The sequence below is a fragment of the Sciurus carolinensis genome, chromosome 6, assembly GCF_902686445.1.
Source record: "Sciurus carolinensis chromosome 6, mSciCar1.2, whole genome shotgun sequence".
Lineage (NCBI taxonomy): Eukaryota > Metazoa > Chordata > Mammalia > Rodentia > Sciuridae > Sciurus > Sciurus carolinensis.
In genome coordinates, this window is record NC_062218.1 from 57,658,046 (window position 1) to 57,729,946 (window position 71,901).

At 41.4% G+C, this 71,901-nt stretch overlaps 2 protein-coding genes and 1 non-coding gene across 5 annotated transcripts; all 3 read right to left on the reverse strand.

Annotated features, from left to right (window-relative positions):
* Positions 1-4,198: 4,198 nt before the first annotated feature.
* Trnaa-ggc (transfer RNA alanine (anticodon GGC)) lies at positions 4,199-4,273 on the reverse strand. Its single transcript has one exon. It is a non-coding gene; the product is annotated as a tRNA-Ala (tRNA).
* Positions 4,274-15,609: 11,336 nt separating this feature from the next.
* S100z (S100 calcium binding protein Z) lies at positions 15,610-37,620 on the reverse strand. The gene is made up of 3 exons (XM_047554666.1): positions 37,489-37,620; positions 17,801-17,997; positions 15,610-15,796 (listed from the first exon to the last, which is right to left on the reverse strand). The coding sequence occupies exons 1-3, from the start codon at positions 37,499-37,501 to the stop codon at positions 15,638-15,640; spliced, it is 369 nt and encodes a 122-aa protein (XP_047410622.1). The 5' UTR covers positions 37,502-37,620; the 3' UTR covers positions 15,610-15,637.
* A 9,069-nt stretch (positions 37,621-46,689) lies between these two features.
* On the reverse strand, positions 46,690-58,653 carry F2rl1 (F2R like trypsin receptor 1). Of its 3 annotated transcripts, none has more exons than XM_047555947.1 (3): positions 58,395-58,653; positions 52,572-52,607; positions 46,690-49,197 (listed from the first exon to the last, which is right to left on the reverse strand). In XM_047555947.1, the coding sequence occupies exons 1-3, from the start codon at positions 58,474-58,476 to the stop codon at positions 48,086-48,088; spliced, it is 1,230 nt and encodes a 409-aa protein (XP_047411903.1). In that variant the 5' UTR covers positions 58,477-58,653; the 3' UTR covers positions 46,690-48,085. The 3 variants fall into 3 exon arrangements, with proteins under 3 accessions (XP_047411903.1, XP_047411902.1, XP_047411904.1); XM_047555946.1 differs by having other exon boundaries at positions 52,572-52,610; positions 58,395-58,652; XM_047555948.1 differs by lacking the exon at positions 52,572-52,607.
* Positions 58,654-71,901: the final 13,248 nt, after the last annotated feature.

Below are 71,901 nucleotides of genomic sequence, written 5' to 3' on the forward strand. Positions count from 1 at the left end.
AAGATTTTCGACATAAATTACATATATAAATAATGAACAATTCGTTTTAGGAAAAAAACAAGCACAACACATGAATAAAAAGATAAAAAATAACTCATCATTTCACCACTCAGAGTTAACTGCCATTATGTACTCAAATTATATTTTATCTTTTTATCTTTTCACATACATGTATATGGACATGTATGTCAGAATTCTGGTGTCAGATTTTATATACTACGACTTAATATGTGCAAGAAAAAAAAACCCAGAAAAACAAAAAAGTTTTCCTAATAAAAGAAACTTATTTTCTTCTTCTTCTTCTTTTGTGTTGTTGTTTGTTTGTTTTTGTTTCAGGGCTGGGGATTGAACTCAGAGACTCACTCTTGCTAAGCATGAAGCCAACCACTGAGCTATAGCACTGGCTGCTCATCTTGTTTTTAAGACTGTGTCTTGCCTCTGGGTATTTGGTTCCCATATCAGTGGTTTCCTAAAGCAACCCTGATATTCTTACCACCTGGTTCTTTCTATAGCACTTTATCCCTGCCAAGTTTCAAGACAGGCTGGAAGTGAGGACATCTTCTGTTATGGGCTGAATATTTGTACCCCCAAGATTCACATGTTGAAGCCCTAACCCTCAGTACGATGGTATTAGAAAGTTCCCACCTTTGAAAGGTAATTACATTTAAATGAAGTCACAAAGGTGGGGCCCTTGTAATGAGATTAGTGTCCTTACAATAAGAGGAAGAGAGACCAGAATGTATTCTCTCTCTCTCTGTCTCTCTCTCTGTCTCTCTCTCTCTCTCTCTCTCTCTCTCTCTCACACACACACACACACACACACACACACACACGACACAGAGGAGAGCCCTTACCGAGATTAGGAGGACACCTTGATCTGGGACTTACCAGACTCAGAACTGTGAGAAACAAGCATCTAGCCTAGGGTTTTTTGTTATAACTGCTCAAACTAAGATACTTCCATTTTCTAGTTGTGCAATTTAGAACAGTTTATTCACCTCTCTGTGTTTGAGGATAATCTGTGAAGTAAGGAAAATCTCACCTACTTTTCTGAGTTGTTGAGAGGATGAACTGAGATAATGTGCCAGAAGCATTGTCTCTACTTGGTAGAAAATAGGGTTCAACAAATGCTACTTCCTGCCCCTCTCTGTCTCTGCCCAGAGAAACAGGCTCTGTGTAAACCAGGTAAAGCCTGGATAGTTTCTCTCTCTCTCTCTCTTTCTCTCTCTCTCTCTCTGATTGCCAAGAAAGAATTCATAGTGCTTAATCACAGAAAGAATGAAGAAGCATTTTTTCTGAGTTTAAGGTTCCAGCGTGGTTTGGAGGCTTTGCAGACCCCTTCAAATCACTCCTTGTGAAATGTCATCGTCCCTGCAATAAGCATGGATACTCTGTAAACTGGAAGTTTATTGTCTCTGCTGTTTTAAGTCTTTGCTTGGTACTAGTCGGTCTACAAATTTCAAATCTAAATTATTTAAAAGAAGCTTTGGGGCTGGAGTAGGGAGTTGAGTACACCACGGTAGAGTGCTTTCCTAGCAAGTTCAAGGCCCTGGGTTTGATCCCCAGAACTGAAAAAAATAAAAACTTTAACTTCAGAACAGCCTATTGACCTACCCCCCCAACCCAAAACCACAAATGGCACGTAAATGCAAAAATACAGTCTTATACCATATAATGACCTTTTAGATGATGAGAGACTCTATACATACTGTATATATATGGTGGTGGTCCTATAAGATTATATTGCCCAGTGATGCCGCATCCATTTTAGTTTGTGTAGATTGTGATCTGGACATAAAGTAGCCCCAGGTGACCAGCGAATCAGGACTTCAGAGCTGGGTAGTGGTGCCTTTGGTAGGATGATGAAAACTGCCTTATGACATGTTTCTCAGAACATGTCCTATTGTTAGGTGATACATGGCTATAGGAGCACAGATACAAGTCACTGTGTCAAAAAGTATAAGTCAACACCAATAAAATGTGGGAACTCTGATGGTCTTTCTTAGGATAAATGCAAAAACCATAGCTCACTCCCCTCCAAAATGCAATGAATGTCTCTACCATAAATTAACATCTTAGGCAGAAATTCCATTAATAAGACTGAATCAATTTCTGTTTTTCCCATGAAATTATGATTCAGGAGAACCAAAGGGTCCTTTTAAGTCTACAACAGACTTTGCTTCTGTAAGTATGCAGCCCTCCTCTGAACCCCACTGCCTTCAGCCCTTGAAGCAAGGAAGTTCTTCACCTTGCGGACCCTATTCTAACTCTTCTGGGCAACTCCCCAGTTGACTCAGGTGTCAATTTCTACAAAAAGTCTGTGGGCTGTACTTTAAAAATATCTCCTCCAGTGGATTTCTAAACCATATCCTAGGTGGGTAATAATATGCCAAAAATCAGGACCACAAATACCCGTCTCCCTGGATCCTCCCTTTACATTTCAGACATAACAGTCAACTGCTCCAAAATATCAGTGGTGAGTCAGAACCAGCAATCAATAGAATAGAGCTCAGGGTATTAAATAGATTGTGATCTGGACATAAAGTAGCCCCAGGTGACCAGCGAATCAGGACTTCAGAGCTGGGTAGTGGTGTCTTTGGTAGGGCATCAAGCTCAGAAAGAACTTCCTGCTACAGACTGAATAGAAGGGGTTGGTCCTGTCTCCTCCCACCCTTGCATCATAAGATTTGTGCCTCCTTAAATGGAAATTAAGTCAGATTGGGTTGTAATGTGCTTTAGACACATTAAAGAAAAAAAATCACTCATGTCACTTGTTAAAATAGTGGGAAATGCCAGGCGTGGTGAGGCCTGCCTATTATTCCAGCAACTCAGGAGGTTGAGGCGAAGGGATGACAAGTTTGAGACTATTTAGTGAGATCCTTGTTCAAAATTTAAAAATTTTTAAAAAGCGACTGGGGATGTAGCTCAGTGGTAACCCAGTAAAACATACACATATGTACACACACACACACACACACACACACACACACACACTCCTACTACTATAATGGGGTTTTGTAAGAGGGCAGAGAAATCCAGTTCGACTCTGAATACAAGGGAAAAAGTGGGAATTCTATGTCAAGGAGCAAAGGGGGGTGTTGGTGGATGGAAAATTACTAGGAGGATAGGGGAATTCTTGCTGAAGGCAGGTCAGGGTGATCAGATGTTACCTGGGGGAGTGACAGAGAATGAGGAAGGTAATCAGATATACGGGATGGGGATTTAGGTTTGTTTGTTTTTTTGTGGGTGGTCTTTGTGTGTGTGTGTCTTTTCTTTTTTTGGAACTGGGGATCAAACCCAGGGTTTCGTGAATGTGAGGCTAAGGCTTTGCTGAGCTACATCCCAGCCCAGGATGGGGATTTGTGCTGAACTGACTTAGCTAGATTCTTGCTGAAACTGGCTATTGAGGCTGAGGCCCAATAGGGCCAAGTGGCAAAAAGTAATAAAATAACAACAACAATAATGTTAATAAAGACAACTCAGGGCCTGACTAGGGTTTCCTCACGGAGAGAATCTGTGTCCTAGCTCAGTTCTGCCTGGTTCTGCTGTGTCCTGAGGGACCTTAGGTGTGTCCCTCTGTTCCCCTCAGTTTCCTCTCTGATCAAATTGAGACTTGTAGTAATCCTAGTACCAACCCGGCAGAAGCCTGAGAATAAGCAAGGAGCTTGTTCAGTAGTGAGATCCCACCTAATGCTCTGGAGGTGCAGGAAAAGGGTGGAGTCTGGGCATCAGTAATTAACAAGAATCACAGATGATCCTGCCATGTGCGGGAGGACTTACCGATCTTTGCTAGGTCTCCAATTCCTTTGTTTTAAAAATGGAAAACTAAGTGCAAATAAAAGACATATTTTTACCGTTAAATACTTCCCATGTTATAGGAAAAGCAAACAAGTAGCTAATACCCACATATTAAGGATACTAATGCACAAGATGTTTTTATCAACATTGCTTCTTCACAGAATGGCCAACACCTATGATATGCAGGCATAACTCCTTTCTTTGTACCTATTCTCACTAGTAATTGAGCCTCACTAGTAATTTCTCACTAGTAATTGAGCCTCCATCTCTTAGTGGAAGGCATTAATTTTCTTAATTAGTAATGGGTTATTCCAGATGAAGTGAACACACACACACAACCTGTCAAAGGTCACATGTATGAAATTTTTTTTTTTTTTTTTTTGGTGTGTGTGCGTGTGTGCGTGTGATGCTGGGAATTGAACCCAGGGCCTTCTGCATGCCAGGCAAGCGCTCTTACCAACTGAGCTATATCCCCAGCCCAGCTTTTTTATGGGGGGTGGGGAGTACAATATGTATCTATTTTCAACCTTCTCCTTGCCGTATAAAAATCTAGGATAATTACATTTCTAAGCCTAATTATAAAACTGAACTTTCCCACATGTTTTCTCATACATTGGACCCATTATCTAGCAGCTTTCTTTCCACATTTGAGCCCCTGTAGCTTTCTCACTGATACATTCACCAATTATTGATTAAGTTCCTCCTGCAGTGGCTCAGACTTCAATAGTGCAGGTAACATGGAGCCAGCCAAATAAACTTTAACCCAGGAAGTGCACTGGGAATTTGTAAAGGATCACAGCCCAAAATGGCTATTGAAAAAGCTGCTGTTTTTAGTGAGTCTGAGTTGCTTCTACCTTCAATGAATTCTGTATCATTTGAAAGAGGAGGTAGAAGCTGTGTGTGACTTTGACAATTTGCTTCTTTCTGTAGCATGATGGGAAAAGAAAGCAGCCACTGTAAGTAGCTGCCCCTGAGTTCACCCTTTTGCCATGAAGAGACTCTTTATTATTATGTAAAAACTGTCAGGAAGGACAAAAATCTCTCTCTCTCACTCTGAGGATGCACTATCTCACTTTCACAGTGAACTCTGAAGTCATAAGCACACCCCTACCTACATTCATTTCTGCCAAGGAAAAGATTACTCATGAAGAAAATTCTAAAATTCCAGGCATTTTTTGATAGCCTTCTGTTCACCTTCTCTCCACCAGGGAGATTATTGATAGCCTTGTTTCCTTTGCAATTGGAGGACCAAAAAGCTATAATTCATAGAGATCCCTAGTGCATAAAAATGACAGTGAACTTGACTCTGTTTCAAAACAGAGGAAGCATTTCTGACTCAGACACTTGAAATCAAGATGAATGGTGAGGGCATGAGAGGTAAGCTTGCTCCAATTCCTGAGGGTCTTTTAACACCTGGGAAAGGCCAGCATGTCCCTCACCCTACCTCATGTCCTCTTTCCCTCTCTTCCAGCCTTTCCTCTCTCCTCTTTTTCTCTTTTCACTACTCATTTTTTAGGACCCCTGGATTGCAAACAGCCCTAAGGAGAGGTTTTTGTGGCAAGGGACTAAAGTATTCTGCCAGCAACCATGTGAGAGGATCACCTAGGCCCTGCCATGCCTTTAGAGACTGAGCTCTGCTGACAGCTCGACAGCAGCCTGGAAAGGAACTACCCAGCTAAGTCACTCCTGATTTCTGATTCTCAGAAAATACAGGCGATCGTAAATGTTTATTTTTTAAGCTCAGTTTTGGGATGATTTCTTACACAGCAGCAAGGAACTAATACAACTGCCCTCCTCCCTCTAATCCAGACCTAACTTCTCTGGGCGCTACAGACGAGTGCTTTTCAAACTTTAAAGGGCATACTAATCATGGGGAGAATCTTATTAAATGAAAGTCTGACTGGGTATGGTGGTCCCAGCAGCTCCAGAGGCTGAGGCAGGAGGATCTCGAGTTCAAAGCCAGACTAGCAAAAGCAAGACACTAACCAACTCAGTGAGACCCTGTGTCTAAATAAAATACAAAATAGGGCTGGGGATGTGGCTCAGTGGTCGAGTGCCCCTGAGTTTTTAATCCTCGGGAACTCACCAGCTCCCCTCAAAAAATTGAAAGTGTACAAGTTCTGTTTCAATTAAAATACAAGTTCAGATTCAGTAATTCAGTTTCTGCATTTCCAACAAGAAGAAAACAACCTGATTGAAAATTGAGCAAAAAGAATTGGACTAGAAATTTTGAAACTGCTAGAAGAAAACAGGGTCAAAACTCCAACATGTAGGCACAGGCAACCACTTCAAAAAGACTCCTAAAGCTCAGGAAATAAAACCAAGAATTAATAAATGAGATTGCATCAAATTAAAAAGCTTCTGCACAGTGAGGGAAACAAGAGTGTGAAAGAGATCCTACAGAATGGGAGAAAATCTTTGCTAACCATTCTACTGACATAGGATTAATATCCAGATTATAAAAAGAATTCAAAAAATTTAACACCAGTCAGGCGTGGTGGCCCACACCTGTAATCCCAGTGGCTCAGGAGGCTGAAGCAGGAGGATCACGAGTTCAAAGTCAGCCTCAGAAATTTAGCGAGGCTCTAGTAACTCAGTGAAACCCTGTCTCTAAATAAAATACAAAAAAGGACTCGGGATGTGGCTCAGGGGTTCAGTGTCCCTGGATTCACTCCCCAGTACCAAAACAACCAAAACCAAATAACCCAACTACTAAGCAAATGAATTAAACAAATATATTTCTCAAATATTTCAAAAGAAGAAATACAAATGGCGAGTGAATATGTGAAAAAAATATTCAACATCTTTAGCAATCAGGGATATGCAAAGTAAAACTACAGTGAGATTTCATCTCATTCCAGTTAGAATGGCAATTATGAGGGTTGGGGAGATAGCTCAGTTGGTAAAGTGCTTGCCTTGCAAGCACAGGGCCCTGGGTTCAATTCCCCAGCAATCATGAAGAACACAAATAATAAGAAATGCTGGTGAGAGCCGGTGCGGTGGCTGTAATTGCACGCGACAGCTCAGGAGTCTGAGGCAGGAGAATCATGAATTCAAAACCAGCCCCAGCAAAAGCAAGGCACTAAGCAACTCAGTGAGACCCTGTCTCTAAATAAAATACAAGAGTGTTGGGGATGTGGCTCAGTGGTTGAGTGCCCCTGAGTTCAATCCCCTGTATCCAAAAATACAATTTTAAAAATAAACAAATAAATGCTGGCGAGGATGTGGGGGAAAAGGAACACTTAAATACCTTTGATAGGTTTGTAATTAGTACAACCACTATAGAAATCAGTAGGGAGACAGAGACCACAGGCTGGCTCCAGCAAAGAAAAGGGGAGAGGTTTTCCGCCCAAGGCAAAAGAGGAACAGTACACGGGACAGAAATTCCAGGCTAACTATAACCAGGAACAAAGGGCAACAGCTTATGGTATCTCTGCATCACATGAAGAGGTGGGATTTTAGTGGCACCCGAGTTCTTCTTCATCAAACTTCCTCATGTGTCACATGAGGGGTCTCCACCGAGGGGTGTGCATTTTACTATACTCATGAGGTCAAGGTAACTGTGGGTTACTTTAGTGACTGTTCTACGTAGGCATCTGTCCCTTACCACCTGGGGTTGCCCTTATCGTATGGGGAAGTGTCTACTCTTAACAGTTTGAGAGCTGCATTTCTGCTGACCACATAATCTCAGAAAGCCAAACGACTTTCCCTGTGTCCCCTCTCTGGCGTGTTATCTCATTCCCATAGACTTGAAGAGTAGTTCACCTTTTAACAACACCTAATAGGACTGAGAACTACCTCACCTATATTATTTTCCCTGAGAGGTTTTATTCCTTTGTCCGAAAAGGGTCATTTTTCATGGGGTCCTTGACTGTGTCAGTGTTATGAAGAAATTAAGTTAATGACAATTCAGAGAGGAAGTGGCAAAGTGTGGCAGAGGAAGTGATGTCAGAGTAAAGGACTTTTTAGTTTGTTAAAGAAGGGTAAGGTTAAAAGAGAAGCATCTAAAGTGAGAGTGGGGGGAACTCTCTAATAAATATAAACAATATAACACTTGTCCTGATTATTGTTCATTATGGAAGTATTAAAGTCTAAAGAAAAATTAACGTTCTCTATAATGTCACCATTCATGGTAAACACCTGATTGGGTCCTTCTGGTCTATTTTCTAGGCATATATGACCAGATATTAAGATTTTGGCTGAGGCCTCAAGACAATAGATGCTGCATTCCAAAGGAAAATTGAACACAGTGCAAGACTTGCAAAAGGAGGGGTTAGAACCCCAGGTATACCCTAAGCAGATCATACAACTCCAGTGTGTGATATATAGGAAATGAGGAGGCTGAGGAAAAGTTAGATATTTAAAGAAGATTCTCCAGAGAGCTTATGTGTCTGCCCTCTTCTGGGGAACCACACACTTCTCTCTTTCCTCCAGGGCTCAGGAAATCTCTTTAGTCTTACAGGAAATCCTTCCCTCAGGGCATTTCTCTTTCTCTAGATATTTTCTTTGGAGGCATCTAACAATTTCCTCAAGGGCCCAGACTCTTGAGAACAGGAGCTAGAAAGGGAAGTGGTTCATAGGCAACTGTTGCTTTCCTCTCTATGGTGAACCTTCCCTTGGCAAGGAAGCCTGTTCTCTTCTCTTTTTTTAATTTATTTTTATTGTAAACAAATTGGGTACAACTTGTTTCTCTGTTCATGAAGTAGAGGCATACCATTTGTGTAATCATACATTTACATAGGGTAATGGTGTTTGATTCATTCTGTTATTTTTTCTCCCCCCCCCCTTCTTGACTGACATAAAGAGAATGAAAAATTGAAAGTAGAAGCAAAGCAATACTTTAAAAACTCATACTGCAGTAGTTTTTTTTTTTTTTTTTCTTTTTGGTACCAGGGTTTGAGCCCAGAGGTGCTTAGCCACTGAGCCATATCCTCATCCCTGTTTTGTATTTTGAGGCAGGGTCTTGCTAAATTGCTTAGTTCCTCACTAAATTGCTTAGACTAGTTTTGAATTTGCCATGCTTCTACCTCAGTTTCCCAAATCGCTGGGATTACAGGCGTTCACTGTCCTGCCCAGCTTGCAGGTTTTTTGTTTGTTTGTTTGTTTGTTTGTTTAAATTGGGACTATTACAGTTTAGATACAAGGTGTCCCCCAAAAGCTCTTTGTGAGACCATGCAAGAAAGTTTAGAAATGAAATGATTGGGTTATGAGACCTTAACCTAATCTGTGTGTTAATCCATTTGAATGGATTATCCAGGTGGTAACTGTAGGTAGGTAGGATGTGGCTAGAGGAGGTAGATCACTGGGGGTGTGCGTTTGGGAGTATATTTTGTCCCTGGTGAGCACAGCCATCTCTCTGCTTGGTGGTTGCCATGTCCTGATTGGCTTTCCTCTGCCACACCCTTTCACCATGATGTTCGGCCTCACCTCTGGCTCAGAGCAATGGAGTTGGCCATCCATGGACTGAGACCTCTGAAACCATGAGCCCCAAATAAACTTTTCTTCCTATAAAATTGTTCTTGACAGGTTTTTTGATCACGGCAGTAAAAAAGCTAACTAAAATGGGGACTATATCAAATGTCCTGTTGCTCAATGTTGATATTATATAGTAGATAATTTACAAAATAGTAAATAACCTTTGAAATCATGTTGTTTTAGTGGTTGTGTTACAGAGTGCATGAGAATTACAAAACACCATGCACATTAGGCCAAATTTAAAGGGAAAAAATGTCCCTTCATGAGTATGCCATGCAAGCAGTGGCTGGGAGCTGGCTAACACCTCAAAGAACTCCCAGAACCTGTATTTTGGAAGTATAGAGTTTATAAAGGCAAAACCTCACAAAAGTCACAAGAACAATTGAGGCCAATGTAGGTCAGAAAGACCCTGTTGAGACAGATATTTTGATTGCATGAGAGAATTGTTTTGATTATACATTTCAGAGTCCTTTTGTTATACATCAGGGCCACAGTCAGGAACGTGGAAAGGTCCTACCATACTGGCCACATAGATACAGCTGTCAGGAGGCTGAAAAGAAAACATTTAAAGCAAGCATAAAATGGGGTCAGGTCAGAACAAAATGGTGTTACTTTGGTTCTTTTCCATTTCAACTGCACAGTGTTTCAATTTCTTGGAAAAGAATCCTTGGAGAAAGCTAGAGAAATCAAGGGAAATGGAGTCATTTGGGAGTGCCCAATTTTCCTATGGCAGGTAACTGGTGGACATCTCTGACTGAGACTAACTTGAGACAGTAGGATCAATAAAACCCATGTGATGTGGAATCTAGACTGGACCATTACCACCACCATCTTCATTACTTTGGTTACAACTTAATGAGTCACTTGTTATCTTACATTAACCATCAGAGTTCTAGTTCTCCCACGTAGGGTGCATAGTAATCACCGAAAGTGCTTGCTGTCTCTCAGATTCTTGTCCTTCCTCTTCCTCCATTCTGGTTCACTTGGAATGAGGTGAGCACTGGGGGTTTCAGTATTCAATAAGTACCCCTAATTGGTTCTGATGCAGGTGAGTCACTATAGTTGCAATGTGCCAGGAAAATGAGGCTTAAGGAAGATAAAATAACTTGCCCAAGATCTTTCACCTGAAGCAGTTCTGTGGCATTCATTCACTCCTTCTCCCTCTTTCTCAAGACCTTAGGGAAGGTTCTCCCTGGTTTCTCCCATCTCTTTCCCTTCTTATTGGTTATTTCTGTCCCTAATGTCCTTGTGTTGTCTTATTGTTTTCCAAAGGGAATATGACCCAGCAAGAACTATCCTACCGGTGCCTGTATTCCCAAACTCCTCCTCCTCCATATTGCCATTCAAACCCTTTCCCTTCATCCAAGGGTCTAGACCATTTCTATTAGCGCCATTCACATCAGCTGGGAGTTTGCTGGAAACGCAGAATATCAGGTCCCACCCAGACCTTGCAAAGCAGAATCAGATCTCCAGGTGATTCATATGCACATTATAGTCGGAGCACCTGCTGTCCTAGATAGTTCTCAGCCAGATGTTGATCTCATTATTTGATCGAAGTAATTCACCGGAAGAGAAGTGATTTTCAACCCTGGCTACATTTAGAATCATTTGATGCTCTTTAAAAATGCTGATGCCTGGGCCCCATCCCCAGTCTAATTAAATCAGAACCTTTGTGAGGTTGGGCTTATTCATCTGTATTTTTAAAAAATACCATGAGTGAGCGTAATGTGAAATAAAGGTTCAAAGCTGTTGCTTTAAAGATTTAAACATTTTAGGAGGACGTGTAGAAACATAAACATAAAACTGCTTCAAGTACAAAAAACGAATTGTGCAAAATCCTACAGTGGTTTTCCATGATATTTAGAATAAGTTTCGAATTTCTCATCTTTGGCACCCATGGTCTTTTCTGATTCTGAGTCCTATTTACCTCTCCAGCCCTATCTCCTGCCCTCCCACACCCCACACCCTAGGGTACTGCAAACCAGAACTTGCATTCTGCCAAACAGATCCTGCTATTCCATACCTGTGCAACTTTGCCCATGTTCTCTCTTTCTCTAATAACCTCTCCCCATTTCTTTGCCTTATCAAATAATTCATTCAATGTTCTGCTTCTGAGAAGTCTTCCTTGCCCACTCATCCTGAATAAAAAGAAAAATGTCTATTTCAAAATTAAATTTTGGGGGGCTGGTGTTGTAACTCAGTGGCGGAGCACTTGTGAAGCACTCGGTTCGATCCTCGGCACCACAAAATAAATGTATAAATAAATAAAATAAAGGTACTGTGTCTATCTACAACTTAAAATATTCTTTAAAAAATTAAATTTTAAGGTGTGGTTTTATTTTAGCATTCTATGTATAGGTGTTGTCTCAAACTGAACCCCTGGCAGATTTAAATTATTGCCCCCTATAAACTGCTCTATCTGAAACCACAGCCAGAAAATGATAAACCTAGTCATTTGCAGTAGTACATGCCTGTAATACCAGCTACTTTGGAAGCTGAGGCAGGAGGATCCCAGGTTCGGGTTATCTGGGGCAATGTAGTGAGAATCTGTCGCAAAATAAAATTAAAAAGGGATTGGGGATAAATTCAGGGCTAGATTGCTCACAAAAGTCCCTGAGTTCAACTCCCTAGTAAACACACACACACACATATTAAAATTGTTCATTCAGTCATAGCCCTTGAATGCTGTTTAAACTTCAAGTTTATTTAAACTCCAGTAAATGCAAAGACCAGTTCTCCAAGACATAAAAAATAATAAGTTTTGCCTCCTACAAAATTATTATGTGTATCTAATAAAACGAGAAATGCTTTTCTTTACTAGAGAAGCAATTTTGGTCCATCATATAATTCTCACTCATTTGAAATCTAATTTGAGACACAGACTGTTTTTTCCCACTTTTGATCAATTTTTAGGAACACCATGAAATAAGCATTGTTTTTCCCATTTATTTCTCTCTATTGAGAATGTCATTCCTAGAAACATGAGCAAAATTATAGATTTACTCTTCATGTTTTGGAGATCAATTCCAGGATATGTAAACCTTGGGCTGAAGTAAAATAAAAAGTTTAGAAGCCCCTGATTAACATTCAGACCCTTGCTGGGCATGGTGTCACACAACTGTAATTCCCATGACCCAGAGGCTGAGGCAGGAGGATCACAAGTTCAAAGCCAGTCTCAGCAACTTAGTGAGGCCCTAAGCAACTTGGTGAGAACCTGTCTCAAAATAAAAAATAAGGATGTGAGGGCGATCTGGCTGTGACATCTGTCACCCCATTGATGGCCAGCGTTGATTCAGCTGATCTGACTGGTTAGGCAGTGTCCTCTTCTTCCCTCACAGCTCAATGTGTGTCCCTCCCCAAGTTGTGCAGTTGGTAGAAGAGGATGACCTTCCCCGATAGAGGACTGTTCTTCTGTCAAGGGTATACGAGGAGCTGCGCTCTCCTGCTAGAACCTCCAAACAAGCTCTCAAAATAAAAAGTAAAAAGACCAGGAATGTGACTCTGTGGTTAAGTACCCCTGGGTTCAATCTCTGGAGCCAAAAGAAAAAAGAAAAAAAAATTAAGACCCTCTCTGGCATGATTTATGCATCAACTTGTAAGAAAAGTCTAAACACATTCAAAATGCATATTTGATTTTTTTCTTCCATCCCTTCAAGACACAGAGGTAGTAATAGTAAGGGTATACATTCTCTTGCATGATCTTCTTCTAACTTCTCCCTGAACTATCTGCTCAGAACTTGTTGAGGCAAAAAAAATATTGTTCTAGTTAAGGGAAAAATTGACGGGTCTTAGCCCTAGAAAGTCATCAATTTACAAGTTCCTTCTTTTGTTCATTACATAAATAGTATTAAGCACCTAGTACCTACCAGGAAGGCAGATAGGCCTTTTTGTAAACAGAATCAGTCTCCCCCCATCATCACGGATGTCATGATGATCTATTCCTTGTCAGATCTAGTGGTCAATCCTTCCTTCTCATCTTACTTCTCCTCTCAGTGGACTTCACCCTCTTTCCTTTTCCAAATACTTTCTCTTCTCCAGCCTTCTGATGTACATTTACATGCCTTTGCTGGATTGTTTGCTGGCTCTTCCTTTCCCTGAGAGCTGTTGGACCTGTCTTCTATGTTCATCTAAAGTGATCTCTGTCGGGGTTTCTGAGACCCCCAGCCTTAGGTATGGTCAAGATGGCGCCTGACGCTGAGCCAAAAGCGGCCAGCTATACAGTAAACAACCAGCGAATTCCAATGATTGGCTAGTTAACGATGTGACTAGAGCATGCCCCCCTCGTGTACCCATCCTATGCTTGCAGCTGTCCGCGTTTATCTCATGTACTCTCCCCTGATTGGTTGAAGTGTATATAAGCCTGGTGGGTGGGAGAGTAGGGAGGAGAAGCTGAAGAAGCGGCAGAAGCGGCGGGGGCTGAAGAAGAGGGAGAAGCGGAAGAAGCGGCGAAGGCGGAGGCTGAAGCCAAGCTGGAAGCTGGGAGTACGCGGGAGCGGGAAGAAGCTGGGAGAAGGGAAGCTGGGAGTGCGCAGAAGCTAGGAGTAAGAGAAGCGTAGGAGAGGGACTGTGCACAATAAACTTCCAAAGCTTCAGACATTTGTCGTGTCTCTCTCTGCGGCCAGAGGGGATGCGATAGATCTCCTCTAATCCTGGAGCTTAAGACCACGCAGATGCTAATAACTACCAACTCTGTATCTCCAAGTCCCTATTTACCCTGTGCTCTAGAGTATATTGCATATGCAACTTCTTGTTTGATATCTCCACTTGGATATCCAATAGTATCTCAAATAGAGCTATTGACCTCCCCCCCCACACACCCCATGCCCTCACAGCAAAGCTGTTCCTCCCTACTTCCCACCGAGTGATTTGCATTATTTGCTTGACCCCAAATGTAATCGTTAGAAATTGTGTTTGACTGCATGCAACAGAACCCAGAGGGCCGTCATGTTTTAACGTGAAATGAAATCAGAGGCAGGCAACCAGGGCTGTATGGTGCCTCCTCAATGACAATAATGTCCCAGACTTCTGCCTTTCTTCTCCACTTTTCTCATGGTTACAAGGTAGCAACCCCACTTCCAGTCTTACATCAATATTCCAGTGGAAAAGAAAGGAAGATATTAATAAGGTGGAAGGAATAGAGCCTATAATGGAAATAACAAAACATTACCAGAAAGTTCTAGCAGACTTCTGTCTATCTTTCATTGTCCAGAAATGTATTACAAGCCCTACCCCAACTTTACAAGAGATTGGAAAATAAACACTTTTAGTTGGACCCATGCCACCCTGCACAAATGGAGGTTCTGATGTGTGGAAGAAAGATAGAACAGATATCAGGCAAATAGGGGCAGCTCTGTCATCCTGCACTACAAATCCATTAACAAGTCCTGTCAAGCCCCCCTCTAAAACACTTAAATTCAACTGCTTCTGTTCACTTCCATTGCTGAAGTTCTTGCTAGAGATACCATCATCTTCTCCAGTTACAGCAACAGTCTCCTCAAAGGTCTCGTCCTCTTCAACTGCCCTCTCTACAGTCTTCGCCCCGTACCTAGAAGTATAAGTGTAATCGCACAACTCTCTTTCTTAAAATTGTCCAAACGATCTGTCATAGTTTGAGTTCCCCAGAAGCAGACTCTTAGGTGAAGATTTTTATGCAAACATTTATTTGAGATGCAAGAAACATGGGTTGGAAAGTGTAATGAAACAAGGACGGAAGGTGCCTCCTTGGGCCTACTGAAGCTTAACCCCAGGGGGAAGCACTGGGAAATGCTATAAAACACTTATCTTGGAATTAGCCAGCCCAAGGGGCAAGATAAAGTATTTATACACCAACCCCCAAGAGTTGCAGGCTCCAGTTCTCTTGACCTGAGCACCCAGCCCTGTAGTCTATTCATTCCCTGACCTAACTCATGGAAAGGCCAGCACTTCTGTTTACCAACCTTTCTGCTCATAGACCCTCACAGCTTCTTACATTTGACACAGAGTCACAAAAGTGTGGGAGAACTAGTTGATTACTTTAATAGAAGGAAGTTCCAAATACAATTCAAAGACGAGAATATCTTAGAAATTTGCCAGGTTCCAGTCCCATTGAAAGTAGTTGAAATTTTTTTGATGTTCTCTTCTTGACAGACAAATAAATGCATATAACATCTTCAATAATATTGGAAAATTTCAAGTAGGAAATATAAGATTTGGAATGTCTATGTAAAGTCAATATATTAAGGTACACATTTAATAATGCTAGCAATTTTATATGTATATTATATCAATCAATGACATCACCATGTCTATAGATCTGAAGGGTACAGATAAACAATAAGTAAATAACTTTGGGTGTACTTCTGCCTTTAGGTTGGCCTATTAATCTTTATTTTCCTTTCTTCTTCAATTGTTCTACAAAGTAATCATTACAGGCAACTGTCAGAGCTGCCACCATGACCACAAATTCATTAAAATCCACTTCATTGTCCTTATTGGCGTCCAGGTCCTGCATTATCTTATCAACCAACTGGGGATCCTTTTGGCACTAAAAAGAAAAAAGAAAAATTTCTAACTCCCAGGCTTTGAGGTTTGTGATGACAATTGAAATTGCATCTTCATTTTATTTACATTAAAGTTTTAATTTCCATTTTTAACAGCTAAAGACAAATCCCAAGAACTTATTTGCAAGAAAATTTGAGCCAGGCACAAATTCTAAATGAGTGCAGTTTTTATCTCAGATCTATTTAATGCAGACTCAGACCTGATGAGCAAAAAGAGCAAACTGACTGATCAAAGGGAGATATTGATGTTTCAAATACATTTACAGGAGGACATCCATAAGTCTGGACACGGAAAGAGAAACTTTAAGTCAAAAGGGACATTTACCAACAATAGAATTTTGAGTAATCATTTAACATTTTAATATTTCCTTATTTATAAAATGGGGAGAATATCTACCTGTGTTTTGGGGACACTTTAACACACTTTTGAAAGTACTTAGCACCAGGATTGCTAGATTTACCCAACAAAATTTTAGGACACCCAATTAAATTTGAATTTCAGATAAACAACAGGTAAGTATTTAGTGTAAATATGCTCCCACTATTTCATGGGACATAGAATATTCTGTTTGAGAGTCTTAGTAAGCACAATGTTTAACACATGAAGAAGAGACACCCATAAAAGGTGCCTGCATTTTAAAAGAATGACTGCATTTTATGGGTGGAAGGAAAAGCAGGGAACCCACAAAGAAAATCAAGATCATGAGGGGTGAGAATGGAAAACATCTACCTCTCCTATGATTAGTGGGTGATGAGAAATATTTCTTTTTTTAAAATTTTATTTTTACGGATTGCATTTTGATTCATTGTATACAAATGGGGTACAACTTTTCATTTCTCTGGTCGTACATGATGTAGATTCATACCATTCATGTGATCATACATATGCATAGGGTAATGACGTCTGTCTCATTCCACTATCTTTCCTTCTCCCGGCCCCTCTCCCCCTCAGAAATATTTCTAAAAGCAGTTAATTTCCTCCAAGAATTTCTCATTGCCCTCATTAGCTGATAACCATTAAATGATTGGAGACTTGAGTGTAATTGATCAAAATCAACTCAATCAAAACAATTAAAAATTTCACTTGAATAGAGCAATGTGCCACCAATGTGACTGACTGAATTTTTTATTCCAAACAATATAGTAGCCAATATGAAATTGAAAGAAAAAAAAAAGACAGTTCCCATAGACTCCTAAAATCACTAAAAAGATATTTTGGAGGATTACTATAAGATTTACTTTAAGCTTTTACCACAGAGGATGGGGAGAAAAAAAGCGTTATAATTACAATCTGTGATCTTAATACAGGGTTGGGACAAAATAATATCATGCAACAGGAGTACACTGTGTTGAAAATCAATTCAAGACAATTTCATAAACATCAGAACAAAGTGTTTTCCTCAGAGGGAGCCCAAGCATCCTGCTCTACAGTGTAATGTTTAGATGATTGGGCTCCTGGTTATTTTGAGATGTGAATCTGTTTGCTACCCATTTGCTCGCTGGCCAGACACATCCTTTTCATCAGTCCTAATCAGCTTGTGCTGGGCTGGCAAAGCTCTGTTAAGTATTTATCATTCACTTAGAAAGTTTACCACCACCTCATAAAGTTCCCCACACTTTATCTCAGGTCCAAGACAATGTTAATTTATAAACAGTTGGACAAAACTCCTGTATAACTAGCTATAACTAATTATAATTATCACTCTTGACATAACTAGCTATGTAATTTATTGCTGCACCAGAATGTTGAGTAATTGAAGAGAATCTCAATATAATTGTCAACATTGAAAGCCTCACTACGGGCAGTATGGGAAAAGGTACACACCAGGATACACAAGTGTCTCATGTTTGCTTCCCCGACAACTTAAATCTCAAAACAAATTACAACTTCTGAGTCAGAATCATAGGACAGTATATATCTAGAGGCTGTCCCTGAAGCCATACCTCATCCGCCCTCAGCAGAATTTGCCAGAAAAACTATGACTCACCGAGAGGAATTCTGTGAGCTCTCGCTGCAGGAGTAACTTCAGTTCCCCCTTGTTGAGCTTGAATCTGTCCCCTTCCTTGCAGGAGTACCGGTGGAAGATTCTTATCATGGTGTCCATGGCCATCTCCAGCTGGGTGGGCATGTCAGCAGAATAACTGACCACTCCAGAGGCAGACCACCAAACCCAGGGAGGAGGCGCTTGTTCAAAAGAAGAGGACGGGAAGCATCAATGCTTTCATGAAAACAATAACACCACCCCTGAGTCACCCCACCACACAAGTGATGGTCGCTAAACCATAATAATTTTTCCACTAAAGACAGTGTCTGCTCATTCTAGAAAAAGCTGCAAATGAGAGCTTTGCAGGTGACATTTTTCTTCTTCTAATACCCACTCCCCCACCATGCAGCAACTTCAGCACGTTCGTCAGTTAGCAAGCAGAAAACAAGCATAGTCCTGGAAAACAGAATTAAAAATAAATACAAATACCTAACTGTACCTGTTCAGCCAGTACACAGCTCTGTCAACAGGTGCCTACAATTAACCTATGAGCATTTATACCTGGGCTTCCACCCCACACACCTGTTCCCAACAAATGCAAATTGCCAGTGAGGAGATTCAACTGGAGGTGCCTGTTTTTAATCAGCAGGATGAACAGGTGTGAACTGCTGCCCCAAGGGCCTTCCAGAAAGGCTGGCACCCATTGTGTGCAGTAAAGGAGGAGGGGAGAGGGAGAGAGGTTTCCTCCTTCCCTCTCATAGGGGAGTATGGATAGCATTGCTGTTAGTTGCTAAGAAGTAGATGACTAGAAAGAATCCTAAAAATAGAGGAGCAAAGAGAAAACACTTATTCAAGTCAGGAGACTCCTTAGCAAAGCCAATGGCAAGGTCAAGGAAATAAACTCAGAGCAGATTAAACTGACCCTTTGAACAGTTATGGTGCTATTGAGAGAGAGAGAAGAAGAGAGAGAAGTTCTGCATGTGCTGATGAAGAAAGGTTTTAAAGATTGATCCTGTGTAAAAAAATTAGTTATAATATATGTATGGGGCTGGGGCTGGGGATCAGTGGTAGAGCACTTGCCTAGCATGTTTGAGGCACTGGGTTCCATCCTCAGCACCACATAAAAACATAAATAAACCATATAAAGTTATTGTGTCCATCCACACCTTAAAATATTTTTAAAGTATGTCTGTACATGCTTATATGTGCCTAGAGAATCACTGAAGTAACTGATAGTTACAAGGCATAATTGGTAAAACAGGTTGGTTGCTTTCTAGCGCTCGCTCTTTCTCTCTCTCTTTCTCTCTCTCTCTCTCCCTCTCTCTCCCTATCCCTCTGCTTCCCACCTGCCATGGAGTGAGCAGCTTTCCTCTGCCAGAACTTCTGCCATGATGTTCTTCCTCAACTTGGGTCCAGAGCAATGGAGCCTGCAGACCATGGACTGAACTTCTAAAAACAAAAAGTGCTATATTCTGTAATGCCACTTTATGAAAAATGGTTTGACAATGGAGTCCTCTCTTTCCTTAGCCCTTTCCAACCTTCCAAACAGAATCCAGCCTTGCCCCCAAAGAATATAGGCAAAGAAGATGTATTCACAAAATTTATTGCAAATCACCACCACCAAAAAAAGAACAGAGTTACTGGGCATAAAACTTCTCACTTTACACCTTTTCATTGATTTTAACTTTTTCAGTTATAATCAAAACCAAAAACAAACACAAAACAAAAGAAAAAACAGAGGGAAAAAACTGCAACAGTGTCTGTTTGAATCTATAATGAGAGATTTCCAAATGAGAAAAAAATAAAGAAAAAAACCCCTGAAAAAACCAAAACCAGAAACTGGTCACTGTGCTATTAAATGCAGCCTGTTTCTCTTTCAGGACTGAGGTTTAATTATGTGTAAAATGAGTCAGCATCTCCTTTCGATTTCCTTTGAACAAGCCAGTTCAGATGAATCTTCAACCAGCTGGTTCACTTCCCATATTTTTCTTAAATTTTTTTCACAATACCTTTATTTTATTTATTTATATGTGGTTCCGAGGATGGAACCCAGTGGCTCCCACATGTTAGGCAAGCACTTTGCCACTGAGCCACAAACCCAGCCCCTCACTTCCCATCTTAGAAATGCCTGGGCACTCCACTGAAACTACCTTGCGAGGTCCCTGGGGATGCCTCAAGTTCAAGTCTCAAAAATACCTTTAATATATTATTAAGGTAATAATGCATGTGGTAAAATACTCATATTTTGAATACACAAAAGTATGAAAAAAAAGTAAAATTCTCTCTCCACCGTTCCCTGCCCTAGAGCCTCTCAGTTAACATTTTCCTGTGTGAGAGACAGTATTGTGGAGTTAAAAGGTGGATTGCCTGGCTTTAATTTTCACCTCTGTCTCTAACTAGTTATGTGATTCTTGCCACTCTGTGCCTCATTTTCCCAAGAGGGATAAGGGGACATAACTGTAATTTGTGCCCAATTGGAAGGATTAAATGAGCTATATTCCTTAAGTATAATAAGTGATATGCTTGCTCTGTCATCATTATTACCCTTACAGAAAAAAATTATATTTATATTACTCATATAACTATATAAAATATTTACATGTATATCCTTAAATGTGCAATATGCAAACAACATTAAAATATATACCCCCTTTTTTTCACTTAATGTATCTAAGAAATCTTTATTGGCACATTTAGATCTACTCTATTCTTCATTAAATTTGCATGTTATTCTATGTGAGAGGAAGTACCTACATATTGTCAAGAAACATTCAGACTTATGTCACACCAGGACCTATGTAAACATGACAGAAGAATGTTGTCCTTGGAGCAAACCCTATTGCTATTTTTATTGGAGTGTGTTAAATACAAAGAAGGCAGGAAGCTGGGCACAGTGGCTCATACCTGTAATCCCAGCAGCTGGGGAGGCTGAGGCAGGAGGATCAAGAGTTCAAAGTCAGCCTCAGCAAAAGTGAGGCACTAAGCACTTCAGTGAGACCCTGTCTCTAAATAAAATACAAAATAGAACTGGGGATGTGGCTCAGTGGTTAAGTGCCTGAGTTCAATTCCCAGGACCCCCTCCAAAAAAAAAAAAAAAAAAAAAAAAAAAAAAAAAAAGAATACAGGGAATACAGATACCTTTTTTATGTTGAATTTTCCGATCCAAGAATGCCCCTAGAGCTTTGTGGCCACACTTTTCTGGGTTTCCTCCTCATTTTTTAAAGCATTTATACTCTCTGTCTCTTTCGTGTTGTTCCCCCATAGTCTCAGCTGCTTCCATTATTTCAATCACTCCCCAGATCATATTTTTCGCCCAGGTCTCTGTTAAGCTCCAGAATGATCTGTCCAATTGCTGGTTGGACCCCATTCTTATTTCAATGTCCCATAAGCTCTCCAAACTGAGGAGGATCAAAGTAAAACTCCTCCCCCCTCTTCTCACCTAAACCTGCTGCTCCTCCTGTACGGACCATCTCAGTCATCCATTTCTACAGGTCGCCCTGGCTTCTTTCACCTCTTAATAATATTAGTTGAGGTTGTTAACTCCTCTCCAATCTTCACCATCTTCAGCAACTTGTAGCATTTTTAAAAAATCTCTATCACTGTAACAATTCCTTTGTGCTCTCTCTACAGTCTGTCTGCCCCTCCAATCTACTGTCAGAGTAGTTGATCTAAAACACAAATCTGGGCTGGGGGAGTAGCTCAGAGGTAGAGTGCTTGCCCAGCATGCCCCAGACCCTGGGTTGAATCCCCAGTACCACACAAGTAAAAAGCACTTAAAATACAAATCAACATCCACACTCCGGGGCATTCAGAGATCTGGCACCACCTGTAAACTGACCACAAGTGTCGTCTCATTCTTCTGTGCCTTTGCATGTTCTGGGTCTCCTGCCTGCAATGCTGATCCTCTATGTCATGAAGACTCTGGTCAAATATCACCTCCTCTTGCATGTTTTTCTGCACTCTTCCTTTCTCCCTTCCTCTGATAGGTGTCCACCTTGTCCTCCCTTAGATCCTGCTGTATCACTTTCTTTCTTTGTCTTTTTTTTTTTTTTTTTTTTATAGTTTGGAGATTGAACCAGGGGTGCTCTGCAATTGAGCTTCATCCCCAGATATTTGTATGTATACATATGTAGTTAGATCAAATGTGTATATACACACACACACACATTTTTAATAGGGTCTCACTGAATCGCCCAGGCTGACCTTGAACTTATGATCCTCCTGCCTCAGCCACCTTAGTCACTGGGATTACAGGTATGCACCACCATGCCCTGACTCTTTGTCTTTTTTTTTTTTAATCATTGCATTTATCACATATTCCTATAATCACTTTTTAGAATCTGCTATACATTCCCCACTCTCTAAATATTAAATGAGTTCCTTGCTGTCAGGGTGGATGTCTGGCCCATCTTTGCATTCCACAGCACTTAGCACAGGATCAGGCATAGAAATGTGCTCTGAAATCCTTCCTGATGGATGAATTAATGAGCAAAAGAATGAAAGACGAAAACTGTAAAGTCTCCCAAGAGCTGAACTTTTGTCGCTGCCCGCGGCAACAATTGCGCAGGTATTTATCGGAGGGGCCTGGAAATAAACTATTTTTCCTATATTCACTAATTTATAGAGGAAGAGAGACTTTGAGAGAAAGATAGACTTTGCTTAGAGGAAGAGAAACTTTGCTTAGAGGAAGAGAATTGCTTAGAGGAAGAGAAACTTTGCTTAGAGAGAAAGTTTTAGAGAAAGAGAGGCTTCTACGCTTATCAGAGATCTATTTCTTCTTAAAGTTCTGCTGCTTCTTCTTAAAGGTGCGTCCTGCATCCTGTGAACTAAGGGTGCATCTATCTGAGGTGCTTCTTTTTAGAGGTGCTTTCTATCTGCTTGCCGCTTCTTCTTCTTCCTTTCTGCTAATGGCTTCTACTCCGCTTCTTTCTGCTTGCGCCTGCTCTTACTCTAGCGTCCCGGCCCACTGCCTGCTTATATTCCCTCCAGGAGGCGGAGGGCGGGGCCACACCAGTTGTGATCAGGCAAGGAGCCAGCTGCCCTTCACGGCAAGGGTTAAAATGAGCAGGCCCAAGCAGGCATGCTGGGGAACACCTGTGCACGCCTTGTGCGCGTGGACTTAACTGAATACGGCCAGTGATAAATCACCTGAGTGCGCTTATGTTAATTAACCTCCTCACTGCCGATGTGATCAGGCGCAGCCGTTCTGGCTGGCACAGCCCCCAACAAACCTTGTCTAGCTTAACTGTCCATATAATCACTTGATTCCTTTATTCCATATTGTAAAAAATTGCTTTATCAAAGGCAGAGAGACAAAGAGTATTCATTTAAACGAACATAATTTGAATTTGAAATTAAATATTATCAGGTTTAGTTGCTGAAATTACAGATTCATTAAAATCAGTAAACCATACAGTCTATGCAGGTCTCAATAGTAATATGTTTAAATCACATTCAACCACGGAGTGATTCCCTTGGAGAATTCAATTGGCAGGTAAAACTCTTAATAGAAAATATACTGAAGATTGTAATGCTCTGATTTTATTTTAGAGATGGAAATTTGGCTTCCACATCCCAGGTGCTCCTATAGAGTTTAAAAACAAGGTACTTTCCTCATTTCTGCGTGGCTGTGGCAGAGCTGAATGTTAACTTTGGTACATGCTGCCCCTTAATGTTAGGTTCCAGAACTGCATCTGGAGCCCTCTAATTTCCAGAAAGCACTTGAAATTGTATGGTGTTTTGTTTTTGTTTTTGGGGTACTGAGGATTGGACCCAGGGGTGCTTTGCCAATGAGCTACATCCTCAGTTCTTTTTAAAAATATTTTATTAGTTGTTGATGAACCTTTAACTTATTTATTTGTATGTGGTGCTGAGAATCAAACCCAGTGCCTCACACATGCTAGCCAAGCTAAGCCACACTCCCAACCACCCCCTGCCTTTTTTTTTTTTTTTTTTTTTGTACCAGGGATTAAATCCAGAGGCGCTTAACCACTGAACCACATCTCCAGTCCTTTTTTATTTTTTATGTTGAGACAGGGTCTCACCAAGTTGCTTATGGCCTCACTGAGTTGCTGAGGCTGGCTTTGAACTTAGGATCCTCCTGCCTCAGCCTCTTAGGCCACTAGGATTAGAGTCATGAGACACCGTGCTGGGCTCAGTCTTCTTTATTTTTTATTCTGAGGCAGGGTCTTGGTAAATTCTTGAGAGCCTTGCTAAGTTGCTGAGGCCGCCCTGGACTTTGGGATTTTCCTGTCTCAGTCTCCCAAATCGCTGGAATTAACAGGCATATGCCCCTGGGCCAGGCTTGAAATTGTGTTTATAAAGCACATAGCTCTTCTTCATGGGTTAGCTTTAATATAAGCCAGTCCCAGCCTGTGCCCTTCAGAAGACTTCCAAAAACAAAAGTAATGTCCAAAGGCTCTGTCAACTAGGGGCACAAATTTACAGGTGAAATGAAATCTCAAGGAAGGGAGATAGGCCTGTTTCTAGCACAGAAGGGCTATCCTGTGCACTTTGCTTGCTCTATAAATTATTGCTGTTTTATGTTTCAATTTTTGGCAATTACATTTCAATTTTATCCATAGGGATAAAAGGTCCAGCTTCACATCCAAGTTATGCAAAGAATGAGGAAATGGGAATAGAAGATTTGAAAGAGTTTAAAGGAAGAACTACTCGGGGAATAACTAGGACTAGTAATTCATGAAGATGGGATCAAGAGTAAAGATGTTTGAAAATGAAGCTTTGGCTAAGTTGTCTGAAAGAAAGGAAATACATGAAGATGAGCCATTATCTTAACTGGGACGTGACCTTACCCCTCAGGCTGAGGCTCCTGGCTGCCTGAGGGTGCTATAGTTCCCAGGAGGTCTGCCTGCCCCTAAGAGCTGTTCTAGGGTCCAGACAAGAGTCACACCAGAGGTCAAGTTGATTCCTTCCAAAAGTTACCAGTTTTTGTCTTTATGCAACTTAATTATAATGTTCTATCATTTTCACAGCGATGGTGTGGATGAATCTCGAACACTTACAACAGGTGGGAAGGAAGGATCACAAGGGTTTGAAGAAAGTCTGGGGGGGGTGAAAGATGTATTTATAATCTGGATCGTAGTGATGGTTTCACAGTGTATGACAAACATATCACAGTGCCCAAGTTAAATATGTGAAGTTTACTGTATGTCACTTATAACTGAAAGCTATTCAAAAAAAGAAACTCCCAAATCTCATAACTAGATAGCAGCAAACGTAAGTAAGGATCAAACACATTTGTTTGACAAATGTAAATCATGCAGCCATTTAAAATTAGAATGATAAAGACTATAGAAACATACAAAAATCCTTTCAGTAAAACAGTGAGTGAATAGCAACATAAAAAGTCTACATATACTAAAATGGATAAATTTTGTATAGTAGTAGAAGAGAAGGGAAATAAAAATAGACTTAATGGTTGTTTAATAGAATTATGGATTATTCAGAAATTATATAACACTGCTTATAAGTTTCATTTTCAACTAAAACATTAATTGTAATAACAGCATTTAAAATTGTAAATATCTCCACATTAGACAGTTTCTTTTAAAACATAATATTTTAAAACTTATCTTAAAATTTCTAAATTCTAAATTTCTAGTTTATAAAGTCCCTTTCATACACACTGTTAAGCAGTAACTCCTTTTCCAGTGCTGGATAGTCTGTGAGATAAAATTCAAGACAAATGCTCAAAATATACTGAAAAACACAGTACAGATTATTATTAAATGCTGAACAAACCACAAGTTAAGTGATATAACTGAGCCTCCTTTTTCATGAGTGTAAAATGGTAACCTTGAGGGCTGGGGAGATAGCTCAGCTGGTAGAGTGCTTGCCTCGCAAGTACTAAGGCCCTGAATTCAATCCCCAGTACCGCAAAAAAAAAAAAAAAAAAAAAGGCAACCTTGAGCTAAATGACTTTCAAATTCTCTCTCTTTTTTTCCCCTGGTACCGGGAATTGAAACCAGGAGTGCTTAACCACTAAGCTACAGCCCAGTCCTTTTTATATTTTTATATTTTATTTTATTTTAGGCTCACTGAGTTGCTTAGGGTCTTGCTTAGTTGCTGAGGCTGACTTTGAACTTGCAGTCCTCTAGCCTCAGCCTCCCAAATCTCTGGGATTATAGGCATGTGCATCTGCAACTGGCTAAGTTCTCTTTCTTTAAAAAAATTATTTTTTGATTCTAAAAATTATGTAAGGATCAGTGCTTTCATGTATGCACTGGTATTTTTCTTTCAGAAAAAAATTTGGGCAAGAAAGTGAAGGTCAAAGCCCCTGAAGAAACTTTAAGGAGAACCCTGACTGTAGGCTTTTCCTCCTACCCACATAGCCCAGAAAAACAGGTTTAGAGCCTTTGCCACACATTTCTGCCAGACAAGACAGACAGCTCTGCTTCAGGAACTACAGAAAGTATTTTCTCATCTTTAAATGATGTCTCCCATGCCTGAGTTCTCTGCTGAATTGCAGGTGGTTTATCTTGCCTTTTATCCGTGGTCTGAAGCTGAGAGTCAAAGAGAAAAGGAATTTTAAAGGAAAGAGTTTGGAGGTTAATTTTCCTTTTATAAGTTCAACACCCTTTTCCCTGGATGAAGTAAGACAATTTCGGCAACTTGCTTCAAAATAACCCATTGGGTGGGAGGAAGATGGTACACAGGAAAGGGAGAAGACATTCAATCAGGTTGGTCAGAAGTCATTTAATTGTTAATTATGGGTGCTAGTACATGGGAGTTCATTAGACTATCCTACTTTTTAATTTTCTTTGTATTTGAAATTTTTCTTAATAAAAATGTTTACACATACACACATTGTGTTAGATTTCTGTGACTGTAACAGATAACTGAGATAAATAAACTTAAAAAGAAGAAAAGTTTATTTTGGATTACAGTTTTGGAGGTTTCAGTCCATGACCAATTAGCCCCATTGCTTTGGGTCTATATCAAGACAGCACATCATAGCAGGAAAACACATCAGAGGAGGCTGTTCACTTCGTGTTGGAGAAATGAAAGAACAAGAGATCCAAGTCCCCTTCAAAGGTACACTCCCAAAGACCTCAAGACCGCTCACTAGACTCCACCTTTTAAAGGCCCCTGCACCTCCCATTACCGCCAAGCTGGGGACCAAGCCATTAGTATATGGACCTTTGGAAGACATTTAAGATCCAAACTATCACACACACACACACACACACACACACACACACACACACACTCATACATACCCCTATCCTTCCCAGCATAAGGAAAAAAGTTAACTGAAGGAAACTATTTTGCTGGAGGAAGTAATTTAAGAACATTGAATATGTGGAAGATTATTAATAAGAGAGGAGAAACTGACCACTTGCTTTTTGTCACTGCTAAGGTCAGATGAAGGCTTGAACAATATTAAAGGAATAAAAAGTTCCCTAATCATGAAGGTTAATAAACATTGTAACAATTAATAGAAAAAGATAGCTAAGGAAATTCTTTTTCTGAAAACAGAAACAGTTTTTATACTGATTGCTAGGAAGCAAAACACAACTGCTCATTAATTGTTCAAATTTATTCTTGGGTCAAAGAAAGTAGACAAATTTTGATTTGAACCTTAGCTAGTCAGATTGGCTAGATGGAAAATAAGCATGTAAAATGGGTTTGGGCAAATGGCATACAACTATGCCAGAGGTCTGAACCTCAGCTCATATTTTTATCAAGACTAGCTATTAGGAAGTCCAACAATCACACTTCCATTGCCAACTGAAAACAACACCCCTTCTCAGCAAGGATGCCTAAACAAGGTTCCAGTGGTGACCAGCCTCCACAATGGACCCAGGTGACCCTTGTCTTCAGGTATTCTCAACTAGGTAATCCCTTCCTCAAAAAATAGAGTCAATCTTCCCTCCTAATAAGATACTTGACTCTAAGCCTAAAGCATAAAAAACATCCTGGCTCCTTACTTTTCTTCCTTTTGGATCCCTTGTCCTGGAGAGAATCAACTACCACTTTGTAAGGACAGCCAAGAAGCCCCAGGGAGAGATCCCTGTGGTGAAGAACTGGGGTCTCCTACCCACGGCCAGCACCAACTTGAAAGGCATGTGATGAGCCACTTTAGAAGTAGATTCCCCCAACCATGGTCAGGCCTTCAGATGGCCACAGCACAAACTTCTGAGAAACTGAAAGCCAGAACCATAACTAAACATTTCCCAAATTCTTGTGCCACTGAAGTTGTAAGAGATAATACATGTTTGGAGGTAAAGGCTTCTGCAACAATAGGAACTAGTATACTTTGTTAAAAGTTTAGAATCCTTTTTACCCAACCCTTCACAAACTGGTGCAATGTATATAGTTATGTTTCTTTTTTCTTTTAAATATTTTTTGTTGTAGATGGTCCTTTATTTTTATTTATTCATTCATTTATTTTTATGTGGTGCTGAGGATCTAACCCAGTGTCTCACACATGCTAGGCAAGCGCTCTACCACTGAGCTACAGTCCCAGCCCTAGTTATGTTTCTTTTATTAGAGTTTTTCAGAATGAAAATATGAGTGATGACATTCTCATGTGGCCTCAGAAGAGACATGCCAAGCTCTTACAGGAAAAAGTGCTGTTTCCCATTTTCTATAGCACCTTTCATGGCAATGCAAAAAATAAAAATGTAAGGGAAATGACTGAGTTTTCTGCAGGTGACCTTGAATATCATAATATATTGGGCTTTTAACAAATCATTTTTTCTGATTTTGAAAGCCTCACCTTATATTGCAAAGTCCTGCTTCGTCACACCTCGGTGTCAGCTGAGCAATGCCAGCTTAATTAGAAAGCTTCTGATTATTTCCAAAGATCACTGAAAGTCATCAGGACTTATTTGTCAGGAGCTTGCTTTCACCATATGCAATCCAGAATCCCTATAGCCTCCCATAATCCACTTCCCAGCTTCCCACAGTGATCAACTGAGAGGGCAGCGCCACCTCAGAGTCTCCAGGAGACAACAACCTCAAAGTGTTCTGCCTCTGAAATTTGTAGGGTAGACCCATCCCACAGCCACCCAGTTTCCTACCACAAATGACAGTAGAGTTTCTGGTGTATAACATACACTTGTTAGTGGCAATGGCCGCAAAGTCTAGTGGTGCAAAATGAGGCCTGCAGACCTTGGTGGCCATGCTAGAAGAGGTTTTCATCCAGCCAATTCTGCATTGTGGTTTTGGATATTTTTCGTGGAAGATTTGCCTCAAAGCCTTATTTTTTCATAGTTCTCACAAGAACTTTTCTGCGTCAGCAGCTAAGTTATCTCCCAAGACTTGCAAATAAGAACTCTGACTGATAACGCCCCGAAGTTGAATCTCTAGGAAGCCCAACCCTCAGTCCAGAACATCGGCTTCTCTTTCTACTGGAAGAACTGGCTTTGAAAGACTGGATTTGCCAGTTTCAGGTTAGGTCACAAACTAAACTCGCCTAAGTCACAGAGGCTAATTATGACTACCTTTTTTTAGAGAAACAGATTCTCTGGAGTTTGGAGTTTGTCTCCATGTGATGAAGCTTCCTTTCTTTTAAGCAAAGCTGGTTGTGGGTCTGGGTGTGGAGATTCTGCTTTACTTGGTCTTTTTTTTTTTTTTTTTTTTGTGGGATGTGGGGTGGGAACACTGTTTTTAAAAGACCTGGATTCCAGAAAAGGCATTCTCTCCTTTTCAGTGTTCAACCTCCTTTCCCTAACAGTTCTTACAGATGGGTGGTGGTAAAAGTGGCTCAAAAACCCTAATCCTAGTGGGATGCGGTGACACACGCCTGTAATGCCAGTGAAACCAGAGTTCTGAGATGAGACTAAATTCCCCACTGCTTCACCAATTTCCTCTGGGTTCTTGTCTCACAAATTTTGAAGAATAAAAGCCACAGATAGTCACAGAAGGGAAGAGTACACGGAGCAGGATTTATTTAAGCGAGAAGAGAGAGAAGAGGGGGCCTGATAGCGGACCAACCCATTTTGGCTTGCTAGTTTAGGAGTTTACATATAGTTCTGGACAGAGCATGGAGCAAAATCTATGTAAAGTAAGTATTGAAAAAGGCATCCTGGCTACTCCTGGTTCACTTTCATCCTTCTTTCTGTAACTTCCAACTAAGTTCACTCCCACCTTAAGTTTTCCCTCTCCGGAACAAAGGAGTTGGCTGGAGGTGTTCCCACAGGTGAGTCTCAAGGTTCTTTACATTTGAAATAGGCCTTGAGAGTGCTCGTTATGTCTGTGATTAGCCTCCAGGTGTGGTTGAACTCGACCCATTATCCTGACTGCCAAGTCATTTCATTGTCTATTCTATTTTATCCTCATTCACTAGTGGCTGGGGAGGCTGAGGCAGGACAATCACCAAGTTCAAAGCCAGCCTCAGCCACTTAGTGAGACCCTGTCTCTAAATAAAATATTTTTAAAAGGGCTGGGGATGTGGCTCAGTGGTTAAGCGCCCCTGGACTCAATTCCCAGTACCCCACCCCTCAAAATAGAAAAGAAAAATCCTAATCTTAGTCAACACTGAGTTCTAAAGTTCGCATAGTAAAAATATAGTCTTCTTCATTTCATACCTAATTAATGAATGTCATGTGCTTTAACCTTGATGTTTCTCTAGCAATGCAAACTAGCTGGTTATAATTTAATAATATTTTTATACTCTGTGTATTCACCAAACTTCGACTTTTCTCTTTGGAGGCTGCAGCATGACCATAAGGATTGTTTCTTATGTAGCATCCCTCTAAGGAGATGTAAATTGAAAAACTCCCCTCCTTACTTACTTACAAACAGAATTTATAATTGTGAAATAAAAGTCCATAGGCTAATTCTGAAGACTTTCTAGGCTTTGTCATAATTAGTCCCCACTCATTATCCTTGGGCGATGGGCACGCTGGACCTCAACTGGATCAGCCATTCCCATCACTTTACTCTTTACCTAATGCTCCATGTACCACTCTGTGCCAGGACTGGACCAGAAAGAGTAAGAGCAAAAGACTGAGAAAGAATGAAGGACTGTCTGTGTATTAAGAATTCCCTGAGTTCTCACACACAATTAGAACTGGGCACTTAGCAAGACTCTATTTCAAATAAAGTTAAAAGGGCTGGAGATGTAGCTCAGTGGTAGAAGAGCATTTCTTAGCATGCAAGAAGCCCCGGGTTCAATCCCCAGTATAAAAAAAGAAAGAAAATGGGTAGATCTGAGACCATTATTACCTCTAGGATGACATCTCAGAGGGAGTACACACCTGTGGAAGCACAGATATCATTTGATGTGTGCAAGACTTTAATATTATTGAGTTGTATTTGACACTGTTTTCCATTCCTGCCTTCTCAGAAGCCTCAGTTCTCTTGATTTCTATGACTTTTTGCTCTCTTGGTTTTCCTCTAACTTTTCTAACTTTTCTAACTTTTCTTCCATCAAGTTCTTTCTTAAGCAGGATCCTTGTCTTCTAACAACTGCCCTTTTTTTTTTTTTTTTTTTTTTTTTTTTTTTTGCGGTGCTGGGGATTGAACCCAGGGCCTTATGCTTGCAAGGCAAGCACTCTACCCACTGTGCTATGTCCCCAGCCCCTACAACTGCCCTTTAAATGTGGGCATTCTCTACGGTTCTATGTGGTTACCCTGGCAATTTCATCCTCTTGATAGTTATCTACAAACTATATGATGCCAATTCCTACCTCTCTTTCCCCAGCCCTGACATAAGAACCCTGAGAGAGCTACCAAAACTGTTTCAACTCAACTGAAATGCACTCAGAACTTGTAACATGTGAGGCTGGGGATATAGTTCAGTTGGTAGAGTGCCTGCCTCAGATGCACAAGGCACTGGGTTCAACCCCCAACACCACAAAAGAAAAGAAAAGAAAAGAAAAAACTTGTAACATATGAATGCTTTTCACAGCCTCGGTCTTTGCCTATCTTACTTTTATGTATTCCCAGGAGAAGAAACAAGCGTATGGCTTTTATTGTTCTTTCTTTACTTGAAGCATTTATGGCTGCATTAATTATAATGCTTTTGTCATCAGGTAATAGGATAGCTAAAAAAAAAGTAGTTTAAACTTAATAAGGACATTTGCATCTCACAGAATAAAGATTGGTTGTTTCAGTATTTCAACAATGTTATCAAGGACACAAAATATTTTTTGCATAATACAATTTTTTAATGCAAGTATGATTTTAATGTCATTAAGCAACCCCAAACATAATTTTCTATCATAAATAGTACAACAAAGTCTTTTTAAATAAAATATGCCCATCCGCTCCCGGCTTCCTGGTGACCTGGTAGCATTGTTCTGCAGACCTGGATTTCAATCCTGTTCTCATTCTCTCTCTGTCTGGGGTTTCAGTAAATAAAATAAGAAATAAAATCACCGTTCTACTTCCTTATTACCATAGGCTGTAGCCTTGTCAGATTTCATAAGCTAAACTAGATGGTCCTGGTTGGTATTAGGGTGGAAGAGCTCAAAGAAAACAAAGTGTGGACCACGACATCTTCCACGAAACCTTGCCTTGCAGCTATTGTTGCACTTTCCTCTTTACTATTTGGTTTATTTGCTTGCTCTAGGGGAAAAACTGAAAAGTCTTTAAAAGTAAATGCACTTCTGGTCATTTAAATTAATGCATTTAGGGGTTGGAGATTTAACTTAGTGGCAAAAAGGTTGCCTAGCATGCACAAGGCCCTGAGTTCAGTCCTGGGCCATGAAAAAAATTAAAAAAAATAAATTAATTAATGCATTTATTTATTTCCCCTTTTCAAAAGACTGTTTAGTTTGAAAGATATTTGGTTATATTCTTTTTTTGTTGTTGTTCTTTTTTGTTGTACATGACAGAAGAATGTGTTTGACATATCATACATACATGGGGTATAACTTCCTATTCTTGTGGTTGTGCATGATGTGGAGTTACAATGGTTGTGTATTTATATATGAACATAGGAAAGTATGTCTGATTCATTCTACCGTCTTTCCCATTCCCATCTCTCCTCCCTTCCCCCCATTCCCCTTGTCGATCCTGTGAACCTCCACTCCTCACCCCGACTCCCCCACAAATTTGATATGCATCCACATATCAGAGAAAATATTCAGGCTTTGTTTTGGGGGGGATTGGCTTATTTCACTTAATATGATAGTCTCCAGTACCATTCATTTACCATCAAATGCCATAATTTCATTTTTCTTTATAGCTGAGTAATATTCCATTGTGTGTATGTACTACATTTTCTTTATCCAGTCATCTGTTGAAGGGCACCTAGGTTGGTTCCATAGCTTAGCTATTGTGAATTGAGCTGCTATGAATACTGATATGGCCATGTCATTATCGTATGCTGATTTTAAGTCCTTTAACTATATGCTGAGGAGTGGGATAACTGGGTCAAATGGTGGTTCCAGTTCAAGTTTTCTGAGGAATCTCCACACTGCTTTCCAGAGTGGTTGCACCAATTTGCAGTCCCACCAACAATGTATAAGTGGTACTGGGGATTTAACCCAAGGGTACTTAATCATTGAGCCACATCCCCAGCCATTTTTATTTTTATTTTCATACAGGATCTCGCTAAGTTTCTGAGGGCCTCACTATATTGCTGAGGCTGGTTTTGAACTTGTGATCCTCATGCCCTAGCCTTCTGAACTGCTGGGATCACAGGAGTGTACCACTGCGCCCGCCATCATTTCTTTTATTTCATCTTCGAAAATCCTGTGAGGAACAATTGGCCCTGTTTCATGGGTTGTAAGGCTGAGGCAGAGACCATAGGTAGCTTTTCCAGTCACTCACTCACTTTGAAGTGAGGATTTGAACCCAGGGATTCTGGCACCAGAGAACTTGCTCTTTATTACTAGGAGGTGTTGGGGTTGGGGAGCATCCCAAGCAATTTTTTTTTTTAGTACTGGGAATTGAACCCAGAGGTGTTTACCACTAAGCCACATCCCCAGCCCTTTTTATTTTTCATTTTGAGACAGGGCCTTGCTAAGTTGTTGAGGTTGGCCTCAAACTTGTGATCCTCCTGGCTCAGCCCCCTGAGTTGTTGAGATTACAGGCGTGAACCACCACATTGTGCCCAAACAGTTTCTTGCAAACTTGATGCCTTCACATTCCCTTTACTCAGAGATTTATGGGCTGTAAGTCATAACTTATAGGTCTTCCTGCTTTCATCCCCCTCCCCATAGTGAAGAGTCATGCTGAAACATCCTGAGTCAGGATGTTGGCAGACTCAGGGACTTCCTCAGAACTGTGATAATCTCAGCCAGGGCTTCTTGCTTACTTCAGGTCCTTGCAGGTAGAGGGAGCGTTGCTAATTACCACCCCTAGAATTCAAGATAAGAGCAGTTGGCTTACCTCATTTGCCTAGAAGGCAGCTCTCAGGTAAAAATTCTTTTTGTGGAAAACTCTTGTTTCTCAATCCAGTAGAAGTTTGAGAAGAGAGGGCTCTGGGACATAGGGTAGGGATTGAAGGAGACAGATAAGGGCAAAGGGGGATTCCCAAAGGACTTTCTCTCGAAAACAGCTTCATGACAGATTGGAGCCCTGAGGTTTTGGCGGGTCCCTTGCCTAGCACTGTTCATTTCATTCTGGCTTCTTTGCTGGTGACCATCATGGCTACCTGCTTGGCCTTCAACCTCATCTTGAGAAATTCAACTTTCATGTTGCCGTTCAGGTCAGAAGACCAGAGGACACTTCACGTTGAGGTTTGACCTCCTTAGATCTATTAGGAGACATATATAATTTTTCACAAGTCTACCCAGATGCCAGTTTATGTCCATTCTCAAAAGATACAGCTCCTCCTCAGACTGGCCAGTGCAGGGCAGGTCAAGATGATGAACCCAATCGAAGGATTACTCTTGGTCTAGAGAGTCACAGCTCAAAAGTGGTGGGGTGAGAAGGAGTTGGTCAAATAAAACAAAATTTTAGTTAGGAGAAATAAGTTTAGGGAAGCTATTGTACCTCATGATAACCTCAGTTAATATAATGTATTATATATTTGAAAATTGCTAAGAGAGTAGATTTTAAGTTTCTCACAACAAAAATGATTTTTGTGAGTAATGCACATATTTAAATAGCTGAATTAGCCAGTCCAGTATGTATATATATGTCAAAACTGTTCATATATGCATATTCCATAAACATGCAATTTCTACTTGTCAATTAAATAAATAAATAGGACTGAAGGTGTAGCTCAGTGTTGAAGCACATGCTTAGCACATGCAAGACCCTGGATTCCATGTCCAGCACCACCAAAAAAAATAACATAAAATAAAAATAAACAGAGAAATTCAGAGACAGGTCAAGAAATGTTTAATAAAAGGAATTATATCTTGAAGGAAAAAAATTAAAAATAGGTTCTGAAGACTGAAACTTTGGTCTCTCCAAAATAACCCAGTCTTTCCCAACTGAAAAATGAAACTAAGAAGGCCCAAACTATGGAGCCACAGAATGATACACATTCTGGAGAAATAAGAACAAATAGGCAGGAGCAGAAGGTGCATGTGCAATGCCAGCATTGCCACGGCCGTGAGGTGGATCCTGTCAGAATGAACTCCCAGGTTCAGGCGGCTAGATTTGCACAGTGACCTGGGCTCCTGTTCATGCCTGTCTTCAGAAGCATACTAGGATCACCACAAGTAATCCACGTAGGAGAGCAAAGTGGCAGGAATTTTAGCACTTCTAGTTGCGCCCCACAAATACTAAATGAATAATTGTACAACCCGAGTTCTTGGCCAGCCAAACCCCTTTCATATCTTGTGGTATGCTTTTAAAGTTTCCAGTTCCAGATACAATCAGTGTAACCCAGACTGTGAGGAAAATTTACAAACAACCTGGTTTCATCCACAAATAAATTACAAGGGGAGGAAAAGAAAACGTTTTAGATTTAAAAGACATCAGCCAATTGCAATGACTGAACTTTAGATTCTGATTTAGAAAAATAAAAATTAAAAAAAAAGCACTTACACCACCAACACATGGGGTATTTAATATTAAGGAACTGTTTTTGTTAAGGCATGATTTTTTAAAATCCTTATCTTTTTTAAAGTAGAGATATAGAAACATTTACAAGTAAAATCATATGACTTCTGAGATTTACTTCAGAATAAACAAGAATGGGGAGTGGATGGGGTAAAACTGACCAAAGTTTGACTTGAGTGTTGGAGATATGGAGGTTCCTTCTTCAGTAATTCTAAACCTGTGTGAATATACAATTTTCCACAATAAAGTTTTTGGTTTTTTTTTTTTTTTTTGGGAGGGGGCAGTACTGGGGATTAAACTCAGGGGCACTTGACCACTGAGCCACATCCCCAGCCCTATTTTGTATTTTATTTAGAGACAGGGTCTCACTGAGTTGCTTAGCCCCTCGCTTTTGCTGAGGCTGGTTTTGAACTCATGATCTTCCTGCCTCTGCTTTCTGAGCTGCTGGTATTACAGGCCAGGCATGTGCCACCACACCCAGCTACAATAAAGTTTTTGAAAAGTAAATAAATAAATACATACATACATACATAAAAAGAATTCCAATTTTAATGAACAGAAATCTTCATTGGAAAATACCAACACTTCCCTTCCTATCCTTTTAAAATTTTTTAAAACCATAAATTCTGATGTTACATTTTAAACAAAGGATCCCATCTACACAAATCTCTGGTTAGAGGGGAAATTTGCCTTTTTCCAGTAAGAATTAGACACAGTCCTCTTCAAGTTCCTAGGTGGCTTCTGAAAGCACTTGGAACACAGAACTTGGCTAGCCCTGCTTCCCCAGGATCAGGTCATTAAGCCTACCCAATGCTACACAGAAGCTATAATTAAACCCTTGTCAAGGATTTAAGTCATTCACCCCAGGCTACATGGTGAAGCTGGAGTGAGAAACTTGGACCAAATATTGAGAAATAATTCCTCGTCCATGGTTAAACTGGCCAGCGCCCAGAGCTGAGACTCCAAGCTCTTAGCGTCAGGTGTAAGAGGCAGCAGCCATGCTCTCATCTCCTCCACAGAGAATGATAGAGAACTTTCTAGAGCATAAAAAGCTCTAAATCAATATCAGTTTTCTTCAGTTCATCTGGAAGAACCTGGGTTTCTTCTCAGAGATAAAGAGAAATGGGGCTGGACGTGGTGGCACATGCCTACAATCCCAGCGGCTCAGGAGGCTGAGGCAGGAAGATAGCGAATTCAAAGCCAGCCTCAGCAGAAGCAAGGCTCTAAGCAACTCAGTGAGACCCTGACTCTAAATAAAATTCAAAACAGGGCTGGGGATGTGGCTCAGTGGTTGAGTGCCCCTGAGTTTAATCCCCGGTCCCCCCAGCCCTGCCTCACAAAATAAAAGAGAAATGGGACCAAATTTCCCCCAAACCAGCACCCTATCAAATGTCACTGCTTTTGAGGTGAGAAGTGACAGGGAAAACATGTGCCTCAAATACAAAGTAAACCAATGAAGGATAGAGCTTCATTTCTTCCAAGATTCTTATAGTCCTGCATGATTTCACACTCAGAATTTAAGTTCATATTGGCAACTATTTAAAACTGTGAAAAGTCAGTGTTTGTAAGTGTGGATAAAAAGACATACTGTTGCCAGGTATGTAAACTGGTGCAACATCTCCAGAGGACAGAGGGCAGTTTACTATGACCCAAATCACACATATCCTTCACGCATATCCTTTGACTCAGAAATTCCATATCTACAAATACAGTGCCTCCACTCCAGCTCCCTGCCTCTCATTGCCACACGAACTTACCAGAATCCCTCATTGGCTTTCTCGCCCCACATTCCTCTGCTCACGTTCATGGTTAAGCTTCCTGTGTAGGATCACCTGTCATCACTGTGTACTTCATTACTTCTTATCCTCTATTGAACACGCTACTTTCTGGCTTCCCGTCCTCTGGTAGTCTGTCTGGGTCCCCGATATTGTGCAGATGTAAGATTCATCGGTCACGTCTCTGCTCTATCTCACTCGACCTGAGTGATGTTCAACATGGTTGAACACCTTGCCCTTTATGCCGCTGGCTTCCCTGACAGCATGTTCTCTGGACTTTCTTCTAGGCTCAGTGTCGCTGCCTGCGGTAACAATCCCAAGGATATTTGTTACTGCCTGCAGCAACAATTGCGTGGGTATTTATCGGAGGTGGACTGGGAATAAACTATTTCTATTTCTGCCTTGCTTGCTTGTTTATTCCATAGCTTATTGAGGAAAAAGAGGCTTGCTTGATTTTAGAGGAAGAGAAGCTTTGAGAGAAAGATAGGCTTTGCTTATAGAGAAAGTTTTAGAGAAAGACAGGCTTCTACGCTTATCAGAGATCTATTTCTTCTTAGAGTTCTGCTGCTTCTTCTTAGAGGTAGGTCTTGCATCCTGTGAACTAGGTGCTATCTATCTGAGATGCTTCTTAGTGGTGCGTCCACATACTATGATCTGTGATCTACGACCTAGAGGTGTGTTCTCAGTTCTCCGCTCTACAATCTGCCTTCTGCCACTGCCTGCTGCTTACTGCTTGCTGCTTCTTCTCTCTGCTAGCTGCTTCTTTTTTCCTTCTACCTACTGCCCACTTATATTCCCTCCAGGAGGTGGAGGGCGGGGCCACACCAGTTGAGATCAGGCGAGGAGCCAGCTGCCCTATCACAGCAAAGGTTAAAATGAGCAGGCCCAAGCAGGAGCACTTGGGAACACCTGTGCACGCGTTGTGTGCGTGGACTCACTTGAACACGGCCAATGATAAAGCACCTGAGTGTGTCTATGCTAACCGACTTCCTCACTGCTGATGTGATCAAAACAACTTCTGGCTGGCTGCCAGGCGCCATCTTGGCGTAGTCCGCATGGCATAGCCCCCAACAGCTCAGTGCCAGTCATTTTCAGTCTCTTTTACAGGCCCCTCCTCTGCTCAAAGTATTTTAAGTTCCAAAGGCTTCTATCCTAGGCCCCTTGGCTTTATCTGTATTTCTCCCCCTATGTAACCACCCCCAGCTCTTTGTTTTAAATGCTAGTGAAATGGCAAATCTATATCTCCACCCTAGTGTTTTTTTAAAAAAAATCATTCAGACTTATGATTAGGCAATGGGGGAGGGGTGCCATCTTCCAAAGGGTTTAATATAGTTTTCATGGGACTCTGGTCAATTTCCATAAGAACAGGTTGTTTATAAAAAGGAGCTTGACCCCTGAATCTCAGTCTTCCTGTCTTACTATATGATCTCTTCTGCTTATGTTCCTACCATTATGATGCCATCCACCATGAGGCCTTCACCAGAGGCCAAAAACGTAGGACTACTCGATCTTGGATATTTGGACTCCAAAACAATAACCTAAATTAACCTCTTTTCTTTATAAAGTACCAAGTCTCAGGTGTTTTGTTGTAGCACCAGAAAACTAAAACATTCAAAATTCCATGGTCAAAACAGAACACTTGGTTTTTCCATCTCCAAACTCACTCACCCCTAATTATTTTACAATCATTCATCAATCAAAAAATCTAGGCATGATCTTCAATTAACAGTACCTTCAAAATACAGCCCAAATGAGTCCCTCTCTCCATTTATTATTGTTCAAATTCAAGCCAACCGCATATCTTCAATTATTCTCAACTGTTCTCTCTCTCTCTCTCTCTCCCTTCTATAATTCATATTCCACATAGTAACCAGTGGCTTCTTAAATGATCAGTGAGACAACTGTATGGAAATTTATCTGGAGTGAAAGTCAAGCTCTTCACACCTTTCAAATATCTGCAACTTAGTGAGAGTCTTTCTCAAAATGCAAATTAAAAGGGCTGGGCATGTATCTCAGTGGTGAAGTGCCCCTGGGTTCAAGCCCCAGTTCCCAAAGTAAATAAATAAATAATGAGGTTAATCTATAAATGCTGATATTATAATAATGTCCAAAATGTGTTCATATATGCAGTGTGATAGCCAGACTCCAATATGGCCCCTAGTGACCTTCTCCAGTTACTTATGCTCTTACATAGTCACCCCACAAATTTAATTGGAGTAGTTCATGTGACTAACAAACCATGGTGGAGGTGACAATGTGACTTCTGAGGCAAAGCATTGCAGCTTCCCCCTTGTTCTTCCGCATCACTCGTTTTGGAGAAGCCAGCTTTCCCATTCTGTGGTCACTCAAGCAGCCCTGTGGAGAGGCCTCTCTGGAGAGGAACAGAGGCTTCCTGCCAACAAGCAGCACTTGCCAGCCTTGTGATTCAGGCAATGGACACTGGATCCTCTGGCCCCAGATACGCATTTCAGCCGACAGCAGCTCCAAACAGTATCTTAACTACCACTTCATGAGATCCCCAGGCTGTTCTTGAATCCATGACCACAGACACCATGAAAATTAATAAATGTTTAGTATCGGTTTAAACTACAAAATCTTGAGGAAATTTGTATAAATATCTATAAATATAACTAGTACATAGGATTGTTGGGGGCTATGCCATGCGGACTACGCCAAGATGGCGCCTGGCAGCCAGCCAGAAGTTGTTTTGATCACATCAGCAGTGAGGAAGTCGGTTAGCATAGACACACTCAGGTGCTTTGTCATTGGCCGTATTCAAGTGAGTCCACAATGCATGCACATGTGTCCTGAGTGTTCCTGCTCGTGCCTGCTCATTTTGACCTTTGCCATGACTGGGCAGCTGGAACTGGCGTGGCCCTACCCTCCGCCTCTTGGAGGGAATATAAGCAGGCAGTAGGCAGAAGGCAAGAAGCAGCAGCAGCAGTAAGCAGTAGGCAGATGGCAGATCGCAGAGCAGAGGACTAAGAACACACTTCTAGGTTGCAGGTCGCAGATCACAGATCGCAGTACGTGGAATGCACCACTAAGAAGCACCTCTGATAGACAGCACCTTTAGTTCACAGGATGCAGGATGCAGTGGGCAGAAAGCAGCAGAACTCTAAGAAGAAGTAGATCTCTGAAAGCATAGCAAGTCTCTTTTCCTCTAAGCAAAGTCTTTCTCCCTCTCAAAGCATTTCTTCCTCTAAAATCAAGTAAGCTTCTTTTCCTCTATAAACTAGAGAATAAGCAAGCAAGCAAGGAAGCAGCTCAGGAATAGAAGTAGTTTATTTCCAGTCCACCTTCGATAAATACCCGTGCAATTGTTGCTGCAGGCGGTAACAAATATCCACAGGATTGTTGCTGCGGGCGGCCACATAGGATAACTCTGATTTTTAAAAAGGATGTAGGTACACATGCTTATTGATGAATAGAAAACATCTCAAAGAACACACAATGGAGTAACTAGGTTCCAATGTGGGATGTGTGCAGGTAGGGAGGGTTATGTTCATTCAGTCTATGCTCTTAAGCCCCCTTGCTCTTCTCAACCAGCGACAAGGGAAGGGGACACTCCCCAACAAGGTCAGACCAGGATAGGTAGGGCCAACTGACCGCCTGCACACAGCCCTCCTGGTGGAGGACAATCAGACACGTCAGGGAGACCAGTCACAGCAGGAACTCATTTATTGAGGAAGTCACACAGCTTTTATGTAGGGTGGGGGCTAGGCAGGAACCAATCAGCTTAAAGGTCAGCAAGGCAAGGGGGGGTCACACAGGCGAGAGTCCCATGGGACTATATGGCAAGCACCAGCTGATCAGTTTGCAGAACTGTTGTTAACCAATCCCTGACAGTGGTCTGATTTATCATCATTAACCTTTGAAACCGCCTTTGAGGCCTTGATCTTGCTCACTCGCCAGGGAGTAAGGAGTCAGCCCGAGTTAGTTAACGTGTCATTAGTCCCAACATTAAACTTTCAAGATTTTTTTTTTTAACCTGAATCACTTATTACTTCTATAAAGTCTTTACTTTTAAAACAATTTTTTTTGACCCTGGGGATTGCACCCACAGGTACTTTACCACTGATCTACCTCCCCAGCCCTTTTTATATTTTATTTTGAGACATGGTCTCACTAAGTTGCTGGGCTGGCCTGGAACTTTTAATCCTCCTGCCTCAGCCTTCTGAGTCACTGGGTTACAGGCATCCACCACCATACCTGGCTTAAGGCTATTTTTCAAAAGTTGTAAGCAATGCAGAATTTAGAAGGGTAAAGCACACTGGGCTTGGTGATGCATACCTGTAATCCCAACTACTCAGTAGGCTGAGGCAGGAGGATCCCTAATTCAAAGTCAGCCTGGGCAGCTTGGCAAGACCCTGTGTTAAAAATAAATAAAAGAAACCAGGCTGGAGAAGTGGCTCAGTGAAGAGCACCACTGGTTTCAATCCCTAGCACCCTGACCTCCTCCACCAGCTGAGTTAAGTAAGCCATAACCGTGGCCCTTCTTAACCCTCTTGTCTTGTTTTGTCCTTGACTTTCTGCCATTCTCAAAACCTTGCTTTGGGATAGACTATGGTTTTAAGATTTTGAGTAGCCTAAACACTAGAGGGTTGGGTTTGTTTTAGTTGCAGTTGGACACACTGCCTTTATTTTATTTTTATGTGGTGCTGAGGACAGAACTCAGTGCTTCACGCTTCCTAGGTAAGCACTCTACCACTGAGCGACAACCCCAGCCCCTGTTGTTTTTGACATTCATGTATTTCACTGAGACAATCAACCCCGTGACTACATCCTCATTTAGATAGAAATCCCGATTTGATTATTTATATTTAATAATGCAGTAATGTTGCAATAAATGTTTGTGGAATCAATGAATGAACCACTCACACTGTTGCTGGGTGCTGATGGTTTGCCTGCAGTTCCTGATGGAGCCCCTATTAGACTCTGAGCTGGTGGTTTCTACACGAGGCAGCCAGTGACTCTGGTCATGCTTAATCTCTCACCAACAAAAACAGAGGCTGGGAAACAGTCCATATAATGACCAACAGGCTGAAACAAGAGCAGTTCCTACACAAACTATGGAATTCTTCATATACTCCTTCAATAAAGGTATCCCCTTGATGTTACCTGAGTGACTCCAAATATTTACATTTAAATATAACAACCATCTCCAAGAAGTTTCAAGGCCTGGATAACATGAGGTGACTTAATTTTCAGTCTCCAAGGGCTTGTTTATTTTATTTATTTACTTTTTGTTGTTGTTTTTGTTTTTTCAGAACTGGGGGCCAGACGGAGGACTGGACACACACCTTTCATTCATGCAATCAGAAACCTCTCTTTGAGAAGACATCCAAAATCCCAGAGAAAATGTGGGGACCCGCAGCGACAAGCTTCGATTCTGAAATATATTCCAGTCCACTCCAGGGTCTACAAAGGGTTAAAGTTTCAGAAACAAAGTCGTAATCACTAAACTATGCACACTGATGAGACAGTAGCCCCAGGCTTTTTGAAATCTTGATAACCAGGAAATTAATTATAAGTTTGAAACTCCTACTGCGAACAAGTGAAGTGACACACACAAGTGCCCAGTGAAACAATTCTAATCAACTCAGCTTAGCATGTGTCCTGAATAGCAGGACAGCAAGTATCCATTCACTTTCCAAAAGTAAGAAGAGCTATTATAGTAAATGAGCCAGTGGAATGCAAAATATTTCAAATTTTCAGATATTTTAGGACTTAGATCCTTCCGACAATATGACACAAACACAGGAAAAAAAGGCACTTCTCTGCTCAGCCCCACTTTCTCCTACATCCAATCAGGGGCCTAATTCAGATGGATCAGAGGTTTCCTAAGCCACTTCTCCAAGACCAAAAAAACAAACAAACAAAAAAATTAATTGGTGGTATACACTTGTAATGCCAGCGGCTGGGGAGGCTGAGTCAAGTTTAAAGCCAGTCTCAGCAATTTAGTGAGGCGCTCAGCAACTTGGTAAGAACCTGTCTCAAAAAGAAAAAAAAAAAAAAAAAAGGGCAGAATGTGGCTCAGTGGTTAAGCACCCCTGGGTTCCACACTGTTAAAAAACAAATTGAAAAGATTTTACATTAGCAAATATGATTCTATTTCTTACATCATTTTTTTCTTTTTTCTTTTTTTTGTAATTCTGAGGACCAAACCCAGGATCTTCTGCATGCTAAGCAAGCACTCATTGCTGAGTTACACCCTCACAGTCTCTTTTACATCTTTGAATGTAGATTCAAAGACTTGGTGAAAATGAACCAAGAAACACAACTATTCTTTAATAGGCACTTTGACTAAGTTTTGGGTTATCCATATATGGAATATACCTGGTTATTAAAAATAATGAGGTATAGTGAATATGTCAAAAAGAGAATAAACTGTATGAACTGATTAAGTTTATGTGCATATATACGTATATACATATATATAAAATTTTTTTTGTTACTGGATACTGAACCCAGGGGTGCTTAACCACTGAGCCACATTTTATATTTTATTTAGGGACAGGGTCTCACTAAATTGTTGAGGCTAGCTTTGAACTTGTGATCCTCCTTCCTTAGACTCCCGAGCCACTGGGATTATAGGTGTGCACCACCACACCCAACTACATATACATTATTATTTTTTAACCTTTTTTTTTGTAGTTGTAGATGGACAGCACGCCTTTATTATATTTGTTTATTTTATGTAGTATAAGGATCAACCCTAGTGCCTCACTGCTCTGCCGCTGAGTTACAACTTAATAGTACAATATACCTATATTCTCCATAAATAAATTATTATAGAATTCAGTTTTATCAGGGAAATAAGAATGGTTATGAGCAGCAAATTAGAAATTTTTTGGTTTTGCTCTGTTGGATTATTTTTTGATCATCAGCAGATAGTATAAATGACTAATAAAGAAATTACATATACCAGAATAGCTTCATCCACTAGATCTGCCTATAGACAGTCTGTGGGGTTTCTGTGAAGTCTTTTATCCCGTGTCCACCCATTTCTCACCTGTGGAGAATGTGAGGAAAATCTCAAAGGCCTGCTATGGGATTCAAAGCAGAGCAAGCAAAGAAAACAAGGTGTAAAATGGTACTGAAAGGAAAAAAGGGCAGAGCAGAAAAGAGGTCTCAGCAATCATAAAAATCAGCGCTCCTTGCCTGACCCTTAAGGGAGTATGTTCCAAGACCCCCAGTGGATGCCTGAACCCTATATAAAGCATGCTTGTTCCTAAGCACACAAAACTAGGATAAAGTCTAATTCACAAATTAGGGCACAGTAACTAAATATAGAACAATTGGGGGCTGGGGATGTGGCTCAGTGGTAGAGTGCTTGCCTAGCACGTGTGAGGCACTGGGTTCGATTCTCAGCACCATATAAAAATAAATGAATAAAATAAAGGTCCATCAACAACTGAAAAAAAAAATTAAAAAAAGAACAATTGTGGGCTGGGAGATAGCTCAGCTGGTAGAGTGCTTGCCTCGCAAGCACAAGGCCCTGAGTTCGATCCCCAGTACCGCAAAAAAAAAAAAAAAAAAAAACAATTGTAACAATATACTATAATATTTAAAGTTATATGATAGTGGTTTCTTCTCTCTCCTGTCTCAAAATATCTTCTCATACTTTCACCTTTTCCCTTAGAAGCGTTCACTTCGCGGCTCCTCTTAATGAAGGCTTACTTGAACACAAGCAGGAGATACTGCAACCGAGAGCCAGCTCGAATCTGACAACTGAATCACAACGGGGTGGCACATACTGCTGGGGTTCCCTGGACAAAGGGATGATTCATGACAGCGCGAGATTTCATCACGCTACTCGCAACAGTGTACAGTTTAACAAATGATGAACTGCTTATTCCAGAGTCTTTTGTTTAATCTTTTCAGACCATAGTTTGTGGATAACTGAACTGAGGAAAGCGAAAACCCAGATAAGGGCGGAGAGGACTACTGGAATGGTGGAAACGCAACACGGTATTTGTGAGTATTTATGGGCGCGTAAATGTGCCCAATATTTTATCCTCATAACTTTATGGGGAAGACACTATTATCCTCATTGTAAAACTGGAATAATCTTCCCTAAAGTAACAAAAACCTCTGTAGGTAAGAAATGATCCAGTCAGAATTCAGCTCAGCTAGGACCTGCACTTTCAGTCACTAGGCTGTGCTTCTTCTTCAGTAAAAATTAAAACAATGGGATTTTTTCCCCCTGTAAACAGATCAGCAAAATTTTTAAAGTTGATGGCATCAAATGTAGATGAGCATTTCAGGAAACAAGTGCACGTTCACTGTTTTGTAGTAAGAATACTGGCCCAGCACAGTGGCACGTGCCTGTAATCCCAGCAGCTTGGCAAACTGAGGCAGGAGGACTGCAAGTTCAAGGACAGACTCAGAAACTTAGTGAGGCCCTAAGCAACTTAGCAAGATTCTGTCTCAAAATAAGAAAAAAGGGCTGAGGATAGGCTCAATGGCTAAGTGCCCCGGGTTCAATCCTCAGTACCCCAAAAAAAAAAAAAAAAAAAAAATACTAGGGGCTGGGGATATTGCTCAGTAGGTAGAGTGCTTGCCTCCCATGCACAAGGCCCTGGGTTCAATCCCCAGCACCACCAAAAAAAAAAAAAAAAAAAAAAAAATGAAGAAATACTGAAAGCAATTCAGCAAATGTTATCAATATTTAAAATAGTATCTAACACATCCCCCACTCATGCTGGGGATAGAACCCAGGGTCTTGGGCATGCTAGGCAAGTGCTCTACCACTAAGCTACAGCCAGAACCCAAAAATAGGTATCTGACTTTGAACCTGGTTATCCTACAAATTAATTCCAGAAACTTATCCTGCAAATTAATTTCAAAGATGTCTATACACCGATATACAATGCAGTATGTTAATGCCCCCCCCCCAAAAGTGAGGAACAATTTAAGGGGTCTGTATCCTTTAAAAATGGAGATCAATCTCCAGAAACAGGTATGGGAAAAATTCTAAAACAGTAAGTGAAAAACAACTGCCACAAAGCAATATATACAATATTTTTTATGAAAAAGAAGATGTGGTATAAATATGCAAAGGTTTTCTCTCTAGCACAGCAAAAAAAAAAAAGTCACATCATTTCTTCTTGGAAGAGTGAGGCTGTTGCTTCTTTCCCCTCCTCCCGCCTCCAAACAAACAGACACATAGCTCAGAAAGAAGTTGTAGAAAAATGATCATGTGTTATTTATAAACCAATCATAAAACAAAATAATTTTTTAAAGTCACAAATACAACAGGTATATAAAGTCAATTTGGATACAGGTACTTCTTAAATATGCTGCAAATCCTTGTACATCCTGCTGCTTTCCAAACAGGTGTGGTTCAAACCCTGTGAAGACTGTAATTTCATAGTTGGTAAGAGGTGAACAAAACTGAAAATAAATATGCCAACAATTTTTTAAAATACTAAGTGGTAAATGCTATTTTAGTTGCAAAACACTCTTACTCAGACTGAAGTTAGTAAAAACTTATACAAAATTTGTATGTACATGTTGAAGATCCTCACTGTACTTTTCTGGAATAGTAATATACACAAAAACTCAATCAACACAAAAAGAATCAATATAGAAATAAATCAAAATTCCAATAAGTCAACAAGGAAATTTCATTGAGATGAATACAAAGAGGCACAAAACTTTTTTTTTTTTTTTCATACCAGGGATTGAACCCAGGGGTCCTTAAACACTGAGGCACATTCCCAACCTTTTTTTAAATTTTGAGACAGGGTCTTGCTAAGTTGCTTAGGACCTCACCAAGTTGTTGAGGCTGGCTTCGAACTTGCGATCCTCCTGCTTCAGCTTCCCAAGCTGCTGGAAGTACAGATGTGAGCCACTGCACCAGCACAAAACAGTCTCACAAGTTTCTCTTTTTAGAAACTATTGTGGCACCTTGTCAAGTGGCAGCGAAGCTCAAACCAATAGTTCTCAAATTTGTGTGCAGAAACATCACACAGGTTTATAAAACGTCCCTGCTCCCACCATCTGAGCTCTTGTTACTGAACCTGAGGAACTTATACTTTAAACAAGATTCTCAATGATTTTAATGAAGTGTACAAGAATGCTGCTCACTGGACATTTGAATTCTGTTGCCCAACCCAAGCTCACTGCTATTGGTTGGAAATCTGACTCTGAGCAGTTTACCTTGTTAGTTTCCTCATTTGTAAAGTCAGTCAATCAGATTGATGCTCTCTGAAGGCCCTCAAGCCCTAACAAGGCTAAGATGGACCCCAGATGTAGAAGAAAGATTCAGATAGAAACCTAGTTTTCACACCAAGTGTAGTTTTTATAAGTAACTAGGTTTTTGTCTTTCCACTACCTCCTATATCTTGCTCTGTCAGTTCAGTTTTTGGGACATAGGAGAATTCTGACACACCTATGTTAATGTGAGAGACTTTTCTCATGCAAACAAGGAAGCTTCCAGCAATCGTGGGAGAAGCTACATATACATGGTCTGTGCTAGGCCCTGCTTGGTTAAGCAGTAACAACCATCTCCCCACAATGGTAAGCAGGCTTTGCATCCTCTTCTAGAACTCCATTTGTAGAGCTGGAATACTCAATAGGAGGTTTTAACACTGGTTGAACTTGAAGAGTAAGAGCTGGATTTCCTGGAGAATTTCTTTGAGTTGAGGGATATTTGCATTCTCTTCACAGTGCGGACGCTACGACAAAGGAGAGCGTTCTTCACATGATCCCTAAAATCTTGTGAAACAAAGTAATAGACAAAAGGGTCGATGCAGCTGTTGAGGGTGGACAGACAGAGGGCTACAATGTACAGGGCATAGACATGGCTCTGGCCTCGGCTTTTAATCAGGAAATAATGCACCACCAGCAGAAGGTTACTGGGAGTGAAGCAGATCAAGTACATGGCCAGGACAGTGACAATGAGTTTGATGGCCCTCTGCCTTTTCTTTTCTGAGTGTTCATCCATGGCCGAAGACTGGAGCGTTCTGATCATGAGCACATAGGCAGAGGCTGTGAGGAAGGCTGGGAACATAAAGACTCCAATGGCCAGAGAGAGGAAGTAACTGAACATGTCCCCCACCAACAACTCCTCAGGCAAAACGTCATGACAGGTCGTTATGTTGAGGGCTGGAATGTAGATGGTCTGCTTCATGACATACAAGGGGATAGTGACCAGCAAAATCAGCAGCCATATTCCCAGGGAGACACCAATAGCAATGTTTGCCTTCTTCCTGGTGTGTACCATGGGGTTCACGATGACCCAATACCTTTGCACACTGAGGCAGGTCATGAAGAGAATGGAACAGTACATATTGCCATAGAAAAAGCCAATGAGCACCTTGCAAAGAGATTCCCCATAAATCCAGTTGTTGCCATTTATGTGGTAGGCAATCTTCAAGGGGAACCAAATAACAGACAGGAGGTCTGCCAGGGCCAGATTGGCCATGTAAACCACAGCAGGGTGCTTCTTCTTTGTTCGGAAAAGAAAGACCCACAGGGCTATGCCATTACTTGGCAGACCAACTGCAAATACAATTGTGTAGACAACTGGAAGAAAGACGGTAGTGAGCTTTCCAGTGAGGACAGACGTAGAAAACTCATCCACAGAAAAGCCTGGTTCTACTGTAACTCCTTTTCCGGTGATTGGAGGGGGGTTATTATGTTTACCAATAAGACTTCTTCCTTTAGAGGTTCTATTGGATTCTGTGTGAGAAAGACAGACAAGGGTTATTGCTGAAATAAATGTTTCAACAGAAAGGTTAGTTTGCATAACTGAAAATATTTAGACAAAGACAGAAATAAACTATTAGAGAATTATACAAAATGCTTACAAGGGCTTTCTTTGGATGAAGGCTTTTTTTTAAATTGGGAATTGTGGAGTATACATGGAACACTGATTTCAAGAAAAGATTTCTTGAAAAGAATGTCAGTATTTCAGTTTATTTTTAAAAACTGCATACTAGATAGATGTGGTGGCATGTGCCTGTAATCCTAACAACTCAGAAGACTGAGGCAGGAGAATTCAAGTTCAAAGCCAGCCTCAGCAACTTGGTGAGGCCCTGTTTCAAAATAAAAATAAAAAGGGTCGGGGGATGTGGCTCAGTGGTTAAGTACCCCTAGGTTCAATCCCCAATACAAACAAAACAAAACAACTGTGTGTACTCGATTATTCTTAGCTCATGTCCATCAAAAGTGCCTTGATGGGGCTGGGGAGATAGCTCAGTTGGTAGAGTGCTTGCCTTGTAAGCACAAGGCCCTGGGTTCAATCCCCAGCACCCAAAAAAAAAAAAAAAAAAAAAGATCTTTGCCTAGTCAAAAAGAAAAAGAAAAAAAAAAAGTCAGTCAAAAGTGCCTTGATGGGTCAATTAGCAAAAATCTGTTTAGGATCAAGTAGTAACAGTTTTATGAATACTTAGTATGTAAGACAGAAGCCCTACCCTGACATCCGCTTCCTAATTTTTCATTTTATACTGGCTGTTTGTCCTACTCTGGCCCTGAGCCAGGAACCAGCCTAGCCTTCAGTCAAGCCCTATCCCAGAGCTTGGCAAGGGAGAGTCCCAGGATTACAAGGGACATTCCCTTTCCAACCACAAGGAGGGCAGAAATTCTCTCCTTCTGTGCTGGCTTCCTGGAGGCCGTCCCATAGCTGCTTGCTGGTAAGCGAGTTTTTTGACCCCAAGATCATCGGACTGGTGGGTGTACTGATAACAAGTTTGTGTTCTCATTTTCAAACATGTAATATACCAAGTTTTAACAAATTACCCCTCTTCCCTTACAGTATGAATTTAACAAACAAACAAAAAAAATCATAAACAAGCCAGGCCATGGTGGCATGCACGTGTCTGTAGTTCCAGCCTGAGGCAGGAAGTTTGCTTGAACCCAGGAATTAGAGGAGGCAGGCCTGGCAACATAGTAAGTCCTGCTCTCAAAACAAACAAACAAAAAACCAACTAACAGACACATTCACTCTTCATCCTGCCCCAACCAAATGCTCTTGAACTGGCAGAAAGAAGTGAGAACACTGAAGAATTTTACTTTAATTATAAAGAACAAGCGGGTGCAATGGTGCACACCTATAATCCCAGAGGCTCAGGAGGCTGAGGCAGGAGGATCATGAGTTCAAAGTCAGCCTCAGCAAACAGCAAGGAATTAAGCAATTCAGTGAGACTCTTCCTCTAAATAAAATACAAAATAGGGCTGGGGATGTGGCTTAGTGGTTGAGAGCCCTGAGTTCAATCCCCCATACCAAAAAAACAAACAAACAAAAACAGTTGGCCTCTACCATGCAGAGACCCTTGTACCATAATATTATATATGGTACAAGGAAGGACATTACACTTCTGGTGAGTTCACCTGATAATTCTTATGCTCAATCACCATTTCTTCCTCTTTTATCTTTGCACTAATATTCAATAGAATTACTCACTTTGTAAGGCTTCCCCTATGTAGGACTAACGGTGGTTAGACTGGGTGAAGTGTTGGAGGTAACAGAAATTAATATTTCAGTTTTTACTTAGTTTTGAAAGGTAGTTCCCCAAAAGAGATGTCTGGGTCCTATTTCCAAGAATTTTGAAGATTACCTTATTTAGAAAAAGGGTCTTTGCAGATATAATTAGGGATCTTCAGAAGATTATCCTGGATTATCTAGTGAGGCCCTAATCCAATGACAAATGTCTTTTTAAGAAGGGGAGATTTGAGACAGAAAAGAAAACACAGTAGAAAAGGAAAAAAAAAAAAAAACACAGTAGAAAGTAATGAGAGAATGGAGGCAAAGACTGGAATAATGCCATAGTACAAGACAAGGGACACCAAGAAATGCCCAAAAACCAGAAACCAGAAAAGGAAAGGAAAGGATTCTTCTCTAGACCTTTTGAAGGGAATGTAGTCATGCCAAAATCTTGATTTCAGACTTCCAGTCTTCCAGAACTATGAAAGAATAAATATTTTTTGTTTTACGCCATCAGTTCATGGAAATTTATTATGGCAGCCTCAGGAAACTCATGCTTATGACAGACTTATCTCTATTGTTTCAATTTCTGGGTTTTTTTTTTTTTTTTTTTTTTTGTACCAGGGATTGAACCCAGAGTACTTTACTGCTGAGTTACATCCCCAGTCCTTTTTATTTTTTATTTTGAGACAGGATCTCACTAAAATGTTTAGGGTCTTGCTTAGAGTCTTGCTAAGTTGCTGAGATTGTCCTTAAACTTGTGATCCTCCTGCCTCAGTATTCTGAGCCACTGGGATTACAGGTGTACACCTCCACACCTGATTCAATTTCTTTTAGAACTTTCCAAAATGAGCAGTTTTTTAATTAAAAAAATTATTCCTATGTATTGTAGTGTCCTTCAAATACTGAACTCTAACCCCATGTAGCTCAATGATAAAGTACTCCTGGGTTCAATCCTCAGTACTGAAAAAAAAAGATAACCAGACATCTTGGGCCTCTAAGGAAACACCTGCAAGGTAACCCTACCAAAAAAGGGACCTGACTTCATTGTTGGAGTCCATTTGGGCTGCTATGACAAAGTACTGAAGAATTGGGTGGCTTATAAACGACAGAAATTTATTTCTCACTGTTCTGGAGTCTGGAAATCTGAGATCCAGGTCCCAGCAGGGTAGAGGACCTTCCTCCAGTTGCAGATTGCGGGCTTCTGGCTGTATCCACACACGGCAGAAAGGGGGAGCTAGTTCTCCAGTCTTTAAGGTCACAAGTCCCATACTTGTGCTCTGCCCACCTGACCTAATTACCTCTCAATGGCCCCTACCTCCTGATAGGATCCCATTAGGGATCAGATTTCAACATATGAGTTGGGGGTGGGTCACAAACATTCAACCCATAACACCAATCCAGCACCTGAATCCAATTACCAAATTAATGGAAGTAAAGGGGCTAATGAGACATGTTAAATAACTCCCTAAGAAAAAGCAAAATGCAGATTTATGGAATTTCTACTGGATAAAGGACATAGTTTCTTCAAAATATAAATTGTAAGGCAAAAAATAAACAGAGATGTGGAAGTGAAATTAAAAGATTTAAAAGAAGGTGATGGACTCCAGTTCAGTGACAGAGTACTTACCTAGCACATACAAGGCCCTGCGTTCATTCCCCGGCACTGCTAAAACAGATTTAAAAGATACATGTCACAAAATGTATGCACTTTATTTGGATGCTGATTCAAATAAGTCATTAAAATGTCATTTATGAGACTATTAGAAATTTGAATGCTGAGTACTTGATTATATTAAGAAATTGGTGGTAGACAGAAGTGGCACATGCTTGTAATATCCCAGCAACACAGGATGCTGTGACACAAGGATTACAAGTTTCAGGCCAGCCTGGGCAAATTAGTAAGACCCTAGACCCTGTCTCAAAAGAAAATAAAAGGACCCTGTTTCAAAAGAAAATAAAAATGAAGGGAAGTTGGGACTGAGGATATAGTTCCCCAGTGGAATGATTATCTAGCATATGTGAGGCCCTGGGTTCAATCTCCAGCTCAGCAAAAAAAAAAGGGAAAATAATTTTTAATAGATATGATAATGGTATTACAGGTATGTTTGAAAACAAATCACTTATTTTAATAATAGATTATAAAATATCTTAGGATGAAATTTGATCTGGGATTTATTTAAAAATCACAGGGATTGCTGGCCTCAGACACAGCTGGTGGGAATATAAAATGGTATAATAAACGTGGAAAGTTTTCTGGCATTCCTCAAATGGCTAAATTGAGATACTGTATAACTAAGTCACTTTACTCCTAGGAATCTACCTAAGAGAAATGAAAACATGTCCATTCAAAAACATGTCCATGAATATTCATAGAAACATTATTCATAGTGGTCAAAAATGGAAACAACCCAAATGTCCATCAACAGATGAATACATACAACCAGTGAGATATATCCATACAATGGACTGTTACTTGGCAATGAAAAAAAAATGAAGTATTAGCTGGGCAAGGTGGCAAACGCATAATCCTAGAGACTCAGGAGGCTAAGGCAGGAGGATTGCCAAGTTCAAGTTCAAGCCAGCCTCAGCAACTTAGTAAGGTTCTGTTTCAAAATAAAAAATAAAAGAGCTGGGGATGTGACTCAGTGGTTAAGCACCCCTGGGTTTAATCCCTGGTACCAAAAAAAAAAAAAAAAAAAAAAATCCATAGAAATGGAATATTGTAGCTGGGCATGGTGGTGGGTGGCACTGCCTGAAGTCTCAGCACTCAGGAGACTAAAGCAGGAGAATCACTTGAGCCTAGGAGTTAATGACCAGCTTGAAAAACAGAACAAAAAAAGAAAAAAGATTAAAAAAAAAAAAAAAAAAAGGAATGAAGTGTTAATACAAGCTATGACATCATTTTGAAAAAATTATGCTAAGTAAAAGAAATCAGCCACAGGGGACCATATACTGTATTATTGTATGATTCTGTTTATATTAAATGTCTAAAATAGACAAACCCATAGAGAATAGATTAGTGGTTGTCAGTGGCTGAAGATGGGGAGCTTTAGTGGGTGACAGTTAAGGTTTCTTTTGGGGTAATAAAAATGTTTTAAACTTACAGTGATAGTGCACAATTCTATGAATAGGTGAATTGTATAGTATGTAAATTACATGGTAAGGAAATCTTTTTTTTTTTTTTTTTTTTTTTTTTTTTCAGTGCTGGGGATTGAACCCAGGGCCTTGTGCTTGCAAGACAAGCACTCTACCAACTGAGCTATATCCCCAGCCCCAGGAAATCTTAACGAAGCTATAAAAACTAACCCAGAGCTGGATCTGGTGGTACACCTCTGTAATCCCAGTGACTTGAGAGGCTGTGGCAAGAGGATAGCAAGTTTGAGGCAAGGTTCAGCAACTTAGTGAGGCTTTCAGAAACTTAGCGAGACCCTGTCTAGAAATAAAAAATAAAAAGGGCTGGGGATATAGCTCAGTGGAAAAGCATCCCTGGGTTTAACCCCCAGTACCAAAACAAAATAAAACAAAACAAAACAAAAACAAAACAAAACGAAACCCAAAACCTAATGAACCCAGAGAGGAGGGATAAGAAGTGGGTATAGACATAACAAGTTTAGTCAAAAGTAATAATCATTTAAGTTGTGTGGTGGGTACATGAGATTCATTCGTAATATCCTATTTTCAAGCAGTTAAATTTTTCCATAAAACCCAGCACATATCAAAGTTCATGTGAAGAGAGACCAAAATCTATTTTAAATAAGAATGCTAAAATAAAGAGAAAAAAGAAACAAGAAAATACAACATTAACGAAAGAAATGTGGACTGAGGTACAAAAAATGAAGAGAAGATGCTGGAGAAAGAGGACTCATGTGGTATGTATAAGAATATTTACTGGATCATTATTCATTATAGCAAATCGAAAATGTTGATGTCAACAGCTACCAAAAAGGGGACTAGTTCAATAATTTGTGATATTTACAGTCCCCCTATAAAAGTATCTACAGATTGGCCATGAATAGATTTATTAGGTAAAATTGAAAAATTATAGGATGGTATTACAATACCATCCTCCTATTGCTATATTATTTGTGCATAGATCTAGTTGAGAGTGACCTACTCTTCCCACCAAATTAAGATAAAACAAGTACTTTGTGTTAATTTTCTTCTTCTTACCCCTCTTGCCTACTATCCCCTCAATCCAATTGTTCTTTTGCTCTCAATCTTTGGGAGTGCAGACTGAAAGAGAAAAGATTTCAACTGTTGGGTACCCTTTCCTAAGTACTCTTTTAGAAAATTTCCCCCAGCTGCTTGGGAGGCTGAGGCAGGAGGATTGAGAGTTCAAAGCCAGTCTCAGCCAACTTTGCAAGGCCCTAAGCAACTTAGCAAGGTCCTAAGCAACTTAGAGAGGCCTTGTCTCAAAATAAAATAAAAACAAGGGCTGGGGATACAGCTCAGTGGTTAAGTGCCCCTGGATTCAATTTCTGGTACCAAAAGAAAAAAGAAAATTTCCTCAGTGTTCTTTCAAGATAAAGTGTTTTCTTCAACAGCTGACTAGCCAATAAGACCATAAGATGTCAAATACAGGGGGATAAAGCTCAGTTGGTGGAGTGCTTGCCTCGGGTGCACAAGGCCCTGGGTGCAATCCCCAGCACCACCAAAAAAAAAAAAAAAAAAAAAAAAAAAAAAAATCAAATACAGATTTCATGAGATATTGCCTATCAAAATTAATTAGTAACCAGAAGGCAAACAAAGGGGATCAAGCACAGATGTAAGGCCCATCTTCATGTTCATTACCATCTTCTCTCATGTTATAAATCACTGAAAATATTCCATGTGTTTATCAACAGAAGACCAATTTTAAAATGATGATATGGGGCTGAGAATGTAGCTTGCACATGCCTAGCACATGCAAGGACCTGGGTTCAATCCCCAGTACTGCCAAAAAAAGAAAAAAATGATGATCCATCCTCCTAGAATAAAAATGTTTTACATGTATTGACATGCTACTTTTAGCTTATAGCTTATATAATCCCATACTTACAAAAAAAAAAGTTCTGTTATTTGTGAATGTACAAACCAAAATGTTAGGAGTGCTTATTTTGCACTGAGGTTGGGATAATTTTATTAAATATTTTCCTGTTTTCATTTTTCCCCTATAATGACTACATATTTTTACCATTAAAAAAATTACACAGAGAACAGAATTTTCAGTCTCCAAAAGAGAAATGGAATGAATGAACCACAGGGACCTTTGTAGGCTTGGGACATGGTATAAAAAGGATAACTGCCTAATAGAAGTTGACTTAAATGCCACACTGCCTTTGACCAGCAGTCACTCTGGACAAGTCTCCTCACTTCGTTCTTCATCTGATATTTACAAAGGTTGTTTAGGTCAGGAGGTTGGGCCAGATGTGGTGATGGAGGCTGGTAGGGTGCTGGCTTCCAGGAGTTCACGTCCCAGTGGGGAGACATTGAACATATTTACACAAACAATTATTCACAAATATTGTGAGAGAAAAGAAAGAGGGGGCTGATGAAGTGTTTTCTTTGCCTTGCTCCCTCCCCTATCCACGGTCCCTACCTACAAAACAAGGTTATTCTATGCTAGTTCTTTTCTATGAGGCAGTCTTTTGGGGTGGGGATTTTGGGAAGAAACTCAAATCCAGTCTGCCCTTTAGCAAACAGGGGAGCACACAGAAGGACCACACTAAAAGAAGATGAGAGAAGAGCAGAAAAGTTTTGATGATACTCTAGATTGTATCAGTCAGTCAGTTTAATTTCAAGTTGTGAGGAAAACTCCAGGTACCTGAAGTCTCCTTGTTACTTAGAGAACCTTTTAGGAAAATTACTCTGCAAAGGAGTAAAAGTATGCAGGGGAAATAAAAACCCAGGTGCATTATTAAAATAGCTCTGGTTAACAAGTAACCTGATTTTTCTTTATTGTTAGAAAGAATTCACCTTATACTCCAGAAATCTCTCCATCCCCAGTCCCTCACTCTGTAAACAATAATAAATCAAATAATCAGGGATGTGTACTACAGAACTATGTGAATCATTAGTGTTGAATCACCTACGTTCACATTTTTTAAGTCTGCATACATTAACCTTTGCTCCTGGTTTTTAAGTTTCCAACTTTAAAAGACAAAGGCAAATGGAAAGACACTAATAACAGTTTCAATATTTCCCCCAAACAAATAAATGCCTTTACTCTGATGATGAACAATAAAATGTGTATCACTGGTGCAGTTTTCAAATTTACATCATAACACCCCTTTCTGTAATTCCAGAAGGCAAAGAATCACATTCTACAGTCTAATTCACTGTGATTCGCTCTTTTACCATGTCTTTTATGTAGAGGATAAAAGTGAGAAACTGCCTTTTACAGCACATCTGCAAATTTCTCAGGGAAATTAAAATCTCCCTTTTACCGTCACCAGGCTGTCTCCAAACAGAAGGACCTCAGTCAACATCACAGCAGCGCGATCGCGGGTTGTAAACAACCCCACAGCCCTAGAGACCTGATCAACCAGGGAGATTTTACTCCCAGCAGGGCCAGTTAGAACACCCCTGGAACAGCCCACCCACCAAACCCAGGCGCAGAGCACAAGCTGGCCCTAGAGCACCGCCCTGCACCGCGCCCTCACTCTTCCGTTCCCAGTGCTGGCAGCCTCCGGCCTACAGACCTGGGTGGCCGCCAGCGTGCCCTCCGAATGGCATGGAAGGGCCCGGAATTCCAGAGCCAGAAGGTTACCTGGTCGAACATAAGGCAAGATCCAAGAAGTTCCACTTGTAAATCTACCTGACACCCGAAGGGCCTGAAAGTCCGGCCTGACTTTTTTACTCAGGTCAGCCACGGCTGGGTCTTGGACAACGTAGGCAGACCCCAAATAAACGGCTGCAGTGGTTAGAGGGGGGCTCAAAGCGCGAGACAAGCGGCTCCCAGGCCAGGGCTCCCACCCACAGCCCCTGCCGTGAGCCAGCAGCTAGCTAATACGCTCGCCCCGCGGGACCGGCTCAGAGGAAGTCGCCAGAGTGAGCAAAAAGCTACTAATGACTTGGATGTTTGCAAAGGAACCAACCCAAGGGAGCAGAGGCCGAGTTCTCAGTTACCTTTTAGAAGGGGGCATGCCTCTCTTCCCTCCCCTTCCCCACACCGAGAGCTGGGGATTTAAAGGGCCCAGTCCGAGACCCCCTCAGTAAGTGGGAAGTCCCTGAGGGCACCTCTGCCTTCAGTCGGTCTCCACCGACTTCGTTGCTCCTGATGTCTCCGCTGATGGTCCCCCAGGTCCAGGGACCCCTCATCAAAGCCACTAAGGGACTGAGGGATGCGGGGAGGTAGGAACGGGGGCAGAAAGCTGTTGGTGCACTAGTTCCGCTCCCACCACCAGCCCAGCGCGCCTCACCCTCCAGCTCCTCAGCCAGCGTACGAACCCTCCCGGGCTAAGTCTCTCACCTCGGGTGGTCTGACTGCAGGAGGCAGAGGCCGCCAGCAGGATGGCGCCCCCCAACAGCCACACCGTGCTTCGACTTCGCATCCTTCCAGCAGCTCCGACGCCGGCCGGGCGGGGAATCCGCCGCCACTGATTCGAAACTCAGTGCCACACTCGATACACCCCGAAAAAGTCACCCTTTCACCTGCCTCTAATCGGAGGCTCTGCGCGCGCTCGACCAGGTCGGGCTCAGTTTCACTGAAACCCCAGCCGCTGTGCTCACCTGCGGAAAGCCACGCCCTGGGGCCGGAACGCGCACCTCGGGCCCGCCCCCCTCGAACCTTTGGCGTCGGGGCCCCGCCCCCGTCCACCTGGCCGGGACGGCCTCCCGCCCACTCTGGCCACGGTCTCTGCAGCTGCGGGAATCGACCGCCAGGCGATGTGGGGCGGGTGAGGTGGTTGCCTTGGAATGCCAATGACAGGAAGGCGGGGACCGCGGCGCGGGTCCTTCCGGGCCTGGGGAGGGCCTGGAACTACCTTTAATCTTTATTATTCCCAAAGGTGTCCGTCTCCCTCGCCTACGATGAAAATGCCCTGACCAGGGCTTACTGCCATTCTCGTTGGTAATTGATGGGGGGCTTTGCAGTGTAAAGGGTGCTGCGGGGCCAGGAGTGAGTTTTTGATATGCAAAAGCAAGGCAGGCGCCTGTGGAAGGTAGTCATAAGGGGTCAGGGATTAGTTTCTCACTCTTCTGGTAACAGCTATGACCTTGAACACACCTCTTCGCTCCTTCCAGGCCCTTTGCTCCTCTGTGAACTGAAGCGTGGGAAAATACGTGAAACTGGTAATGTATTTTAAGTGCCAAATGTCAACACTTCAAGATCATTTTCTTGTTTAATCCCCACAATAACCCATACAATTAATATGGTTATTCTTCCGTTTTACAGATCAGAAAATTGAGTTTAGGAAGATTGCCCAATCACTTGGTTCATGCAGTTTGGCGCCTTAGACCACCCAGCCATCCTGACACCCTGATTCATGCAGTTTGTAAATGTCTATCACATTTGGACTTGAATCTATGACTGCCATTTTCTTCTATTAATCACTGCTCTATCCATGCTTCCACCAGGGTCTCTTCTGCACAGGGTTCCCATAGTCTATAAAGAATATATAAGCAGGGGTTGGGGGTACTGCTCAGTGGTAGAGCAGGTGTTTAGCAAGCACAAGGTTTCAATCCCTAGCACCCATGGGTGTGTGGGACACACACACACACACACACACACACACACACACACACACACGAGAATAAGGGAAAGAGGAATGTGGAATTGGAAACAAGTGCACAGGGGCCTTCATCCTGTTGGTAATATCTTTTTAATTTTACCTACTGATTTATTTATTTTTGGTACTGGGGATTGAACCCAGAGGGGCTTTACTACTAAGCTATATCTCCACCCCTTTTTATTTTTTAGTTCGAGTCAGAGTCTTGCTAAATTGCTGAGACTGGCCTCTTTGAACTTGCTATTCTCCTGCCTCAGCCTCCTGAGTCACTGGAATTACAAGTATACACCATCAACACCTGGCATTAATTTACTTTTTTAAAGGGATAATAAAATAAAGTTAACTGTGATCCATTTAAACTGTGTTCTGGAACTGGGTGTTATAGTACATGTCCATAATCTACCAGCTTCTCAAGAGGCTGAGGCAGAAATTCAAAGCCAATCTGGGCAATTTAGCAAGACCCTGTCTCAAAACTTAAAAAAGGGATGGATGTATCTCAGTGGTAGAGAACCATTAGGTTCAATTCCCAGTACTGCAAAAAATAAGATAAAACAAAAATAAAATATTGTTCTGGAAGAACAGAGAAGATACTTGAAGGATTAGTACATAGAATCAGATGGCTCCATGTGGCATGGTGCCTTTGGTCCTGGCTACTTGGGAAGATGAAGAGTTTGACAACCTGGACAACATAGTGAGATCCTGTCTCAAACAAAAAGAAAAAGAAAAAGGAAGGAAGAGGGGATCACCCCAGATTTGATTTGACTAACTCCAGAAAGCAGAAGTAGGTAGAGTCACAGAGGGAGTCTGACTTTAGCTCTATGTAAAGAGACCTGGTCCCAGTCTTTTGGGCTGCCTACTACAGGCATGGACTGCATCACTAGCAAAGACCAGAGCAGGAGTAGAGTGAGCAGTCCTATGCCTCTCGAGGGACTTGAATCCTGATGTTAGGTAGGAACTAGAAATGAGCAGTGACATGCATGGCAAGGGTACAAGTGTTCTTTAAATTACTTTAAGGTCTTCTTTAAACTATTTTCAAAGTGGGTGAGAGAGCAAAGGATGGTAGTTAATTTGTAGAAAATAAACAGAAGCAAAGGAACTAGTGGGAAAATACATCAAAAGAAAAGGACTAATGGAACTAACTCTTGACAGGGTCATTGAGGTTGGTGTGAAGCTAGGAATTATGGCTATAGGTGTCTCCATTTGTCTGGAAAGAAGTTTTCTTTAGTAGTTTAGGCACTAAGATCACTTCTGACCAGCTTCTGACCCCAGCACCCACATTAACATGGGACTGACTTGTGAATGAAGCCCCGCCCCCATGACAGTTTAGAAGAGGACCAACTAAGGTCAAACACTTCACTACCTGACATGAAGGAGGATTCATGATTGGTGAAGGTTGCTGAAGGAGGCCCCCAGTTCTTCTGGTAAATATCAAACAGTACTAAATTTGGAGACAGCATTATCTCCTTTGTTGTTCTCTGCCGGAGACTCGAGAGTGCTCCCTCCTTGAGCCTTACTTTGCTTTTACTTTACTTTCACCTTGCTTTCATATATATTTAAGTTCTCTTGCATGGCTTTTGGTGTCTAAATTTTCTTTCATTGGAACACAAGAACTGAGGTTTGGGGTTTCAACTCCCCACTTTCCTAAGACATATTACTTTCAGGAGTTCATGATTCTCCCTAAGAGACTAAAATTTGGTGAGTCAATTGCCAGTGACAATTAGTAATTTTGGAACAACCCAAAAACCAAATTACCACCATCCTAGGCCTTTGAGTATTCAGAATGGAACTTATATCCAATGAAAGCCCTATGTCTTGTATATTGAACCCACTATGGGACCAATAAACAGAACAAATGTGGGTTTCAAATAATTCAGAAAGATCATATTATATAAAATGTCATACTGGCCAGTGATTTCAGCCATATCACCCCCATAAAACATTTTTCCGAGCCATGCGTTGTGGCACATGCCTGTAATCCCAGTGGCTGGGGAGGCTGAGGCAGGAGGATCATGAGTTCAAAGTTAGCCTCAGCAACTTAGCAAGGCCCTAAGCAACACAGCGAGACCCCGTCTCTAAATAAATATAATAAAGGACTGGGCATGTGACTCAGTGGTTAAGCACCCTGGGTTCAATCCCTGCTACCAAAACAAAAAACACAAAAAACATTTTTCTAAGAATCCCATGTGAATGGTTAGTATTGTACCTCTTCCATCTGCATAAATAGGGGCTCATATGAGCAGAGAAATAAAAGAAAGAGAAACAAATGGCTCTGAATAGCCCATGAGAATGGAACGTATACTTTCTGGGTAACAGAAATAGATGATTAAAAAAATTTTTTTTTTCTTCCCAACAACCACAAAAAAAAGAGTTTCCAGGGGAAAACTATTCAGTGAATGAGATGATCTCTTTAATGAGGCATTCCTGAGGGGCCTCTCATGGCTGTGTCTCAAGTGAGTTCTTTTGGGAATATAGAAAAGACAGCCTTTGAAATGGTGATTTCTGGAGCAGAGACCAACTTCTCTTCTGGTTAACATCTGTGTGAGCTAGGTACGAGGCCTAGCTATGCTTCAGGCTCCTAACCAATAAGATGCGATTGATATTTTGTCTAGCTTAACGCCATCTGAGGATAAAATAGTGACTCCGATGCAAAGCAGTTCAACAAACTTTCTCCTTGCTTCCTTTGCCTGAGGAGTCTTTGTCATACCCCACTTGCACGCCATCTCTCAGGATGCTTGCTTCCAGGGCTGCCCATGCCTCAGTCCATGCCATCTTGTCCTCCCAGGAGTGTTGACTTCTAAAAGCAGCACAGGAACTGACCTTGTCTTGAATGGGGAACAGTTTTCCTCATGGGGACCAGGTTACTCCCCAGGAGAGACACCTGATCCCTATGATGTACCCCAATCTTTTCATCTTCTCATCTGTATTATTACTACTGTACCTATAATCTGGGTAAGATAATAGCACCCTTCTTGTAGGGTGGTTGTGAGGATTCAATTTACTAGATGCCCACAAAGTGTTTCTGAGCCCAGTTCCTGGCATATAGTAAGCACCCAAGAAACAGGAACTGGTGTGCAATGACTGCCTTCAACCAGATGTCTTCTTTCTAGAGAACACCACGTAAATGCACCAGCCCTTTTGATTTACATTTTCACTGATGTTTTTGTAGGATTATGCTTTGAATTACCAAAATTTCCAAAAAAGGAATTTAGTGAGCAATACTATGAGTTAATAATCACAAGAATATGGTTTCTTCCTGTAGCTTAACTAAATGATCTATACTTATTGAAGTAGGCTTGCAAATGTTTTTCTGCATCTTTGGGACCTCAGCATTGGTATTTTAGGTTGATGATTCATTTGACTTGAAAGACCTGGGGTGTTGTGTGGTTCTGTTATGTAGTAAAGAGCAATGACCACAGGCAATTCAAGACTACCTGGCTTCCAGGGATGGTTTCCCACTCCCTACAATTCCAAGGAGGAATTTAGATAGTGAGGAAAAAGGCATTTAATTCAAATGAATGCTGCACTCACTTATCAAACTCTTTCTGGAAACAACGTCCCTGAACTCTTGGATCCTGCTCAAATGGAGGTGGAGGAAAACCTATGCTCATTCATTCACTCATGTGTTGAGCATACACCCTGGACAAGGAGAGAAATGACTTCCACATGACAAGGCCTGCAGTCATTTCTCAAGCTTATGTCACCCGGCCTAACTGTAGGACTCAACCCAGGGATCTCCCCAGCTCCACTCTTTCCTTGGTTCTTCACCTGCTTCACTGGAGACTTGAAGTTGGTTCTTCACTGGTTCCCACTCAACCTCCTGACCTGTATCCTGTGGAAGCCCTTGGGTTAGTCCTTGCAAAATATAATTATATAATTATATAGCTTATATAATTATAAAGCATAATTACATAAATACAATATATATAATATCTTTGATCTCATTTAGTCCCATGTTTTTAAATACCATCTATGTGCCAACAACTCCCTAATTTATGTCTACTCCAGATTCCACACTGCAGACATACAACTTTTCCATTCAGCTACTCAAGCTCACCCCTTGGATGTGTCTACTAGTCTATCAAGCATAAGTTCCAAACTAAATTCCTGATCGACCCACTTGTACCTGCTCTTTTCTTTCATAGTGTTCCCCATCAACTTAAATTGCTGAGCATGGTGACACACACCTGTAATTCTAGAAGGATCTTAAGTTTATGGCCTGCCTGAACAACTCAGTGAAACCCTGCCTCAAAAATAAAGACGTTAGAAAAGGGGGTTGGGAGAATAGCTCAATGATAGAGAAATTTTCCAGCATGTGCTAGGTCCTGGGTTCAATCCCCAACACCACAAAAAATAATTATTAACTTAATTAAATAACTCCAATACCTCAGATCAAAAACCTTGACACCATTCCTGACTTTTTTTTTTTTTGGTGGGGGGGAGTGGGTACTGTGGATTGAACCCAGGGGCACTTAACTTCTGAGCCACATCCCCAGTCCTTTTTATATTTTATTTTGAAACAGGGTCTCACTAAGCTGCTTAGAGTCCCCCTAAATTTCTGAGACTGGCTTGGAATTTGTGATCCTCCTGCCTCAGCCTCCTGAGCTGCTGGGATTACAGGCAAGCACCACCGTGCCTAGCCATCCCTGACTTCTTTATGTTCCGTATCTCATCTATCAGTAAAGTCTACCATGCAAGTGTATCCAAAATACCATCCTGGCTTGTCATCATTATCTTCTGCCTGTGTTGTTACAGTGGTCTGTTAATTTGGCTCCCTCTCTGTTGTCACCCGACTCCTCACCAGGTGTGTGCTCCAGTCCAGCACCCTCGGCATTATCACTTTTCAGAAAGACTGACTGCAGTCCTAACTTCCCATCATCTCGTGACTGTCCACGTGTCTCAGTGAAGCAGCACCCAGCCAAAGTTCCAGCCCAGTTTGAAAGTCTTCACAATTCTTTGCCCCATTTTGTTTGAATGGCAGGGGAAAATCTAATGTTAAAAACAACAAAACCCAAAAGACGACAAGTCTAGTCAGTAGATGGCCACCAGTGCCTGAAATGGTTATCATTAGAGATGATTCCCTTGGGTCTCAAAAGCCTTTGTGTAGCTGGGCCCAGTGGCACACACCTGTCATATCAGGGGCTCGGGAGGCTGAGGCAGGAGGCTCATGAGTTCAAAGTCAGTATCAGCAATTTCGCAAGGTCCTCAAGCAACTCAGTGAGACCCCGTCTCTAAATAAAATATTAAAAAAGGGCTGGGGATGTGGCTCGGTGGTTAAGCACCATTGAGTTCAATCCCTGATTTTTAAAAAAAAGCCTTTGTATAGACAAGAGGGCACCATGACTGGTTCAATCTTTTGAGGCTGAACCATATAGACTCAGCCTCACTGCTGACAAGTGAAGAGATACTGGGTCAGGGAGGTGGTTCTGGCTTCTAAGGATCCCTTCAGCTCTAATGATTTGAAGTCTAAGTAAACCAATACCTTAGGGAGAGGAATTGAGAGGCACTTGAAGTAAAAGCATTCTAGGCAAAGAACAGCAAATGCAAAGGAATGGCAGGGGACTTACCTGACTGGAGCAGAATGGGGCGATGGAGAGAGGAGATGAGGCCAAGGTTTCATATGTGTGAAATGGGGACAGGACAGTATGTGTATACCTTGATAGACTTTGATTTTTATTCAGAGACGTGGGAGCACTTCAGTTTTCAGCAAGAAAGTGAACTGATCTGATGGCCATTTTAACAGTTTTGCTCTGACTGCTATGTCGAGAGGAGACTGATGGGTATAGAGGACTCTGGGCAAAAGGGAGCCAAATTAACAGACCACTGTAACAGCACAGGCAAAAGATAATGATGACAAGCCAGGATGGTATTTTGGATACATTTGCATGGTAGACTTTACTGATGGATGAGATACGGAACATAAAGAAGTCAGGGATGGCTAGGCACGGTGGTGCTTGCCTGTAATCCCAGCAGCTCAGTGATTACAGTGATCACCTCTCGATGGGATGAGGTGAGGAGGGTCTCATTATGCCACTGCTGACTGCCAGGGTGGGCGAGGCCGATGTGCAGTCTGCTCGCTGAGGCAGTCTTGTGGTAGGAGGCAGCCCCTCTTCCCATTTTCCTCTCCTCTCTGCTTCTACCTATAACTCCTCCTTTTCTCTGGATCCCAGAAACGCCATTCTGCTAATCTGAAATGTGAAGATAGGGTTGATACGGATGGTTCAAACACTGGTGGGTCCTTACTACCCTCAGGATTCAAGTCCAAAGTCTTTTTTTTTTTTTTTTTTTTGATCTTCACAAGTGAGGCCTGCCCACCGTTCTAGCAAGGCCTTCTGGGGCATCCCGCACAGGGTGGGGGCAACCCCAGCTCACCGTGGGAAAGAAGGGTGATGCCAAGGATAGGCTTTGCCACTGATTCTGTTCCAGAAGCTCTCAGTCAGGAGGGCATCGGCTACTCCTGGCCTGACCACCAGGGCTAAGAGCCTTATTTAAAAGCCTAAAATTGCTGGTGTTTCTAGATCCTCTTTTGATAAGTGTGTTTGGGGGGGCATTTTCATACCAGAATATTTATTGCTCTCAAATTCTCATAAAAAATATATCTTTTATATACACACACACGTGCACACACACACACACACACACATATACATATATATGAGACTGGCTTTGGACTTGGAATTCTCCTGCCTCAGGCTCCTGAGCCACTGAGATCACAGGTGTGCTACATTTCTTTTTTGGTTGCAAATGCAACTCATGTACCAGGCATAGTGGCACATGCCTGTAATCCCAGCAACTAGGGATTGAACCCAGGGGTGCTTAACCAGTGAGTCACATCCCTAGCCCCTTTATATATTTTTTAGAGACAGGGTCTCACTAAGTTGCTTAGGGCCTCACTAAGTTGCTGAGGCTGGCTTTGAACTTGTGATCCTACTACCTCAGCCTCCCCAGTGGCTGAGATTACAGGCGTGCAGCACCATGACTGGCGAGTGTTACAATTTTTAAAAATCTTTACTTATGTGATATTTTGTTCTAATTTTCATATCTGTTTTCTCAGCCCATAAAGGAGTGAAAACGGTTCTTCACAGAAGAAAAATTTAACTGGTGGGGGGAGGGGACTGTAATTCTAAAGCATAATCTAAGCACGTAATTAGTAAATAACAGCATAAGCAGTGTGTAGATCTTTTTTAACAGAGTTACTTTAGCATGGCAGATATATCTCTGGAGCTGGCATAGGAGACCAGCCTCAGTCCTTCGTACTTATTAGATACACAACAGGGAGCAAATCATGAGACTGCTCAGCCTCAGACCTCTCTTATGTGACATGGTGATATCAAAATCCACAGGGCCCATCCCTCGGGACGCTTCTGACTGTGACATGAGAAAGTGTGCATAAATGTCTTTGGAGGGGCTGGGGCTAGAGCTCAGTGGTAGAATGCCTGCTGAGCATGTGTAAAGCCCTAGATTCAAACCCCAGCACCTCTGGGAAGAAAAGAAGGAAAGAAAGAAGGGCCAGCCTTCAGAGACCACAAAAACACCGTACAAATGCAAGGGACTATCATGATTGTTGTTACTAACCACAGCAAAAGATCATATTAAAAATATCATCCAATTTTGCCCTGATACAACTGGTTCAAACTAGATCTAAATTTTTAGAGTAGCAACATTTTTCTAACTATTGTTATGATACCTAAAGACGACAACCTCTGGACTTCTCTAATGATAGTTGGGAAAGCTTCTACTGAGGAGGCTCGCTCTAGCACATGGAGTTGACGAAGGTTAAGAGTTTGAAGATCCAATACTAGAAGGAGAGTAACTGCTTTGGAAGGCATCTTTCCAAAGAGAATTAATAATTAACTTTTAATTAATCCCAGTATGTCAGCAGGATCAAGGCTGATTCAGATCAAGAACACCCCTTGTGCTCTGGTAATTCCACTTTCTCCCTTTCCCTCCCCTGCTGCAGGGAATGGCTTCCCACCGTGGCGGGTCCTAGGGCTTACCTAGCCTGTGTTTGCTCTCTTGACTCGCCCTCATCTCTGTAAGAAGTTATTTTATTAAAATCTCTTGATTCAGTTCAAAAAATATATATATATATCATATTGTTTTTAAATGAATCATCCCATAATTCCTAGCCAACTAAAGATCTTCCCTCTGCAACCCACAGGACCCTGTTAGACCATCATCTTCAAGGTCTGATAGATTTTTAGGGTGAGAGGGAGAAAGAAGAGAGAGAGAGAGAAAAAAAACCAAAAAGATAAAAAAAAGAGAGATTTAGAAATGTTTAGAGTCCCTTCCTAACAGTTCAGAATTTAGAGCCTAATGAAGTAACTCTGGATGCACCTACTAAAATAAGTTGCCAATGTGTGATCTCAGTCCTGTGTGGTAAAAGCTGCTCATATTAGCATGAGGAGACAAGCTCCAACAAGATCTTAGGAGGGCGATGGGCTGGGGCAATATCTTAGCTTTCTGTTACAGCTATGAAAGACCCAAGATAATCAACTTAAAGAAAGAAAGGTTTATTTTGGTTCACATTTTGGATTTCAGTCCATGCTGGTTGGCCCATTTCTTTTAGGGCCTGTGGTGAGGTAGTACCTCATGGTGGGACCGTGGGGTGCAATAAACTGTTACCCTCAGACCTGGGACATGGGCAAGAAACAGAGAGGAGGTGCCAGGGTCCCAACATCTTCCTCAAGGGCATGCCTCATGACCTAACTTCTTTTCACCAGGCCCCATGTCCAAAAGGTTCTACCACCTCCCACTAGTGCCATGACTGGAAACCATGCCTTCAAAACCTGGGCTTTGGGAGACCTTTAAAATTCAAACTCCAGCAGGCAAGAAGCTGTGGCCTCCAGTCAAGGCCAGATTTGAGACCTCTCTCAATTAACTTCACCTCTTGTTCTTCTCATGGACCCTGTTCTTTTCCAGATTCAGTTGCCGCCTCTCTTCTCCAGTCAGAAATGTCCCTGCCCCTGGAAAGGAGCCATTGTCTTGAGGAGGAAAGGACTTGGGCAGGGTGTCAGACATTTCTAGTTTGGATCTTAGCTGTGTCACTTGCTAATTATCTGATATTGGTTAGGTTATTTCATCTCCCTGGGGGCCAGTTTTCTCACCTTTAAAATGGGACAATACTGATGCAGGAGATAAAAATGGGGATCTCCAAGAATGGGATCCTACCACCCCAGATTAAAACCCTAGGCTAGCTTGTTGTTGTTTGTTTGTTTGGTTTTTGTTTGATTTTGGTTTTAGCTGCCTGACTGGAAGGGATGCATGTAGGCTTCAATGCCCACACATTTTGTCGTTGGTCCAGGTTTCCCTGACTACCCTAACATTACTCAAATCCAGAGAGTTGTTTTGAATCCAAGCAATTAGTTTGTTTTAAGACCAAGTACAGGACCAAGTTGGGTTAAAATTGGTCAGGTGTGATAGTGCACGCCTGAAATCCCAGGAACTTGGGAGGCTGAGGCAGGAGGATCCTGAGTTCAAAGCCAGCCTCAGCAACTTTTGAGGCACTTAGCAACTCAGCAAGACCCTGTCTCAAAATATAAAAAAGAGCTAGGGATGTGGTTCTGTGGCTAAATGCCCCCTGAGTTCAATCCCTGGTACAAAAAAAAATTAAAAAAAAAAAAAAAAAAGAAAAGAAAAGAAAAAAGAAATTAAAATTGTACATTTTCAATTGAGTCAGAGAAAGAATAATCAAGAGAGACTTTCCAAGGAAAAGTTAGTTCCTCCTCATCAAAGCAGTATGAAACTCCCCAGACAGAGAGCCACCAACAGTACCCTTTTTGGGACCTCTCCCATGCTGCGGGAGACTTCTTTGTTTGCTTCTAATAAATCTACTACTGAATTCTCACTCTCTGTCATCTGCGTAACTTCATTCTTTGGGTATGTAATGTAATGTACAAAGTTGCTCTCCTCACCCTTTCTGATGCAGCCATTTCCCCACCTCCCAACTACTGTCAGTCTGTGGACATCCTAGCTAGCTACTGGTTCATCAGTCAGCTTGCAAGTATCCTTCTCCATTATTGGTCCTGTTAGCCCAGCAGGATTCTTAAAGATAGCTTCACCGACATCTTTTCTCACTTGCTTTTTCTCCTCCTGGCTTTCCACTCTCTCTAGCGTACATCCTTTCTCTTTTCTCTCATTTTCTCTTTTACCCTGCAGGGAGACACTCTGTTTGCTTAATAAACTCCCTTATGTGATTTCCTGGGTCCCGCATGGTTTCGTGGGATTTCCTTATATGTAAACCAAGAGCCCTCCAGGGCTCACAGGACCCTGTGTTACAATACTTTTGACCTTACAAGAACATTGTGAGAGCCAGGTGTAGTGGCACATGCCTGTTATTCCAGCAACTCAGGAAGCTGAGGCAGGAGGATCCCAAGTTCAAGGCCCAGCCTAGATAATTTAGTGAGGAGACCCTGTCTCAAAATAAAAATAAAAAGGGCTGGAGATGTAGCTCAGTGGTAAAGCACCCCTGGGTTCAAACACACACACACACACACACACACACACACACACACATTGTAAGTTTCCAAAGGACCAAAGGGCATTGCTACTAGAGCCACCTCAAGAGTGCCTAGTACTTGGTACTGGCTGATAAGAAGCCAAGATGTGCCTGGAATCCCTGGTCTGACTGCCCAGAAAGACAAAGGCCTACAGACAGCTGTAAGGAGAGAAAGCAATTCTCAGGAGGACTTGGGCGTGGAGACCTAGGGGTGTCTGGGCTTGTTATGAAAGATAAGTGGGCGCGGGGTGCGGCGGTCACACAAGCCCAGAGAGAAGTTACAGTGGGTGGGTCCTGGCAGTTGAAAGTACTGCTGGTGGGAATAAAGTAGAAAGGAAAAGTCTGGGAAATCTCAGAGAAGGGTAGCTCAATGACTTGCAGCTGCTGCGAGCAGCAGAAACTAGTTTGGTCCTGTTGTTTGGCTTTTGTGAGCTGCTCATTAGCATTTGAAGGAAGTGCCTGCGGAGCGCTCCGGGTCTTTGCAGCCCTGTGGTGCGTGCGGGCTGGGTGAGGGGGGCAGGGAGTGAGGTTGCTCTGACATCAGCCTGGTTGTCCTAATCCACTAATTCTGGACTCAATAAGAAGTGACTGAATCTCTCTTCCTCTCCCAGCTCAAGCCAAAATTTGTCCTATTTGCAAAACTTCTCAAGTTCTCAGCTATTTCTATCATTGGTCTGATACAGAAAGCAGAATAATTGGGGAAAGAAAATAAAGACAATATGTACAATCAGAAAAATGAGAAATTGCACTCCATTTATGTATGATCTATCAAAATGTATAAATGCATTCTACTGTTAATGTTCAACTAATTAGAACAAATTAAAAAATTTAAAAAGAAATTAAATACAGTAAGAAAAGGTAACATAATGGATGTATTCATGCACTTAATCTTTCCTACACCTTATGAAATAGAAACTAGGATTATCTTTTTCTTAGAAAACTTGATTCAGGGCTGGGGTTGTAGCTCAGTGGTAGAGCACTTGCCTAGCATGTGTGAGGCACTGGGTTTGATCCTCAGCACCACATAAAAATATGCAAATAAAAATAAAGATATTGTGTCCACCTACAACTAGAAATATATATATAAAAAGGAAACAACATGATTCAGAAGTGATTTCAAACACAGATGCCAAAGTTTTAGCCCTATGATACAGGCATTCCTGTTGTGAGTGTAAAATGCTTGCATTACCAGAAGTTTCCACAAATTTTTGACATGCTGAAAAAAAAATAGATTTTTATTTCTTAGGAGGAAAAATCAAGCCCATTTTGATTTTGTTGTTGTTATTTTGCTTTTGAACCCAACTGTGGCAAGTAGGTGTATCCAGAGTTTGGTTTCGGAAGAACCACAGCCAGGTATTGCATTTGGAAGTGCCTTATCCACCTCATCTGAGAGGGTGCTGCTCTGGAAGAACAGGGTGTCTTAAACATAAAGAAGCTCAGCTCGGTCCTGTTGGCTCTCATGGCCGGTTACTGAACAGTTCAGCCCAGTTATTCTGAAAAGAATCTCACTTTAGAAATGCAAATGACTCACTGAGGAGTGAGGAATGGTAGCGTCTGGCACGTCTGACGTGTGATCTGTGGCTCTGAAGACCTTTTGGGAGCCCTCTTTGTTCTCTCAGGAATATCTTCTTGGAGGCCAAGGGAGTCAAGAGTGTAAATGGGCTTGGCAAAGCCTCAGTACTGAAGGAACATTCTCTTTCATAGTGAGAGTGCTGAATAGCCCGGGGCCCCTCGAAGGAGCCCGTGGAAGACAG

What these genes read in the sequence shown, in the direction of transcription:
- F2rl1 (XM_047555946.1), bottom strand. Translation starts at nt 58,476, where the DNA reads ATGCGAAGTCGAAGCACGGTGTGGCTGTTGGGGGGCGCCATCCTGCTG. An exon ending in CTGCAGTCAGACCACCCGAG is followed by an intron (nt 52,611 to 58,394) that starts GTGAGAGACTTA and finishes AATCTGTTTTAG; the next exon opens with CAGTGCCGGGGAATGAACGC. An exon ending in CAGGGCCTTGTATGTGCTAG is followed by an intron (nt 49,198 to 52,571) that starts GTAAGTACTCTG and finishes TTTCTCACACAG; the next exon opens with AATCCAATAGAACCTCTAAA.
- S100z (XM_047554666.1), bottom strand. An exon ending in AGCTCACAGAATTCCTCTCG is followed by an intron (nt 15,797 to 17,800) that starts GTGAGTCATAGT and finishes TTTTCTTTTTAG; the next exon opens with TGCCAAAAGGATCCCCAGTT.